Source organism: Natrix helvetica (genome assembly GCF_964273705.1).
Source record: "Natrix helvetica genome assembly, chromosome: Z".
In the NCBI taxonomy this organism is placed as follows: Eukaryota; Metazoa; Chordata; class Lepidosauria; order Squamata; family Natricidae; genus Natrix; species Natrix helvetica.
This window is the reverse complement of record NC_138554.1, coordinates 20,731,393-20,789,761: the sequence shown is the minus strand read 5'-3', so window position 1 is coordinate 20,789,761 and position 58,369 is coordinate 20,731,393. Positions and strand designations below refer to the sequence as shown.

Genomic DNA, 58,369 nt, shown 5'->3' with positions numbered 1-58,369 from the left:
ACCTCTGCCCCCTCCCTCTCCTCCGTGCTTTTGAGGAGCCATGAAGCTTTTTTTCCCCTGCTCCCCCCCCCCCCCGCCTTCCTACTGGCTCCTGCAGCCTCATGGCTCCTCAAAAGCACGGTGGAGGAGGAGGAGGGGGCAGGGGTAACCCAGCACTGACTGAGCTCAGCTGCTCCGAGCGGAGGGGAGGCGCCGCTGCCACGCGCGGAGATGCCAGCTGGAGCTTTGGCGGCTTCATTTCAGCCGCAGCGCCGGGCGCCAAATCCGGCAGTGCTGCCTGTTAGAGGAGGATGAGGAGGAGGTGGCAGCAGTTCTTCCAGTGGCGGTGGGGGCTTTGGGGCTTCACAACTAGCCTCAGTCGCCCCGTGCTCCTCAAAGCAAGTCTGGGGAAGTCCTTTGCAGGCGGCCCGTTCTAGCTGCCTGCAAAGGACCTCCCCAGCTTCCGAAAGGGAGCGCGCGATCCGAGCCACAGTATACTAAATAATGATAAGAGGCAAAGAGCCTCATTTATTTTGGCCGGGAGCCGCATGCGGCTCGCGTGCCGCGTGTTCGCCACCCCTGGCTTAGCGGATGGTACCCGGAGGAGTCCCTCTCTGTGAGAGCGGATTGGCCGCAGGGATGTGTGGGGTAGGATGCGATCCCTCAGATAACTAGGTCCTGAGCCATGGAGCGCTTTAAAGATGACGATCAACACCTTGAAATGCACCCGAAAAGCCACAGGCAGCCAGTGCAACTCGCGCAGGAGCGGTGTTACATGGGAGTACCTAGTACTCCCCATTATTGTCCGTGCGGCTGCATTCTGGGCCAGCTGTAGCCTTCGGGTGCATCTCAAGGGGAGCCCCATATAGAGAGCATTGCAGTAATCGAGGCGGGAAGTCATCAGGGCATGAGTGACTGTGCGAAGGGCATCCCGCTTTAGTAGGGGGCGCAATTGGCACACCAGGCAAACCTGGTGGAATGCCTCCCTAGCCACGGCTGTCACATGATCATCCAGCGACAGCCGGGAATCTAGGAGGACGCCCAAATTGTGCGCCCTGTCCACCGGGGGCAATTGTTCACCCCCAATGGCCAGAGATGGAACATACTGGCTAAAGCGGGGCGCCGGTAGCCACAGCCATTCCGTCTTGGAGGGGTTGAGCTTGAGTCTGTTGTCTCCCATCCAGACCCGGACGGCTTCCAGACACCGGGACATCACTTCGACGGCTTCGTTGGGGTGGCTCGGGGTAGAGATGTAAAGCTGAGTATCATCGGCATACAGATGATACTCAACCCCGAACCCACGGATGATCTCGCCCAGCGGTTTCATGTATGTGTTGAACAGGAGAGGCGAGAGGACCGACCCCTGAGGCACCCCACACGTGAGCGGCCTCAGGGTCGACCTCTGCTCCCCCGTCAACACACATTGCGTCCGACCGGAGAGGAAGGAGGAGAACCACCGCAGTACGGTGCCCCTCACCCCCATCCCCTCCAGCCGACGCAATAAGATACCATGGTCGATGGTATCGAAAGCCGCTGAGAGATCTAAAAGGACTAGGATGGAGGAACAACCCCCATCTTTCGCCCTCCAGAGATCATCCACCAACGCGACCAAAGCCGTCTCAGTGCTGTGACCGGGCCGGAAACCGGACTGGCGCGGGTCTAGATAATCAATTTCCTCCAGGTGTCGAGGGAACTGTTGCGCCACCACACTCTCAACAACCTTCGCTAAGAAGGGAAGATTGGAGACAGGACGATAATTAGCTAACTCTACTGGGTCCAGAGAAGGCTTCTTAAGTAGGGGCCTCACCACCGCCTCTTTCAAGACGGCTGGCAAGGACCCCTCGCTCAACGAAGCGTTCACTAGACCCTGGAGCCAGCCTCGTGGTTCCAAACGAGTTTTCAGCTCAGGTTCCAAACAGGCTGCGGCTTGGGGGTGTTAGGGACCCCTGGGCTAGAGGAATACTCTCTCTAGTTAGAAGAATGAACTCTAGAATTGTAGGTTGCGTGTAGGAAATCACGTTTGAAACATTGTGGTAAGAGCAAATACAAAAAGAGCTGGGCTGCTCTCCGGTGTTTCAATGATTTTGCTACCACGGAGTCCTTGGGGTTCTCTGTGCTTGGTTGTTTCCTTGTAAATATTTCATTACAGAAGTAGGTAACATGATCAGTGCTTGTGAGTATGAGATTTGCTCCCTATTTATACACTTGTTAGCACTGATGAGGTTACCTAGCTGGGTAATAAAACAGCCAAGCTCAGAGAACATCAAGGATTACATAGTTCAGCCCTGGGCTATAGATATTCTCTTTTACGGGTAGTCCTCAAGTTATGACCAGCTGTGATCACATGACTGAGGGTTGGGCACTTGGCAACTGGCCTTCATTTATGGCTGCTTGCATTGTCCTGCAGTCATGTGACCACATTTTTGATGGTTTTGCTGAAACTTTATTTCCAGTTTTTGGCGAAAAGAGCTCATAGCATTCGGTTAACATATGCTGCAAAAAATGATTTTGATCACATGGTTTACCTGCTTTATGACCATCACAACTTATGAACATGATGGGCAGGTTTCATTAGAGTTGGAAATCAAGAACGACCTGTACTGCTGTTGCTCTTGCTAAATAAAGCAAGGTTAGGAAAATCCCCAATCGTTGCTTAATGTTTTCGTTTTCTTTTCTTTTTTAAATCTCCCAACAAAGAAATAGCAAAAACCTGCATCTTGAGGGTTAATGCTCTTATCTTTTGCTTATCAGTTGTCAGAAACTTTCATGCCAGCTGGAGATTGCTGAGGAAAACATACCTTTGAGTTTAGATAGTAGTGGCAAGGTAGTCACCGAGGAGCTGCTCATGGGTAGTGGCGCATCCTAATTTTGGCCCAAATACTGTACATCTACAACTTGCACAGTTAATGTGCACCCAAAAAAGATGATGACAAGGTCAAGGTAATGTTTGTTGAACTGACCTCAACAAAAGACCTTAATTTCAAAAGTTCATAAATGATTTTTTTTTTATATGCTTGGAACCTGACTTATTTGTTTTCACTTTTCAATACATGTTTAAAACTTCAGTTAAAGGCATTTTGTATATGTCTTGGGCCTACCATAAGACAGCTCATATTTAGCTTTCCAAACCCACTCCCTAGTTAAATGGAAAATCTCATATTCCAAGAACACTAGACAATATATAGCTTTGAAAACCCCAAATGCTGCATTATAAAATAAGCAGAGATAGGAGGTACAATTAACCCTTTTACTCATCTCAGTGGGACTTTTTTCTAGACTGTTGATTTCAGTTCGTTGTTAAACTTCTTTTGAAAGTAATACATAGTTGTAGTTTAAAAAAAAAGAAATAGCAAAAACCTGCATCTTGAAGGCTAATGCTCTTATCTTTTGCTTATCACTTGCCAGAAAGCAATTTATTTTACAGCTTTTCGCACTTCCTTCTGCTAATTGCAAAAGTCATAAAGAGTCAATCAACAAGTGGTGGGATTCAAAATTTTTAACTACCGGTTCTGTGGGCATGGCTTTGTGGGCATGGTGTGGCTTTGTAGGCGTGGCAGGGGAAGGATACTGCAAAATCCCCATTCCCTCCCCACCCCACTAACCTGCTTTCCAGCTCCATTCTCCTCTGCAGGGCAACAGAAGAAGATCAGCTGGGGGACAGCCGGGGCGGGGCCAGCCTATTTGCCAGTTCTCCGAACTACTCAAAATTTCTCCAGAATCTGTCAGAACTGGCTGAATACCACCTCTGCAATCAACCAACTAGAAAGCAACTCTGAAAGGAAAAGTGGAAGAAAGTCAAGAGAGCATCAGACAAGAAGCAGAAGAAAGAAGAACAAAGTTCAAAATGAGCAACCTAGGTGAGCAAGAGAGAATCTTGCAGAAATTCCATGCAGAAACAGTTTTCCTTTCAGGAAACAAGACACAAAGAAATTACTGTGCCGTGCAAAGCACAGTGAAGACAATGGTGAAATTGGCCTGCAAATACAGCACAGGATTGTACCCATTTGAACCCATTCCCGTGGGCAGCTACAAGGAAGGGCTGCATCTTCAAATGGAGAACGGCTTTGACTTCATCATCCCAATACGGTATAAGTCCAAGTTGGTGCTCCAGAGCAGCAGCGTCCCCAATAACTCCTCCAGATGTCGCACCCACCAGCTTCCCATCTACATTTTCCAGAACAGAGCAATCCGTAACCATTCTGACAAAAAGCTGCCTGTCTTTTGCCAGGGCACCAAAGTATTGGTAAACATTGAGGAAATGATGAAGGCGGATTTGAAGCTCTATTTTGATATGCCAGAATTACAACTGGAGAAAGAGGATAATACGGAGTTTTATCAATTAGAAATGTGCCAGGTAGGTATCAACAGGATGGCCAGAAAGGAGGGTGGCATATACTGGTGCTGAAATCTGGGATACATTTGCTCAAGAAAGGTAGTTTTCAACAAAAAAAGAGTTGTTTTTCTCTAGAAGAGTCTCAGCTGTTGTAAACTGGATCCAGAGCAAACCCTGAAGGACTTTCATCGATATGTAGGCATCGCCTTGAATCCAGGTACGTATTCTCAACGCAGAGATGAACTTCTCTTTTGGACAGGACACCTTTAGAATTAGAACATTTATTTATTTGATTTGTATGCCATCCATCTCACTTTGAGGCAATTCTGGGTGGCTTACAAAATTAAAAGCCAATAAAGCCATAAAAAATATTTCGAATAACAGTAAAAATTAGAGTTTAAAAAGATGGGGAGGAAGGGAGCAAGATGTGCGGTGGTGGAGGCGGGAGTTTCTCTTTAATGCATCAACAATCGCCGGGATCTGGAAGAGAACGTCAGCCAGTGTAGCCCATGAAACAGTGGTAGAACATGGACCACTCTAGGGGCCCCCAAAACTGCTCACACTGCTGCACTCTGCACCAGTTGTAACTTCTGAACCGTCTTCAAGGGTAGCCCCAGGCAAAGCACATTGCAATAGTCCAAGGGTGAGATGACCAGGGCTTGAATTGACTGAACACAGGGATTCTCAACCCAAGAAAAGTTATAAGTGGGGCATAAACAAAATTGTGCAGAGGTTCTCCTAGCCTCGATTGACACCTGTCCTTTGAGCAGGAGCCACAAATCCAGGAGAACACTCCCAAGTTCACTTGGATCCAGAGGCAGGCTGCTGCGAGTTCACATGGGTTTGGGTGATCCTCTAGCTAGCAAGCTGCCCAGGTCGGCGAACCCGCAAATCCCACCCCTGGCTGGTCCCTCCAACCCCACCCCGCCCCTCCTAGAAGTCTCCACGCAGCCCGTTTGGGATGCTGGGTAAGTACAGGGACCATGCGGAGGCTCAGGAAGGGACGGCGAAAAATGGGCCTCCCGGAAGGAGTTTCTGGCCTCCGGAGGGTCTCCAGAGCCCTGGGGAAACTATTTTCGCCTTCCCGGAGGCTCTCCCAATCTTGGCCCTCACTTTCAGGCCCTGACCTCATTGATTAGCCATGGGTCTCATGCCTCCATTCAGATGCTGCTGTTGACCTGCTGCCACTTCTGCCTCTCAAGCTCCCCCATGGGGCTCCGCTTAGGGTCCTAACTGCAAACATGGCTGCAGTCATCCCCAGATCTCAGTCCCATCTGTGGGGTTTCCTTCCACACTTCTGTGGCGAACTGTTGCTCCTACCATGATTTCAAACTCTGTGGCCTTGGCTTCAGCCCAGGTACTGACTTCGACTTCATCCTCATAAAACTTGCTGCCATCGCCATCACTCTCGGTCCTGCTCTCTCAGACTGTCACAGCTCCACTTTAAGTCCCTACTCTAGCTATCACTTCCTTCTAGGTCCTCAGCTGGGGGTTTACCGTATTTGGAACCGGAAAGTAGCTCATCTCCAGCGCCGAGCAGCTGTTCTCCAGCATCAGGCAGATGTTTTCCAGCATCAAACCACTACTCTCAAGCACCAAACTATTGATCTCCTGTGCCAAGCAGCTGTCCTCCAGCACAAAGCAACTGATCTTCTGTGTCAAGCAGCTGATTTCCAGCGTGGAACAAGTGTTCTCCAGTACCGAACCACTGTTCTCCAGCGTGAAGCAGCTGTTGTCCAGCATCAAATAACTGCTCTCAGCCACCGGGCAGCTATTCTCCTGCGTCGAAGAAGGAAAGCAAAGGCGGCGGCTGTTGCTGCTCTGTGCGCCAAGGCTAAGGCTGTTACTGAACTCGCTGCTAAAAAGGCTGCTCCAGCCTGGACTGCCTCACCATCGAATAGATCAGGTGAGTGTTGTTGTTGCCACCAGGATGGACCTTGCAGATTCACAAAACAATTTCCTGGGTGGGTTGTGGCTAACATCTACACCACAACAATCAGGGGCGGGTTGCTACTGGCATTACTGGTGGTTCAGCATGCAAAAAAATGTGTGTGCGCGCATTTACACCTAAAAAGCTCTACGCATGCGCAGAAAGTTAGAAAAGAGGGGGGGATTACATTTCTGCAATGGAGATTGTTCTGCACATGCGCAGAATCAAAAATAAAGATGGCACCGTCGTCAATAGAACCAGTTTGGGTGCCTGGGCAGCCGAGTTACTACCTACTAGGCCGAACCGGTCCAAACCGGTAGGAACACACCTCTGATTTCAATGCTCAAGGAGCTATCTCAAATACCCTTGACTGGGGAGCCTACATGAGTCCCTCCCAAGTATCCCCAAATTCCATGTGTGGCCCCTAGAATCACTGAATTCCTGCTCTGGGTCCCACTCATTGGCTGCCAACTTGGCTAGGGCTGCCACTGCCTCAGGGGCCTGGTTGCCAACCACCACTTCCAAGTCTCTGCCAATGTTGGCCCTCACTTTCAGGCCCTGACCTCATTGCTTAGCCATGGGTCTCATGCCTCCACTCAGATGCAGCTGTTGGCCTGCTTCCACTGCTTCCCCTCAAGCTCCCCCACGGAGCTCCGCTTAGAGTCCTAGCTGCAAACAAGGCTGCAGTCATCCCCAGATCTCAGTCCCATCTGTGGGGCTTCCTTCCACACCTCCGTGGTGAACTGTTGCTCCAACCATGGTTTCAAACTCTGTGGCCTTGGCTTCAGCCCGGATATTGACTTCAACTTCATAAAACTTGCTACCGTGGTCGCTGCCATCGCCATCACTCTCGGTCCTGCTCTCTCAGACTGCCACAGCTCCACTTTAAGTCCCCACTCTGGTGTTCTGACCGAGGCTTCTCCAGAGCATGAAGCAAACTCCTTGTCCTGACAAAAACCCATTGTATTAATTTACTGTGGGTTCTGCTCATTTACATCCAGCAAAGTCTTTCAAGGGAAGATTTACAGTCACAGACCTTATCTGGCTTGGAGAGCTGCCAGGCTGATATCTGCAAAACGAGGCAAAGAGTCTTGGAGTCTCATGAATCAATTAAGCAAACTAATTGTCTCCTGCAAACTCCACTCCCCTTTCGCTCCTCTTTTATTTCCTTTGGGAGGGGCCATTCATCATCCACCTGTGGCCTTACTCCCAAGTCGACCCCTGTTCTTTAGCTGTTCCCTTCGTTTGGCATGTGCACCCTGGGAACAGGCTCCAGCTGTTCTTCTGCCTTACAGATGTCTGACTCTGAAGGCAGCTGGTAACTGACATACGGCTCTAGCCCCCCTCTCTGCCTCCCACACAGAGCCCTTATCAGAGCCTTCCCCAGACTCCAGGACTGGCCCATGTTCCTCCCCAACCTCCTCACTGTCCGGATCTGCTGCCAGCTCCGCTGGTGGGCCACAACATCTGGCTATGATTTCCTTCTAGGTCCTCGGTTGCAGTTTTCCCCTATTTGGAACTACAAAGTAGCTCATCTCCAGCGTGGAGCAGCTGATCTCCAGCATCAAGCAGTTGCTCTCCAGTGTTGAACAATTAATCACCAGTGGCGAAGATTTGAAAGAGAGGCTGATCTTCTGTGGGACAAGGCTAAGGCTACTGTCGAGCGGGCTGCTGAAGAGGCTGCTCCGGCCTGGACTCTCTCACCATCAAATAGATCAGGTGAGTGTTATTGCTGCCCCTCTCCCACATCGATACAAGGTGTACGAGACAATTTGGGTGGAGATGCAGGGAAAAGAGAAGGGGAAGAGGAAGTGGGGCTTCCTGCAGCACTCCTGAGGTTCCTGAAGCATCCAGTGGGAGGCTATCAGGAACTCTACTTTTCCTGCCTTCTCCTGTCTGCAATCTTTTTTCTGTATGCATGTTGTGAATGCTAAAAAAAAACCTGGATGGACCTTCACAAAACAATTTATTTGGTGGGTTGTAGCTAATTTACTAAGGGTTCAGTTAGCAGGAGGAACTTGATAAGGAAGGCTTCCACCCATTGCTTCTTGTCCTGCCTTCAGGTTCTTTGGAGAATAGCTTGACACCCTCTTCTTTGTGGCAAGCCCTGAGATATTGGAATACTGCTATCATGTCACTCCATGTCCTTTTTTTCATTAAACTGGACAGGCCCAAATCCAGCAATCGTTCTCTATATGTTTTTAGAGTCCACTAGGACTCAAAGATCCTCTCAAAGTTACTACTATTGAGCCAAGTGACAGCTATAACTGTGCATTTTATTTTTTTTTCCCTTAAATGTAGAAACTTACTTTTTTGACTATTGAATTTAATTTTGTTAGATAGCACCCTGGGTTCAAGTCTGTCAAGATCATTTGTATCTTCTGGAGTGTTCACTATTCCTGCAAGCTTGGTGTCATTTGCAAATTTGATAAATTCCCCATCTATCCCCTCATCCAAACCATTGCGGAAGATGTTGATGAATACTGGGCCTAAAACAGAGCCTTGGGTTACTCCGCTCCATACTTCCCTTCATGTAGATACAATTCAATTGAGGGCTACATGTTGAGGGCTGATTGGTCAGCCAGTTATGAATTCATCTAGTGATAATGTTGATTAAACCCACATTTTTCTATCTCATTAAGTGTTAGGTTGTGGCCTACTTTATCAAATGCTTTGAAGTCCAAGTAAATTATATCCATAGCATTTCTCTGGTCCACGAATGTTGTTGCTTTGTCAAAGAATGCAATAAGATTTGTCTAGCATGATCTGTTTTTGACAAAGCCATGTTGGTTTTGGTTATGACTTGGTTTGCCTCTAGGTGTTCACAGATTCATTGCTTGATTATCTTTTCCAGAATTTCCCCAGGTATTGAGGTCAGGCTGATAGGTTTGTAGTTTCTCAGATTCCCCCGCCACACACACTTTTTTTTTTGAAGATGAGAACCATATCAGCTCTTTTCCAGTCCTCTGGTAGTTCCCTGGTGCTCCAGGATCTTTGGAAGATATAGTTCAGTGGTTCTGAGATCACGCCTGCCAGTTCCTTCAGAATCTTGGGGTGCAATCCATCTGGTCCTGGTGATTTGAATTCGTCTAAGGTGGACAGGTGCTCTCTTACCATTTTCTTGCCTATTTTAACTTGTATTTCTAATCTGTTTTTTACGGTACTGTTTTTGATAGGTTGAACTGTTTTTTCCTTTTGTGTAAAGAGAGATGCAAAAAAATGAGTTAAGCAGTTCTGCTTTCTCTGTGTTGCTTGTCACCTTCTTGCCACTTTCTCAGTGATGGACCAATCCTTCTTTGATTTTTTTTTTAACATGTTAAAAGAAGCTCTCTCTTTTTGGTTATTTTTGACTTTTGTCTGAAGCCTTAGATCATTTTGAACCTTAGCTTTCCTCACTTTGTCTTTGCCTGCTCAGGCTATTTGCTGATATTTTGCCGTAGTTATGTGCCCATCTTTCCACTTTTCATACTTGTCCTTTTTGTCTTTCAATTTATCAGAGTTCTTTATACAACCATGCGGGTTTCTTTTGAGAGCTGTTATTTTTCTTCTTCATTGATATTGTGCTAGAGTGGGCTTCTATAATCTCACTTCAAAATTTCCCAAGCTTCTTGAGTTGTTTTCCCCTTGAGGATTCACATCCATAGAATCCTTCCCAAACTCTCTCTAAGTTTATTGAAATTAGCTCTCTTAGAGTCCAAGACTCTGGTTTGACTTTGTTCTATTGTTTGTGCTTGAATAATGTTGAATTCCAATATTGCATGATCACTCCTCCTCTCCAAGGTTCCTGTAGCTTCAACACCTTCTATCTTTTCAGATTATAATTAGATTATTAGATTTCAGATTATGAATAGAGGGAGATTCTTTGAATAGAACTAATGCCTTTTGGCCTTTTGTTTTTTTGTCTTTGCATTTCAAATGGGTTCCATTCCATTCCCATTGTTGGTGTCTTTACTTATCAATAGTATAGTCTTTATTGTCATTGTACAAAATAAATACAACAAAATTGGTTAATCTTAACATTATTTCATTTTTAATTCAAATGAGAGGCCTTGGATTAAGTGATTTTGCTATTTGCATTTGAGCCATTTTAGAAATAGAAGTACATTTAAATAGAAGTGTACCTGAAATAAAAATACAGGATCGTACAAGCACAGAGACACAACAAAGGTTTTCCAACAGGAAGGACACTATTCCAGCTCACTAACCTCAAATAATCTATTTTAAGAATACCCTTATATTTGATTATATGCTGTTAAGTGATGATCTGTCTGCAACCGAGTCCTTCAGGTCTTCCAGAATACCCCCATGGCCATGTTAATTGAATCTATCCATCTTGATGGTGGCCATTCTCTTCTTCTCTTACCTTCTTCTTCCCAGCCTCAAAGCCGCCTCCAGAGAGCTGGGTTTTTGCATAATTTATCCAAAGTAGTATGATAGTGCCTCAAGGCAGAATTCTGTGTTGTTAGATTTGGTGATTCGTTTGTTTCCTTTCTAGCTGTCCTTGGTATTCTGAGGAATCCTGGCTATAAACTGATAACCAAGGACTGAAGGAAATTATATACATATGTATGTTCATTCATATGAATGAAATCTTTTTTTTCATTTATATGAATGAACATGCATACATATATAATATGTAGGTCATAATTCCAAGTGCAAATATACAGGTAGTCCTTGACTTACAACAGTTGCTTTAGTGACCATTCACAGTTACAACAGCATTGAAAAATGTGACTTATGACCGTTTTTCACAGTTACGGCAGCATCCCCAAGATCATGTGATCAAAGTTCAGATGCTTGGCAACTGGTTTATATTTATGACCGTTCCTGTGTCCCCAGGGTTATGAGTTCACCTTTTGCGACTTTCTGACAAGCAAAATTAATGGGGAAGCCAGACTCATGTAACAATTGGGTTACTAACTGATAAACTGCAATGATTCACTTAATAACAGTGGCAATAAAGATCATAAAATGAGGCAAAACAAATGTCTCAATTAACAAGAAATTTTTTTGGCTCATTTGTAGTTGTAAGTCAAGGACTACTTGTAGCATGTTTGTATAATAGTATGATATTTGCAAAACATTTGTATATTATAAGTTATGAGCAACTGGATAGCGTAATAGTTAAAGAACTGCCTTTCATCTGGGAGACCAGGGTTCAAATCCAGGATGGTACCTACCTTACCAGTAGGGATCCTTGGGAAAGGGTAAGATTTGGGCAAAAGTAATATTTGACATATCTTACTTCACAATATGACCCAAACCTCCCTCCCTCTCTCTCTTTGTGTGTGTGTGTGCGTGCGTGTGCATGGGAGAGAGAGAGAACTTTCTATTCTTTAGGTCTCCTAATGTTTTTATTAGTTTTATTGTCCCCATCATGTAATGCAATACAGGTAGTCCTCAATTTACAATTATTTGTCTAGTGACCATTTGAAGTTCCAATGGCACTAAAAAAAGGCGACTTATGACCTGCTTTCTCATTTATGACCGTTGCAACCTTCCCAGGTCATCTTATTAAAATTTGGGCACATGACAACTGTCAAGAATTTAAACAGTTGCAGCATCCTCTGATCAGTTGATCTCCATTTGCAGCTAACAAGCATACTAAATGGAGAAAGCTGGATTCATTTAACAACCGTTTAACTCACTTAACAACCTTTGCAAAAAAGATTGTAAACTTCGGCAAGACTCACTTAACTGCCTCGCTTAGAGAAGGACATTCTGATCTCAATTGTGGTCGTAGATCAAGGACTACATGTAACTACAACTCAGAGCTGGGCATTGGTTTGGGTAATAATGCCCTGGATCTGCTTTCCTCGACACATTTCTAGAGAACATCCGATTAAAGACCTTGGATTTAAGTGGTCCAGCCATCCAGTTGTTTTTCAACGAAGGGAACAAAACTATCCTGGTGAAGCTGGTGCCAGTCATTTGTGAAGCAATAGAGTTCTCCAACAAATGGATGAGGAAATATCTCACCCACCTTTCTGACTGGTGGGATGGCGACCTCACCAATGAAAAGAAGAGCTTCCTCCGGAAGGTCCAAGCCCTTAAGAAAGTGGGGCCAGAGCTCGTCCCAAAGGGAGGATTCTGGAGGTAAAAAAAAACCTACTCGTTTGGTGGAAGGGACAGGGTGGCCAAGGCTGAGGACTTGGCTTTTAGCCCTGCGGGATGCTGGATAGGGATGCAAAATAAAACACCTGATTAAAACAGGGCCAAGATTTTCCACTAGAGCCTGAGACTGCATATCTGGGTCTTAAAACAAAAAAGCATTTTAAGCGTTTGCCAGACTCTGCTTTTAATGGGGTTCTTGAACCCTCATCTAAAGAGGCCTACGCTGATGTTATCTCCCTTAATGAAAAAACGTCATGCTCATTGATTCACTGGAAAGCTTCTTTTGAGAAGCTGGGTGCTTCTGCTGCTTATACTTCAGTGTTTCTCAACTTTGGCTACTTGAAGACAGGTGGACTTTAACTCCCAGAATTCCCCATGACTCCACCCATCTTCAAGTGGGCAAGGTTGAGAAACACTGGACTTGTTGCTCACAATTCCCATCAAATCCAGGTGACCCATCTACTTTGAGCAATTCTAAACCAAAGACGCTTCCTAATGCACAGAAGTACCAATCTAGCACTTCTTTGGAACTCTTTAAAGCAGCTACATCTTTTCCCAGATTATGGATTGTTTTCACTTTTTCTGCCCAAGTTAAGAAGGAAGGTGAGCTGCAAACTTAAGATACACAGGGAGGACACCTGAGCTGGGTATATGGTTCTAAAGCTCCTGTTTGACAAACTGTTACAATATTCCTAACCACCATTTTCCCTTGGAACCAGGCTCTTTTTCAGCTGTGCTGAGGAGATGATCCTTAAAGAAGTCGACGCTGATGGAGGGCAGACGGGCAGCTTTACGACTGCTCAAGTTTGTTAACCAGACTAGATGGACCCCGGAGTACGGCAAAATCTTGACTTCCTACCATCTTAAGGTGAATCTTCTGAACTAACAGTGCACTAGGCCAGGTTAAGCCTCCACCTCATCCTCATGAAGATACATTGAAACTCCCCATATGCAGGTAGTCCTTGACCAATGACTACAATTGGGGCCAGAATTTCCATGGCTAAGCAAGATGGTTGTTAAAGTCAGTCATGCCTGGTTTTTTGCCTGCAAATCACTGCAGTTGTTAAGTGATCACACAGTGGTTAAGTGAATCTGGCTTCCCCCACTGACTTAGCTTGTTGGAAGCCTGCTGGGAAGGTCTCAAATGGCAAATGTGACACCCTGATGCTGCAACCAACATACATACATGCTGGTTGTCCAGTTCCTAAATTTTGAGTGTGACTTTAGAAATACTATGATGATTGTATGTTTGAGGACTAGACATGTCAGTACTTTTTTCAGTGGAGCTATAACACTAGTCACTAAATGAAGGTTGGGTCAAGGACTACTGGCACTTGTATCAATGTACAATTACAGACTCACTTTTACCCCACAAGGGAGCATGTTAAATTGGCAGCAATAAAAACGCCTCCCTTCTGCAGTCTCCTTTCCCTCTGCTGCCATGGTGTGTATGTTATAGAGAGCTTTGCATGATTTAATCCAGCATCAATTGCCGACTTCTACTTTCATAAAATATAAGCTGCCTCTCACCCCACTCTGCAATATAACCACCGCCCAAATTCCTCCCTTACCTCTTCTTGACGTAAACCTAGGAGTGTGATGATTGACCCAACCCAAGGAAGTCATGAGGTCTAAACCTCCAAAGTCAGCCTAAGATCTAAGAATGGTTCTGTTGCCTTTCCTCTCCTGCAGACCCTTTTGCTGTGGAGCTGTGAGATCCATCCCTGCAAAGAGGCCTGGGAGACTCTGCTGTCCTCTCTAAAGACCCTCCTTGGGCTGCTGGAACACACCCTGGCCCAGAAATGCCTCCCTCACTACTTCCTGAAGCCTCTCAATCTCTTCAACAAACGTTACAAAACCAGTAATGACATTTACCGGCCCTTGTCCTTGGAGGCCCTCGCCCACGAGGTTTCAGCCATGCTGGCAGATGCCACAGCCTATCTTGTCCGGGGTCACAAATTCCCAGGCGGCTCAGTCAACCAGGACTATGAAGAGAAAACTGCAGCTCTCCAGGAGTTTAAAATAAGACACCAGGAAGAACTGGGAGAGCTGAAAAGAATGGAAGATGAACATATGTACGAGGAAGTGGAAACTACTGAAGAATAAACTGTGCTGAGCTTTCTAAAACTGCTCTATACTGCCATAAAATCTAGTTTTGTTCCCAAACCCGTGATTAATTATTTTGAGGGTTTGGAGGGAATATTTGAATTAGTTTGTGTTATTTTTAGATCATTGTAGTCTAGGCTGTCAATGTGACTTTAACTTTTAATCTCTTTTTATGATTTTTTGGGAAGGATGAGGTTGTATGCTGCCCAACGTCCAGTGGAGTTGGTCAACTCTAATGATTTGAAACAATAAATAACTTTTCCTTCATCTCAAGAAATTGTTTTCTACCATAAAGTACCGGTAATTGTAACCTTCATGATCACAGAAGAAAGAGGCTGAAACTGTTTAGGCAAACTTTTGCGGACCTGAGAGGTTGTATCCTGAACAGCTCTTTATAGCTTGGCTGTGCTGTTCCTAGTCCACTGCTGATTTTGGAAGCTAGCCAGAATTATAAGGTACAAAGAGCAGAGTAAGGTCGCCAAAATATCTAACTGATAGCCAAATGTGTAATAGCCAATTTTAAAAAATAAAAACTGTAGAATTTCCAAACACACCTTCCAAAGAGAGACAGCTTGGTCTATTGGTTAAGGCACCAGGCTAGATTTCTAATCCTACTTTAGGCATGAAAGCCCGGTGGGTGACTTTGGACCAATCATCAGGAGTCTGTGAGTTCAAGTCCCACCTTAGGCATGAAAACTGGCTGGATGACTTTGGGTCAATCACTGTCTCTCAGTCCAATGTAAAAATAAGGATAGAAACGGGTGGGGAGCCCTCTGAAGCCCTCCTAAAACCTACACTTTGCTGCCAAATTCTGGCAGTTCATTCCAGTTGTTTGGAGAACTTTCAGTGCAATTTTTTAAAAGATATAAACTGAAATAGTTAAACCTGCAAAGGTTCCCATTGCTATTCCTATTCTCAAAAACCCAACAGACCAACAAACAAGAACCCTTGTGGAAATACTTGTGAAAATAAAAAGGAAAGTATAGATGAAAATACGTTGATTTTTAAATGTAAAAAAACAAGGAGGATGGGGGATGGTTTCCATGACTTCATGAATAGATTCGATAGTCCAGTTCCCGGATGAAACACACACATCAGTAGTAGAATTAGGATATCTGCTTTCAGGGAAGTTTCAGATCCTTTCATTCACTTCCATATTAAGTAATCCTGTTTTGAGGTGCCTGTTTTTGGAGTTTCTCTCACAACCTTGTTGGGGAGCAACCTCCTTTGCAGGCAAACTTTGCAGACTTCTCAGCAATCAGAGATGTCTCCAGATATGGAGATATCCCTGCTAGACCACACCAGATTTGAAATTACACAAAACCAAGATTATTTACAAAAGGATGTGCATCTTAGGTAAAAGCTAGAGAAAAGGCTCGGTATCCAAAGTTGGTGAAGACGTCAATGAAGTGGCTGCTTCCAGCTGCTGTCAACACCTGAAGGGAGAAGAGAAAGATTTTTGGGATGAGCTATATGATGTCCTGAACCAGAGTAGCTATCCACAACCCCAGCTTTGCGCACTGCTTCTGTTTCAAAATGAAGTTGATTGGCGCGAGCACTATTTTCAGACGGGTCCCAGCAGCTGTTGGACTTTAGAACATTTTCTATCAAACTATACTGTGCAATCTTCTCAATGGGCTGGCAACTTTAGAGGCAGCTAAGATTCTCATTTCATCTGGTTCAATTGCTGGCTTTGGTTTTATATCACTGTATTTATGAGCTGACTTGGAGCCTCCTTTATGAGACAGGAAGTTGGATGCAAATGCTATGGTAAATGAATCCAAACACCTCCACGTTGTTCCCAAGATCTGAGTTTCTTCAAAATTAAAAAAGACCCAAATATCTGCCTCCTTTCCAAAATGGAAACACCTGCCGCCTTTTCTAAATCCACATAGCTCCTGTCCTATTGCATTACAGTCTGGTCTGGAAGCATTACTGCTTCAGACAGAAGGCGGTGCAGAGAGTGGTGAGGACAGCAGAAAATATTATTGGCAGTTCACTCCCTTCTATCCAGGACATAGCACATAAGCAAATGCTTGGGCAGGGTCTGCAGGATTGTTTGGGATGCTACACATCCTCTTCATGATGTGTTTTCCTTGCTACCTTCTGGGAGGGGCTTTGGGGTATCCAAAGCAGAACATGCAGATTGAGCCACAGTTTTGTTCCATGTAGCATTAACCTTGTGAACTCTTAAGCTTCTGCTTTCTGCTATGTATTCAAGAGGGACAGTGATTAAAATATATGTATGTACGTATGTATGTATATGTTAGGGTGCAGATATATACATATGTAGGTATATAGCATAGTTATATGTATGTTATGTATGGGTACACTTTTGAGAGCAGGCAACAGAACTTCATTTTTAATGTGTGCCAGTGTGCCCACAGAAAAAAAATGAAAATAACAATAGCACAGATTTATATACCGCTTCATAGTGCTTTACAGCCCACTCTAAGCGGTTTACAGAGTCAACATATTCCTCCCCAACGATCTGGGCCCTCATTTTACCGACCTCGGAAAGGATGGAAGGCTGAGTCAACCTTGAACCGGTGACAATCAAACTGCCCAACTGCAGTCTGCAGGCAGTCAGTAGACGTAACCAGTAGTACTGCATTCTAACCACTGGATCACAGCAGATCATAGAGATTATCTTATCTCATGATCCCTTTCTTATATTAGGCCACACCTTTCCAATTTGAGCTCCACCCCATTCATCCAATGAACAGGCCACAATATCTACAACACACACACACACACACACACACACACACACACACACACACCAAAATCCCAATTCTGCTTGCAATTCTGAAGGTACCTTATTATTACATTTATTGCCTGTCCATCTTACCACAAGGTAACTCTGATCAGCTATATACCTTATGCTCTGCAGAGCGTTCGTTGATGGAAATGGAGTGGACGCAACGAGGGAGGCAAGGGATTTGGGCCTTCACTTCCCCACTGATCTGTAAATGATTAATGGTTGGACTGTAGCCAGCAGAGAGAATCTGTGAAAGATGAGGAAAGGAGGGCTGCTTATTGAGACAGAACTACTTAAAAAAAATCAGTACGGTTAAACAGTAGTCATCTTAAGTCGCCCAAAACAGAAACAGTATTTCCTCTTTGTCCCAACGGTGCTTTTTCAAAAGGTAACTGGACTTCCTGTTTTTTCTTTGAAAACATTTTGCTTCTCATCCAAGAAGCTTCTTCAGCTCTTCTCCTCTGAAGAAGCTTCTTGGATGAGAAGTGAAACATCTTCAAAGAAAAACCAGAAAGCCCAGCTGCCTCTTGAAAGAGCACCTTTGGGACAACCATGATCTGGATGACCGAGAATCTCCATAGACAGTAATCCTCTCGAACACATAATCTTTGGAGAATCTCCTGTTCTCTGCACTGTTTACTTTAAAAATAAAACCCACTTGGATGAATTTCAAAGAAAAAAATATAATTAACAAAAAAAGAGAAGATTGTTTAAAGGTGGGGAGGGGATCAGAGGGCGGAAACAATTAAAAAGTGACAAAAGAAAAAAGGAAAAAGAATACAAAAAGAAGGAAATCCGACTTGATTCGGTACAGGTATCTTACAAACCTCCTTGTGCACCAGTCTTGCAAAATGATCCCCTCTCTATGGTATGTGAATATAAAATATTTTAGGTGTCTGCCTTTTAGATGGCTCATTTCTAACCATACATTTCCATTAACATTTTTTTAAATGTTGGCTTTTCTTGAATTTCTAAACCAATTTGGAAATCTCTGTACTGAGCTTTAGCAGATCAGTCAGTGGGTCTCTTTCAGACACAAAGAATAGAGTCAGGGGAGAAGGATGAGGCTAATAATGGTTAAATAAAGAGGCAAAAGCAGCAAAGCGAGGATGTCAAAATATATTGTGGGGCAGGTTCTGAAATTCAGGGATGTAAGACTTACCAGATCTTGGTAGAACATGGCTTGCTGCTGGCACTGAGGCAAGGGAAATACAGTGGTGGGTGTCACTGAACGTAGGTGCCATAGAGTGAGCGCTGGGCCCCCACCACACACCTGTAATATTTGTTAAAAAGTATATTTCACAATATTCTTTCCCCAACCTGGTGCTTTCTGCAAACTTGAACTCTCAATCCACAAACCAATCACCCACTTCAGAATAAATTGGAGCTCAGGGGCTCCAAAAGGACGAGCTATGGGGTTCCTTGATTGGGCTATTGTTTATTGCTTGATTGTTAGTCTAAAAATAATTTTGGTATGAATCTCTGCTTATCTGGATGTTGATTGCTGGTGAGGAGGTGTTTCTAGTCTTTTTGTTTCCTTTTGAGCTTTTTTATTGTGCTTTTGAATAGTATGCAGATGAGCTAATGATATGAAATGAGCCCAAGAATCATGAAAATCCCATTAATGAGGCAAACAACTGGGCCGCCCTTGCCTGGTGCATCTCAGATGCAAGTCATGGCAAGAAGATGAGGGACTTACCATCCAGTCAGAGTCTGTCGCCAAACAACTGATCCACTTCCCATTCTGAGGGCGGCTGCATTCCTAAAAGTATTAAGGAGAGTTTTTAGAGGAAAACTGCTGAGTTAAGGAGTAGTTAGACTCACAGTATTAAAAACCTGACCTTTGGAATAGTTCCCCCGCAACAAACTCCCTGAAATCAATGAGATTTAAATTCTTAATTTTTAAAAATATCTAAGGGCAAATCTGGAAAAGAGGATAAGTACAGTAATAGTATGCATTCTGAGTTTGGGAGAAAGAAAATCGATTCATTCATTCATCCATCCATCCATCCATCCATCCATCCATTGTTTCTTTACAGCCACCCATCTCAATCAATGACACTGGAAGACTTACAATTCAAAATTCAGGTTAAGATGAAAATACCTCATATTTGTGGACTTCAATTGATTGGACTTGACCTCCTGTACGTAAATCTGAAAACCAGATTAAAAAAAAAAAGGGGGGGGGGAAACAGTCCTTAAAACAGCATTTTCTTTCTGATTGAAAATCACAACAACATCCTTCAGGTGTGTTGACCTGCCCAGCATTTGTTCCCTTTGCAGCTGGAAGAACAAATTAGGAATGGAAACAGAAACACCACCAAATAGACTAGAAATGAGCAGCTCTGCAAATTCTGCAGAAGTTCACAGCAGGATTGAACCAATACAATTTACAGTGAGGGATTCCTGGGAGTTGTAGTGCAGAAACATCTGGATTTACAGTCTCCCTAGGAAGCCTTATCATTCTATATTCCAGCCAAACCAGCCTTCGGTAGCTTTGCATCCAGAGCCTGTTCCACAATAGTAGGGCGAATACAGATAAAGTTCTGCCCTGATAGGACCCAGATACAAGTTTGCTTTAGAGGTGGAGGGAAGGAATGCAGCTTGGTGATAAGCACAGCGTTTGTAAGCCGAAGTGTCAAATCAATCCCTGACATGTTCAGCCAGAAATCCCAGAGATTTGCTGCAGGTTAAGTCATAAAACGAGTACCTGAAGGTTTTACTTCACTAGTCGTAGCCAATTTTAGGGGACCAGTGTTCATCTCCATTTCTAGGCCATTGAGCTAGTGCTGTCCGAAGATGTTTCTGCAATCCTGTGGCCAGCATGACATCACGCCACAGCGCAGAGCAGGCAGCAAAGCACAGATCATTCTTTCTAGCAAAGTGGTACATATTTAGCTATTTACATGCTTTTGAATGACTAGGTTGGCAGGAGCTGGGGCAAATGACAGGAGCTCACTCCGTCAAGCAGTGGTAGGACTTGAACATCTAGAGTACAGATCTTCTCTGGCATTTTTTAAGCCACTGAGTGACTGTGCCTCTAGATGTAAGTGGGCTATTGATGAATTTAATGTAAGGCATATATAATATGCTCCTGTAGGGCAGCTTTCCGATTTGTGGAGGTAATCCCAGATTTCCCTAGCCAGCATGTCCTCTGCTGAGAATTGTGGGAATTGGAGTTCACATATCCAGAGGATACTGCATTTGTCTAAAGCAGGGTTGGGCAACTATGGCAACTTTATGACTTGTAAACTTTAACTCCCAGAATTCCTGAGCCAGCATGGAGGAGTTGCCCTCCCTTGTCTAAAGACTGTTAGATCTTTTCAAAGACACAGGAGCACGCATGAAAGGAAGAAAGAGTCAGAGTTTCACACAGGAGACACTTACCCCAAAGACGTACGGTCCCATCTTCACTTCCTGACAGGCATTCTCGGAGCTGCTCCCGGAGGGCCAAACAGTGGATATAATCAGTGTGGCCCTGAAATTCACGCTGAGAGAAGTGGAGGAAGGGGACAGAGAAGTCCAAAGTGACTTCAAGTTTACCTATATAGGTATTCCAATAATAGCCCATGAAAATCAGCATTCTAGCTCTGGTTAACAGTGAAAGAGACTGAGGGCACCAGAGGGCTTCAGGGTCAGAATTGCTATTCACTCCTAACAAAAGATAGTAGGTCTCTGATCTATACTATTTCCAAAATCCCCCCCCCCCCCAAACATCTATCCCAGAGAATTCCAAGAGGTTTGGTTCTCCTGTGGAAGATCATTAGGCTGAAAAATGAGCAAGATCTTTAAGGCAGTTGAGCTAGCTGTTCATTAGATCCATGCAGTGGTAAATAAGAGAGGAATTGCTAGACCCAATTATTTTGGACAATTTTTGTGCAATCTCCAGCCTTCCTGGATAAGATTGTTGAGAAATGGTCAGACTACATCATCAGAGGATCATAGAAGGATCATCTACACCTGCTCAAGGCAGATGCGCATGAGCGGCGGCAAGCAATCACAGAAGTGGGCTGGCAGCAGCCTCATGGGCTCCTGCAGATGCACCTGCGAGGTAAAACAGTGGAAGACATGCCCTGAAAATAAGACTTAATACCTCTTTTGGAGGTTAAAAAATTAAGACCAGGTTTTATTTTCAGGGAAACACGGTATGTGTTGATGAGAGCTGACTACTTTTTATAAAAGCCATAACCATGTTTCACCAGACTTTACAGAAGAAAGCTGAAGATACTTCCAGATCTATTCCCAAGAAAGTCCGGTTGCCTCTTGAAAAAGCACCTTTGAGACAACCATGACCTGGATGACTGAGAATCTCCACAGATACTTCTAGATCTATTGAATTCAACTTCTGGATTCTGAACACAGCATTGAAAGTGAAGGGCATATGCTGAAAAGCTCCCTGGTTGAGAAAAATCACACTCGAAGTTTAGAAAGTAGAAACGGGCAAATGCACAAGGGAGAGAATTCAAAATAGATGCATTAAGATTGGTAAACAACATTTATTTCGAGTGTGTTTGTGTGTGTTAATGCTATATATCTCTATCTATCTATCTATCTATCTATCTATCTATCATCTATCTATCTATCTATCTATCTATCTATTATCTATCTATCTATCATCTATCTATCTATCATCTATCTATCTATCATCTATCTATCTATCATCTATCTATCTATCTCTTATCATCTCCCTCTCTCCCTCTGAAAAGTACTGATTTGTAGAAGGAATGGCAGAACCTGGGGGCGGAGTCAAAAGAGGGATCAGTCTAGAACAGTGGTGGGCAACCTTTTTTTTCAACTGAGCCAAATCTCGCCAAAACCACGATTTAAATTTATTTTGAGAGCCACATTTTTAAAACCGAAAATACATAGGATGGTACACTGTTTTTAGTTTCAATAAACTCTGGCATTTGAAGCATGCAAGTCTTAAAGCTGTCAAGTTACAAGATCCTTGCATCCCTAACCCTTTAGGAAAAAAACCCCAAGGGGTCTTCAAACCTGACAGCTTGAAGACTTGTGGACTTCAACTCCCAGAATTCTGAGAACTGAAGTCCACCAAGGGCATCAATCATATTAGCCCAGGGATCTGCAAAATTGGCTCTTAAGACTGGTGGACTTCAACTCCCAGAATTCTGAGAATTGAAGTCCACCAGTCTTAAAACAGCCAACTTTTCAGACCTCTGTGTTAGCCCAAAGCCTGGCGCTGGGCGGGCCTTGCTCCCCCATTGGTGGAGCCCCAAGAAGCGAGGAGGGAGAAAAAGAAACGGAGGCTAAGGAGCTTCTCCCTCCCCCGCAAAAATCTTATCAGGGAGCCGGCGGGCAGTAGCAAATTAGCCGATCACGCCGGGTGATCGGTTAATTTGCTACTGCCCGCCTGGCTCCCCGGTTAGATTTTTGCTGGGAGGGGGCGGGGGGAAGCTCCTTAGCCTCCGTTTCTTTTTCTGCCTCCTCGCTTCTCGTCCCCACCCGACTTCAGGATCCTCCCTAATCATTGTGGGTCGAAAAGAAAAAAGGGAAAGGGGCGCTTGTTTTGAAGTGCCTGAGAGGAGGGAGGGGAGCGGGCGCCCGGCACACAGAAGAGCCGCATTAAAATGTGTAAAGAGCCACATGTGGCTCACGAGCTGCGGCTTGCCAACCACTGGTCTAGAATCCCTATGTAGTCACAAGTGAACTAAGTCCAACTTCCCTTGAATTCCATTGACTTTTATTTAACTCCAAGCAGGTGAATTGAAAAGACTCCTCTGTATGGGAAGATTAACAATAAATCAGCTTAATTGGAGCCTCATGTGTGGATCTGAACTTTTGTTCCTGATATGATCTGCTAGTTAAATTATCAACATTTATCCAGATCTTAAGAAGAATTTTAAGAAAACCAGAAAGGCTGAAAGGTCCATCTTGGCTTATTTCTCCCACAGGACTCACAGTAAAGGCTCCAGTCTCCAGGTCCATCATGTGAATGACACAATCACCTCCAGCCATCAGTAGAGAATTATCCTAGAGAAAGTTGGGAAGAAAGGAAACAATGTGGCATGATGAAACCTCTTGATCCATCCATCCATCCATCCCTAGACAGCCCTATGGCCATACCTTCAGGTTCAAGTGCAGGCTGTTGATTTCTGGCACTTCAAGCCTACTTCTAAAGAGGAAACAAAAGGCAAACCTTCAATCTCAACATGTCCATGGGCAGAAAAAATATATATAGCAAAAACAGGAAACAGCAAAACTAGGCTTTACCCATAAGGTGGCCTCCTACTCCAAGCTTCTTTGCAACTCTAAAGTGAAAGGCAAGGAAAGGCATCTTAAGAATAACAGAAGTCAGAAAACCTACAGCCAGGCTAGGAGGGAAGGAACCCACATACTTTTTTCACAATCTCGCTCCAGTTCCAGGCTTTGACCTCTCCATTGCCAGCACTTAACAGCTGCCGATCGGTGGACACCATGGCATAGATAGCTCCACTGTGGGCTATGGAAAGAAGAGAGATGTTTCATGAGGAATGTGGCCTTAAGATGGGTCATGCCTTCTGAGGAATCCTCAGCTGAACCAAAGAAACTCAACAACATTGATGCCAAGTGAAGAATTCCTTCTGGGTTAGAGACAGACGGCCCAATCATGCTGTCTGCTGACTAGCCCTAATTTGAGCATAGAAGAACAACCCAGTTTATTATAGGCTAATGTTTATGTTGAAGTCCACACATCTTAAAATTGTCAATGTTCAGAAACTTTGCTAAGGCACCTTTAGATTTTGTCTGCTAGCCCAACCACCATCACCAACCTGCAAAGCACACCACTGGCTTCTTGCTCTCCTCCTTGGCTTCTGAACTTAATGCTGCTGACAGGCTATCAAAAAAAAGAGAGTGAAAATTAACTGAAAGATGGTCTTGCTTTAAAAAAAAACAATTAAAAAGCATAGCCAGTGATAAGCTACATCCAAATACCTGAATACAGCAATTTCTCCATAGTTGTTTCCGGCTGCTAAATATTTGCCGCAAGGCGAGACACTCTGAGTGTATATGGTCATGTGCAAGAGCTCAAGAGATCGTTGAATGTCCATCTGGCAAAGAGAAAAAAAATCAAAAAGAATAGAATAGAATTCTTTATTGGCCAAGTGTGATTGGACACACAAGGAATTTGTCTCTGGTTCCATAAGCTCTCAGGGTACATGCAAGCAACAGGTGATAAATCAGATTATAATCATAAAAAACATTCAACATAAATCATAAAATATAACACTCAGCAATAGTCATAGGATACTAAATAAGCAATCAACATAAATCATAAAGGATACTAAAGATACAAGCAACAAAGTTATAATCATAATAAGGAATAGATAATTTTAAAAAATGAGGATACTAGTAATGTAGCCCTACTAGATAATTTGGCAGTGTTGTGGGATTAGTTGTTTAGTAGAGTGATGGCATGGGGGGGGAATTGTCCTTGTGTCTAGTTGTTTGGGCATGCAGTGCTCTAGTATCGTCCTGAGGGAAGAAGTTGAAACAGTTTATGTCCAAGATGTGAGGGGACTGTGTTAATGAAGCAGATGTCCATTTAGGCTGCATCCAGAGATGTTCTTTGTGGGTATTTTAAGTAACAATCAGTTTTTCATGTACAGAATAGTCTTTTTACCCACAACTATAGGAGGTTTAGCTCTGATTCTTTTGAGACCAGCACAAACAATTGTTCAGAAAATTTGCCCTGCAATTCTCCTTATCAATTCTTCTTCATTATGATGATAAAATTCACTTCCTGCATTTATTTCAAAGGATAATTTATTTCAAAGAATATTCAAAGTGAATATTCATGAGTAGAAGGAATGGTGTACTTGCACTTGTACAAATTGGTCAACTCATGTGTGCGTGTGTGTGCGTGCGTGTGTGTGTATGAACTACCTTTCACCACAGTCACCTTTCCAGTCTTCAACAGCCTAGGATGCTCCCTGTGCCTCAATTAAAACGTGTATATTAAAACATATATATAAATGGTTCTGTGTGTGCATGTGTGTTCCAGCATAACTCTGGAATGCGTTGAGCAATTTCAATCAAACCTGGTAGATAGATGACTTACTCCCTGGAGACAAATACTGTGGGGTAAGATACCCCTCGAGGTGTGTGTTCTGTCAAGATGCAGACTGTTGTGCCTTTAAATAGCTTCTATTGTACTGCCACAAAATGGCTTCTATTGTACAGCACAGTGGAGTTGCCATGGTAACGGCTTCACAGTACTCCACAAGGGGGCACCCTCTGGTAAGAGTGAAAATCCAACATTAGAACTTACGTTTTGTCTGGACATTTCCCCCCCTATAAATAAGTACCTGGGCAATGCTGGATTATTGGCTAGCCTGTAATAAATTCGCAATTTCCTGACAGGGAGATAAAGTAGAAAAGTAATTGCCTTCCCCACCAGCCTTGTACATGTAGTCCTTAACCTATGACATTAGCAATATTTGAAGTTACCACCCAACTCAAAAAAGGGAGTTACGACCCAGACCTGAAATTCTGAGTCACCTCCCTACAATCATATGACTGCACTTTAGACATTCAGCAACATGGCTTTATTTGGCAGCCATGGCTGTATTTTATGATGTTTTGCTGAAAACCAGCAACTTTCAGTTTTCAGCACAGCAACATCCAAACCAATGGTTCACTTAACAACCACCACACAAAACATTATAAAATCAACCAGTAAGACTTAACACCACAATGGGCAGGCTCCATTTTGGTTGTAACTCGAAGATTACTTGTATATTCAGCAGATCCTCTTTGGATGACTGCAGAAGATAGACTGGCAGTAATCTCCACTTTAATATAACACTATTCTGCATGCTCACATCGAGCAATAGGTTCAATTTCCTTGGAAACAAACTGGATTCAATACAAGCTGGTGTGATCAATAAGCTGAGTTTCGTTCTGCGGTGATTTCATCATTATTTGCTTTGTTGCTATGTCTGCTTATCTATTTGCTTTTGATTTTGTTGCAAGGTATATATTTTGTCACCTCACATTTGATCTTTATCACAAAAAGGTGGTGATATAAATATTTATATGGAATTCTCAAAAATAGCCTGATTAAAATAATTAAGAACAGGCATAACTGGGTAAAATTAAACCACACTGCAAAAAAAATATGAACTACTTGAAGCAGTATTTCTTAACCCTTGACAATTTTATGCTGTGGGGGTTTCAACTCCCAGAAGTCTCCAGCTAGCATAATGGCTAGGGAATTCTGGGAGATGAAGTCCACGTATTTTAAAATTGCCATATGGTATTTGAGAAAAAGTGATTTAAAGCATAGTACATGCTACATTTTGAGAGACGCAGTGACCGAGTGGCTAAAGACGCTGACCTTGTCGATCAGAAAGATCAGCAATTCGGCGGTTCGAATCACTAGCACCGCTTAACCATGCGGGTTCCCCTTACTTGTCCCAGCTTCTACCAACCTAGCAGCTCGAAAGCACATAAAAATGCAAGTAGAAAAAATAGGAAGGCGTTCCGTGTGCCTTCAGCGTTTATAGTCATGCCGGAGACGTCTTCGGCTGGCTCTTCGGCTTTAAAATATAGATGTGCGAGGGGAACCTTTACCTTTGCATGCTAAATTACTAATTTAGTTGCTCCTTTCCAAATTTCATTCCCCGCCCAAATTTAGAGCCCAAGTGGTGGGAAACATGCTTTGCATTTTAATCTATTTAATCAATCAGCTTTCACCTATACAACTCCCATCTACCCCAGCCAGTCTGATAAACCACTGTTGTCCAATCATTTCTAAATTGGGAAAGGCAGCCGGTAGGGGGCGCGAACCATCAATTCAGCATCTCCATGGTTAAACGAAGATAGAGAGACCCTAAGTATGACGGGATTCCTCGTTTCAGCCTACTGAGAACTACACTTCCCACAATCCCTGACATAAAGCATCACTTCTCTTCACGTGATGATTGTGGCGCTTCTAGTTTTCCCGTCTGACTGTGGTGCGCTATTGTGAGACCAGCGTGAGAAAGTCTTAAGGACGGTAAGAATCGTTTTTCTTCTTAGTAAATTTTGCAATGGAATAGAGCATGCGCACATCCTACCGTCCGCTCCGCACTCTAGCCTCTCTTTCATTCCCCGCCTCCCACCCGGCAGCGTGCGCGTGCACTGACCGTTACTCGTTTCTCAATTCCTTTTCCACAGCACGCACGTGCAGAGGATCGATCGGGCATCCTACCCCACCCTCTGAGAGAGCCACGCCCTTTCCTGTGATCATGGTCACACCACCTTCGGCTAGTGGCGGCTTTATTAGGCCAGCGCAAGGCATGCTGGGATTTGAATTTCTTGATTGAGCGCTATAAGTCGTCGGGAAACGTCCTAAAGATGGCTGCCAAAGGGCGCAAAGCCTGCTGGGAACTCACTTTTTTTTTTTAATTCCACGCTATACAGGCTGGGCTGTATCAGCAAAGCGAAGTCCAGTCAAAGCGAATTTGTCTTATCCGGAAGGGGCTTGATGACCCTGAGGGGTTAAGGAAATCCCCTGTGGTCCTTGTAATCCTTGATCCCCTACATAAGAAGTTGCAAGGTGTTTTTTTAGCGACGTCCATTGTGATCAGAAGCTGATCTGCCGAGAGCTCTGAAAGAGAGCTTGCTTTTTTAAAAAAAAATGCAATATTTACACTATTTTACAAAGGAAAATTCAAGAGTAAAACTAAGGAAAACTTGTGCAAAGCCACATATTCTAATAAAAATACTCCAAATAATTTGTATGCAATTAACTCATTTTAATTGCCTTTTTGAATAAAAATTATTTGACTTGGGAGTATTTTTATTTAAAATATGCAATGTTGCAAAGTTTTTCATGGTTTTTGCCCTTGAATTTTCCTTTGTAAAACAAAGTTATAAACATTTTTATTCTTATGAATCTCGAATTTTCCCATTTTTTTAAAAAAAAAATTGTCCTTCATTTTTCCCAAGGATATGTTTATTATATAGATAGTCTTCGATTTACAGCTGTTTAGTGACTGTTTGAAGTTACAATGGTACTGAAAAAAGTGACATGACTTTTTCACACCACTGTTGGTCATGTGATCAAAATTCAGCCTCTTGGCAGTTCATGTATTTGATGGTTGCAGTGTCCTGGGATCATGTCTTTTGCAACTGAAATTGAAGTTACCTTTCTATATATTTGTTTTATATATATTTGCCACATTTTAATCTTTCCCTTTTATTTATTCCCCTATTCATTTTGTTTTAAAAAATTGTCTTTTGAAATTTAATAAAGCTACATATAAAAAAATAAAAACATATTACTCAGTTCTGACTAACTTTCCTTTTCAGAAGTGCTCAAATTCAACATGACACCCATTCAAGACATTTACATCTCTTATGGAAAATTGAGTCTTTTTAACTTTTCTTTTGCTTTAATTCACAGATGAATCCTACAATAAGGCCAGGGTCACCACCAGCTATTTCTTCTGGGCATTTTTTGCACTGCTCAGTCTTGTCCAGGAATATGAGCTGTAGCCACAACATCATCCCAAGTTGGGAACGCGATGTGCCGTGCACAATTCCACGGATGAAACCCAGACACAGATTGGTGAATTTCAGTGCTGTACAAAGATCTCGGTAATTATATGCTATGAGGCTTTCAGATTAATATAAACAGATTCTGTAGATTTGGGATAGAGGAGAATTCATCTATCTGGCATTTATTCACACATGGCCATGTGACCACTGCTAAAGCATCTGAAAAGATGTTGAGAGCTTGCCAAAGGTTTTGTTGCTCAGCTTCCTTCAAAGTAGGTCTGGGAAATTATTTTTCCCAAGGAGCCACATGAGAATCTGGGACTGTTGTGGAGGGCTGAACCAATAAGGCCATACATTTGTTTATATTTGAGTTCTACTTTCCGATCAACCGCATGCAGGCCAGACAGGGACAGCCAAAGGGCTGGATGTGGCCCAGGGGCCCTGTAAAATGCCCAGCTGTGCTTCAAAGGAAAAATGACGAAGGGGGCTGAGACAAAGAAGGCAACAGCAGACTATGTATCAGCAGATTTATTTGGATATTTAATAGTATTTTTGAGTAGCACCCTAATATCTTAGAGAAAATCTATTTGTTGACAAAGAGTCAATGCCAACTCGATAGCATATAATCTACCTTCTTTACAAAAATATTTAAAAAGCACAGATTAGTTAACTGTAAAATCATTTATTGAGCAGCACCCAATAGTTCAGGGGTGGCGAACACGCGGCTCGCGAGCCGCATGCGGCTCCCGGCCAAAATAAATGAGGCTCTTTGCCTCTTATCATTATTTAGTATACTGTGGCTCGGATCGCGCGCTAAACCCGGAAGTACGGTCGACGCGACGACGCTTGCCTGCGCTCCACCAGCTCGGCTTCCGTTCCCAGCCGAGCTGGTGGAGCGCAGGCAAGCGTCGTCGCGTCGACCGTACTTCCGGGTTTAGCGCCGAAAGGGAGCGCGCGATCCGAGCCTCCAGAAAGTCATTGTATCTTGTAAACCTTGCATTGAAGATAATAGGCAAGCTTTCATGTGAAATTGGCAGTATTCAAATATTGCAATTACACATTTGTATGATTGAACATCTAATACTGGCTGGGGAATTCTGGGAGTTGAAGTCTACCTACCTGAACATTGCTGAGAGTAAGAGATATTGCTTTATATTATTCCCTAATTTATTTAATCTCTATCTCCAACTTTTTTTCCCCGGAGCTGTGAATTAGTAAAACTTTGGACATCACTTTTGATTGTGTTTGCCTAACATATCTGAATGATTGATTTTGTGCCATCAAAGAGATGTGATGGCTCAGTGGTTAAAAGATTCTAAGCTTGTCAGCTGGAAAGCTGGCAGCCTGGGTTTGAGACTCAGGTGCCATGTGATGAGTGAGCTCCCGTCCTCACCCTTGCTCCTGCCCACCTAGCAGTTCAAAAGCATGCCAATGCAAGTAGATAAATAGGTACCACTTTTTATGGGAAAGTAACAAGTGTTCTGTGCACCTTGGCATATAAATCATGCTGGCCACATGATCACGGAAGTGTCTTTGGATAACATGGCTCTCTTGACTAAGAAATGGAGATAAGCATTGCCCCCTAGAGTCGGGCTCAACTGAAGAGGAGACGTCTTATTTTTACTTTTACCTATGTGCCAACAAGATGGGGTATACTTAGTATTCATATAGGTCATCCTTCTGCAGGGCACTCACACTCAGTTTGGTGGCAACAAGGTAACAAAAAACACCTGACTGAGCATGTTATATTATGTGTTTAATATATTATTGTTAAAATTATATGCTTTTGTGTGAGTGTTTGCCTGTTTTGGCAGGTCACTGCGTGGTGTGGCTCTCTGACTCTCACAGTTTAAAATTTTGGCTCTTTTTGTCGAACTTGTTCGCCACCCCTGCAATAGTTAAACCATAAAAGATAACAAAAGCTTGGGCAAGTGTTTTGTCTGCTGCTGAAATAACTTAAGTGTGACAATAAACAGATTGGCAAATATTTCAAAAATTCTGTACCTAAGCTGTGAATGGTTTAGGAGTGGACAACAAAGTAATATAAAATTGATACCAAAGGGAAGGTTTTGTAGCTTAGGGTTTTCAAAGCCAATAAAGTTGGAATCTGCCAGGGAGTATCAGGAGTCTTCTGTTTATGAGCTGTGGTGGCGGTAGTTGTTAGAATGCAGTATTGCAGGCTAACTCTGCCCACAATCTGGAGTTTGCTTCTCACAGTCTCAGAGTTGACTCAGCCTTCCATCCTTTCGAAGTTGGCTGACATTGTAAACGCTTCAGAGAGTGCTGTAAAGCACTAAGGAGCACTCTATAAGTCTAAGGGCTATTAATATTTTATTTTAAAGGTACGTTGATGGCACAAAAATAACCAAGAATGATGTTTAGCTTCTTAATGCAAATCTCATTTCTTTTTTTAGGTGCCAGTCAGTATCCCTTGCTTTCAAGCGACATCTGGAAAGCAAAGAACAGTAAGTGTGGAGGAAAATGAGAGCTACAGCTAAGGAGGCATTAACAAAAAAAATGCCCTGATCCATTTTTGTATTCCATATTTTTGGGTATATAGATGGTACTTGATGGTTTATTCTAGCAAAATTTAAGTTTTTGTTCAGAGGTGTAGATGTTAAGCCACTAAATGTTTACAAGACTATCTAAGTGGTAGCGGTAGCCAAGCTCTCAAAAAGCTGTAATTAAGCTTGCCCTTTCATGTTGCTTTCTATCACACTGGAACCTTCTCATGCTATCATGGTGTAGACCAGGGGTAGTCAACCTTTTTATACCTACCTCCCACTTTTGTATCTCTGTTAGTAGTAAAATTTTCTAACTGCCCACCGGTTTCACAGCAATGGTGATTTATAAAGTAGGGAAGTAACTTTACTTTATAAAATTTATAAAGTAGAGCTACAGCAAACCCCTACCGCCCACCATGAAAGCTGGAACGTCCACTAGTGGGCAGTAGGGACAGGTTGACTACCACTGGTATAGACATTCCTAACAACATAACTAAGTATGGTGCAGCCACATACATTATTAGAAATGCTGTATAAAGGACCACCTTGTGTTTTGGAGGTCATCCTGTTTGCAGAAACTTTCCAAAATGTTTCTACTGAAGTGCCACCTCCCATAAGGGACATGTTAGTTTTAACTATGATGTGCTCGGTAGTACTTTGTTCTAACTAGGATTTTATTGAATGGAGGATGGTCACTGTTTTCTGCACCTCAACAGGGAACCCAGCTCTAAACATTTTCTGTCAGAGGAGAAGATGGCTGCCCGTTTTAACTCCCTTAGCCTGGACAATGACCACATCTACTGTTCTAATGGCTTCCCTGTTCACAGTGAAAACCCCAGATGGCAGCAGGCATACACACAGCTGAAAGAGCTACAACGGAGGTACCAGAAAGCCTGGCAGCTTTGTGCTTTTAAAAAAAGTGGGTTCAGGGAAGCAGAATATTATGACTTCCTCACAGAAGGCCTTCTCTGTCTCAGGCTATCTCAAGATGGAGCAAGTGAAGGAACCAATTCTACAGAAGAAGAGCTGACCACAGTCATTGTAGATGGTGAATTCATGATGGGAGACTGCCCTATGCTGGTGCCATCTTCCTTCACATTAGGAGGACTCGAAGGAAGCAGCGTCACCCCTGAAGAAATGTTTCTTTCTCTGTGAGTATTAATGAAGTACAGATAGTCTTTGCTTAACGACCAGTTGCTCAATGGCCGTTCAAAGTTATGAGGGACACCCAGGGGATGGGAATTGTTAAGCGAGACCATCTTGCTTAATAGCTATCACCACTTGCAACTGTAATGAACAGGCTCCATTACAGTCGTAGGTCAAAGGTTACCTCTAGGAATGTGTAACAAGGAAAATGGATGAACAATTAATCAGCTGTCTCATTTTCACAGGAATCCTTGTACTGAAATTGTCCTATGGAGCCCTCACAGTAACTCTCTCTTGCACACCATTAGGACACTGATGACTCCCTCATCCGTCCAGCCCCATCTAGAAGCACTGGCAAACCAAGAGGAAATGGAAATATGAATCAACAACCCCAATTTTACTTCCCTTTGTAATCAAATTCACCTATCTGGCTGTATCTTTCAACAAAAAGCACTTTTATCCAGTCAGTATAAACATTTCACTAAAATATTTTACTCTACCATGGCAGCCTTCGTCATTTTCAGCCAGCTGCAATAATCTGATTCTTTCTCTTCACTCCACATAATGTACAGTATATCTGCAATTGTCCAATATATATTTTCTCTTTCAATAAGCAATCAGCAAATACTTCCCAGGACACTGAAATATACTTTTAAATAAGAGTTAAATGGGCATTCTAATCACTTCTTTTATACTTTATTAGCACAGGAGTCAGATTTTTAATGTCCATCAAAGTTGGAAGAATTTAAGTTTTTTTCCTTGACTTTTTGCTTCCGATAAAGATAACTCAACACTTTTACACTGCCAAATGTTACTTGAGAGGAGCTGGCATTATGATGAACTCTTCCTGTTGGTACCTAGGGAGTGGGTGTAACAGGGAAATAAAAGAAGCAGAATTGTTTTTATATCTAAATGTCTTTATTGAATAGTGGTATATCCTTAACAAGTCTGATGCTATTAGCAATGAGTTAAAATGAGATGTTTTAATTATCTACAGAGTTGGGTGTATATAAAATAATTAATGAAGCAAATAAATTGCACAGAGTGTCCCAATGTTGAAAGGGGACAGAGTCTCTGTCTGTAATACCTCAAAGTTGGGAATCATAAATTGGCAACTTGTCAGCTGAATCCGGACATAGTTTCACACTCCTATATTAAAATTTATGCTGTCACTTCTTATTTTGTTCCTCAGTTTCTGGAAGTAAACCAGAATGACTGAATGGTACCCCAATTATAGCTGCAAAGGTTACGAAGTCCTTTTTCAAACCCACCATGTGGACAGTTGGCTATTTTCTCCCCAACATCTGGATTGAAGGACAGGGCTAATGAAGAGATAGAAAACTCTCCAAATCCTAAGAGAAGAGCAACGTAGCTTGGTCCTAAACCATTCCTACCTAGAGTAATCAGAGTAAGCCTAAAAGAGAGATGAGAAGGAAAACTCCCAATACTATCGGCTGGGAAATTCTGACACATTTTGCTTGTGTTCCTTCCACTTCCTATTATTATGTAAACGGGGGCACAGCTCCAGAATGTGAAAGAGCTTGCTCCAAAATAATCTAATGCCCGCCTTCTCAACCTTCTTACTGGGACTTAAATTTGAATACCAGTTGTATTCCAGCTATCAGACCACAAGTGAAGAAATAAAATACAATGAGTAAGCAAAGTTGTAGAGAAAGGCTTTTTTTCAGTTACAGGGAGAAGGGCAATTTCCTTGGGCTCAGCTATGCCCCACATCCTCTTCATTTTATTCACCGTAATGATTTGTTTCAGTAGTCTTTTCTTCTTTAATGCTGCCCACCCACCCCACTTTCTGTAAGCACAACCTACAACTCCCCAACCTATCAGCAGGCAAGGAATGCAATGCTTCAATTTGTGTTTCTATCCCCACAACTCAACTTCCCCAGCAAAGAGAAACAGAAGAATCCCAGGGCTAGGATTCATACTGGTTCTCTCCACCCACACAATTCCCCACAGTTCATCAGCTCTCCTCCAGAAGGAAGAGGCATCTATAGGGGCTGCCCCTTCAGCAGCATTTCTTGACCGAAGGCTTCTTTTTGGGCTTGTTGATTTTGACGACCTCGTTCTGCTGTTGTCGCCGTGCCAGGTTTTCCTGTTTCGTTCGGAGCACCATGGTGGTAATAGCATTGAACATCTACAGATGGAACATACAAGGGGAAGGGAACTGAACAAACTTCTTACCAAGTGTTTATTTTTTTCCAGCCCAAAGCTCCATCCATCCCCTCTTGAAGCACTGAAGGCCTCAGTTTCCCTTCCCACCTTTGCCCTCCTAACCACCTCTTCCAATACCTCTTCAACATTGAGGTTCTCTTTAGCACTGGTCTCAAAAAGCCGCACTCCCATTTGCTCACTGAACCGCCGGGCATCAGCAGTCTCTACTTGCTTCCGTGACAGGTCCTCACATTTATTACCCACTGGTTTGAGAGGATTGGAGAAGAGGAGAATTAAGAGCAAAGAAAACAATACAAACCCTTTAATATATTATATGATATATTCTGCACGAGTAACAGATAATTCGGGCACACTGTGGCTTCTTTTTGAATCTAACACATCTTAAGACCAATTATAGAGTCTTGAGGCTTATAGTCTTCCCCCTAATCTTGAGCAGCTCAACCTGGATCCTTTTAATGGCTTCTCCAGTGGGTGGTGGTTGTTTTTTGTTTTTGTGTGTAAAAGGATTTCATCATAAAGACATAGGTCTGTGGCACAGTATATGTTGTCCAAATAAATGCCCCAATGTTGGATGTCCTCCATTTTAAAAGGCAGAGGTAAGTACCTAATGTCAAACAGTACATTCTCTGTCTTATACTTTGGAGAAAAGACTATAAAGAGGATAATTCTGTGAACTAATCGCTTAAGATGGAAGAGTGACTCAGGAAATCTGCCTTCTCATTCACTAGAGTGGCTGTGATAATAGGCCACTCACAGTTTGGTTAAATGACCTACAAATACTGAATTTTGGTTTGGCTCACCAGAGAACAATGCAGCAAACAAAGCAAGAATTAATCCCAGCTAAGGTCTCTCATTTTTTGCAGCAAGCAAAGGCGAAGTTTCATATTTACTTGGCTTTCTAATCCACAACAGATGACCAATTTGTTCTTCATCTCTTGGATAAAGCCAAGTGGCTCAATGGGATTTTGAAAACCCCTAGCTTTAATTTTGTTTAGATCAATTTTCTATAAGCAATATACTCATCTTTGTTACAGTTGAGATTTTCAGGAATGGCAAGATAAAAAAATACAATGAATTCATATCATTTTTCTTCTCTGGGAATCCCAATCACGGTATTTAGTCCTATGTCAATGTCTCAGCTGAATTTTTATTTTACCCTTTTATAAACCCGCTGAGAGATTTTCATAGTTGGCAGTGTATCAGGTTAGATAAAGAAAGAATTGTCCTGCAGTCAGTAAGTCACAATGCTTTTTTGTCATAAGCCATAGCTCACATCAAAGTGAAATGCATGTGACAAATGTCCAGTTGATTATTTTCGGCCAAGATTAGCTAGTGGATCTCTAAATCTAGCAGTTTATCTCCAATCCTCAAAGATCCACAATGGTATCACCCTGCAAACTATCTCAGTATATTATTCTTTCTATCACTGCAAACAATAGGCAGGGCCTACAGAAGCCCTAACTAACATGATTGTTGAGGACTGTGGGAGTTGTAGTTCCAAAATAAAGTAGCTGGAAAATTCCCCGTTGAGAAAGAATATACAGAGCCATGGTAGAATATTTTCCCCCACCAAAATCTTGTTCAAATGGCCCAAATCAGCACTTTATAATCTGAAATGGAAGAAGAATGGAAGCACAATATCATCTGCCCTGTTCCTAGATGCAACTCAAATAATTTCCTCAAATCCAATGCTGCTATTGCAATAAATAAATAAAGAGACTATCAGGTTTCCCTAGCTGACCTTCAATGATATACCTCTGGAGTGATGTTTGTTTCTAGAGCAAGCAAGAAGAATTAAGCAATTGTAAACTTGAATAGGCTGAAACCTCAATGCATCTGAATATACTTTTCTAGGCTGGATATTCCTGAAATAAGAAAAATATTTCACTCCCCCTGAGAAACAAGCAGGACACCATGAAGTATACGCAGCCCACTTCCTCTTTTTCCAGTATGAATAAGAACTATTGAGAAAATCTCTTGTATTTCTATTACCCTGATCACGTTCCAATGTAATGTGATAGAATTACAAAGACTCACAACCATTGAACTGAAAGATGAGAGGGAAACAGGTTGGTAACAAAACCACTCACCCAAAATCTTGCACACATTGTCACAGTTTTGCCCAATCTCATGCAGCCAGCGCTTGACATTAACAAAGGACTCCGCGTTTGTCACATCGTAAACAATGATGACACCATGAGTATTGCGGTAATACCTGCACCCAAAGAAAATGAAATGACTTGCTTTGAACAGAGAAATTTTGATAACTCCCCATTTTTCTCTTCAGCGACAGGCTTCGAAGCAGTTCTGTAGCTCCACCAAGACTTACATTTAGTTTAGTGAATAGCCCCGAGGTGACCATAAAACCACATTTAGGGAAGATACCCCCTCAAAGTTAAAATAATAATAAAAAAGTTTAAATGGCTAGAATCCCACAACATTCTCCAAGTACAGGAAATCCTCAACTTACAATAGTTCATTTAGTGATTGTTCTAAATTACAACGGCACTGAAAAAAGTGACTGGTGACCGTTTCATACTTATGACTGTCACAGAATCCCCATAGTCACGTGATCAGAATTCAGACACCTGGCTACTGACTCATATTTATGATGGCTGCAGTGTCCGAAGGTCAGGTGATTCCCCTTTTGTGACCTTCCAACAAGCAAAGTTAACGGGGAAGGCAGATTCACTTAACAAACATGTTGCTAACGTAACAACTGTAGTGATTCATTTAATAACTGTGTTCAAAATTCACTTAACAAAATGTCTTGCTTAGCAACAGAAATTTTGGGCTCAGTTGTTGTCGTACGTAGAGGATTACCTGTATTCGATTTTAAAACTAATTTCTCATTCTGGATCAAAAATCTTGTGGCTTTTAAAGGAAGCACTTTTGCCCAGGGTTTTGCACTTTTACAGGTAGTCCTCGGCTTACAACAGTTCACTTAGTGACAGTTAAAAAGTTACAATGACACTGAAAAAAGTGACATGATCATTTTTCACACAACTATTGCAGCATCCCCATGGTCACGTGATTTACATTCAGCTGTTTGACAACTGGCCCACATTTATGACTGTCGCATTGTCCCGGGCTCGTGTGATTATCTGTTGCGGCCTTTTGACAAGCAAAGTCAGCGAGGAAGCCAGATTCACTTAACAACCATGTTATAACTTAATAACTGCAATGATTCATTTAACAACTCTGACAAAAGTCATAAAATGGGGCAAAAGTCACTTAACAAATTTCTCACTCAGCAACATAAATCCTGGCCTCAACTGTGGTTATTAAGTTGAGGACCACCTGTATTTATTTTATCCTGCAAAACTGTAAATGTGAAAAGATTGTATACTGCTAACGACCATAACTAATTAATAGCTAGGCTCTTTTCGTGGCCTTTTCACAAGCCTCTCATCAATTTGTCCCCACTCTTCAGTATTCAGGCCCCTGCACTCCATTCAGCTTGTATCCTGGACTTACGTGGAGGTAATAGTCCTGAACCGTTCCTGTCCAGCTGTATCCCAGATTTGAAGTTTCACTCTTTCTCCATTAATCACTAGTGTCCGGATTTTGAAATCTACCCCAATTGTTGTGATATAGCTACCTGGAGAGATACAGGGAAGAAAGAAGGAAGAATGAAAGTAATCAGAAAAGGGTATAAAAATGCCTTTTTACTACACAAACTGAGAAATATTAAAGCTAAATGTTAGGATGTGTTATTGCAAAAGAGAAGTGTGATCCAATATTGTTGTTATTAAGAAAAAAAAAGCAATCGCCAGGAGTGTTAAGGGTTAGAAATTTAATTGTGGCACTCAAAAGACCAAAGACTTATAACCATAAGTCCAAAGTCCTCTTTTCTAATGAGAGCAACTTTTGCCAAAAGCACCAGAAACTGGTTCAATGACTGTGGGATTACTGTGCTTGATTGGCCTCTCCATTTTTCCTCCATACTCTGGGTCCTTGGTTTCCAAATGAGATGCAAAAGTTCCTCTCATCAAAGAGGACTTTGGACCACTGAGCAACAGGACTTTGGACCACTGTGCTTCATTAAGACCGGGGTCAACGCAGCCGTCTACCAGGAGATTTTGGAGCACTTCATGCTTCCTTCTGCAGATGAGCTTTATGGGGATGCTGACTTCATTTTCCAGCTGCCCACACTGCTAAAAGCACCAAAACCTGGTTCAATGACCATGGGATTACTATGCTTGATTGGCCAGCAAACTCGCCTGACCTGAACCCCTTCGAGAATCTATGGGCGTTGCCAAGAGAAAGATGAGAGACATGAGACCGAACAATGCAGAAGAGCTGAAGGCCGCTATTGAAGCATCTGGTCTTCCATAACACCTCAGCAGTGCCCCAGGCTGATAGCTTCCATGCCACGCTGCATTGAGGCAGTAATTGCTGCAAAAGGGGCCCAAACCAAGTACTGAGTACATATGCATGCTTATACTTTTCAGAGGTCCGATATTGTTCTATGGACAATCCTTGTTTTATTGATTGCATGTAATATTCTAATTTTCTGAGATGGTGGATTTGGAGTTTTCATGAGCTGTACGCCATAATGATCACAATTATGACAAATCACGGCTTGAACTATCTTGCTTTGCATGTAATGAGTCTTATCTCATATATTAGTTTCACCTTTTAAATTGCATTACTGAAATAAATGAATTTTTGCACGATATTCTAATTTTTCAAGTTTCACCTGTAATAATCAGATTCTTCCTTTCCTTTAATTGCTAGTGTTAATCTACTCATTTCTGCACAATCTAATATTTTCTTAATTACATTTTCATCTTTAGAGGTTTCTTCAGTTTTCCAATTTTGTGCAAATACAATTCTAGCTGCAGTTATTACATGAATAATCAAATATACATTTTCTTTACTATACTTTCCTGATAAGATACCCAACAAAAAGGGTCCCTTCGGGGAGAGGGGGCGGTTTATAAATTTAATAAACTAAACTAAACTAAACTAAAAACAATTCAGGTTTTAAGTCAATATGTTGCTGAGTCATCTTCTCCAACCACATTCAAATTCTTGCCCAATATTTTTTCACTTTTATACATGTCCACCACATGTGATAATATGACCCCGGCGTTTGATGGTATTTCCAACATTTGGTTGATTTGTGTTTAAACAATTTTGCCAATCTTTCAGGTGACATGTACCATCTATAACATTTTGTAGAAATTTTATTTATATGCAGTTGCCATTGTTAACTTATAATTTCGTTCCCATAGTTGCTGACATTTATCTAACTCTATCGAATATCCCAAAAAATTTGCCCACACTATCATTGTTTTTTTTAACCTGTTCTTCTTCCAGCTGAACATGCAGTAAATAGTTATACATTTTTTTAATCATTTGCTCTTCTATTCCTGTAAGTATCTCATCCAATTCTGTCATCTCCATGTGGAAACCATATAATTTGTGTGTACCAAACCATGTCAATCCCTTGTTCTTCTAATCTTTGTTTCTTTTTAAGTTCCCCCCTTTCTGTCAAAACATCTTTATATCTAACAATGTTTCCCATATTAATAATATTTGGATGTATTAATGCTTCCATTGTTGAAAGCTAAGCTGGTATCTTCAAATAGTGTTTTTCTCTAACTTTCTCCCATACTAATAATAAAGCATTTCTTATATAATGTCTTTGAAAATAATCATGTATCTTGTTTTTCCCATACCACAGGAAGGCATGCCAACCCAAAGGTAAATCATGTCCCTCCAATGTTAATAATCTTGTATTTTTCAGTACAATCCATTCTTTCATCCATGATAACACTGCTGCTTGATAATATAGTTCCCAATTTGGTAACCCAAACCCTCCCCTAATTCTTGCATCTTGTAATCTTTTTAGATTAGGTCTTGCTTTTTTCCCTTGCCATATATATTTCACTATTATTTTGTTGAGATTTTCAAAATATTTTTTCTCTAACTCTAAGCAAAGTGATTGTTAAGAGAGTGGCAACCGATTTTCATCACCTTTTTTGTCGTGGTTAAGGGAATAAGTGCAGTTGTTAAGTGAACCATACAGTCATTAGACAAATCCATCTCCCCCCCCCTCCCATTGAATTTGCTTGTTGGAAAACAACTGGGGTTTCACATGCTACAAATGTTGTAAATAAATGTTGCTGACTGATATGTACCTTAATTTTGATCATGTGACCATTAGGATGTTGCAACAGTTGTAAGCATGAGGACCAGTTGTAAACTATTTTTTTCAGTGGAATGGTCAGTAAATGAATGCTTGTAAGTCAAGGAGCCACTGAATAAATCATTTGGAAAAAAGGGATGCAATAGTCCTAGAATTTGTAGGATTCTAATATTAGTTACAGGTGCAACCTATTTGTAACAGGAAAAATACAGCAACTGCTCAAAACAGATGCTGTGAGAATCAATACAGCCTGCGTTTCTGGCAGATTTTTTTTTCCTGGTCATTTAATCAACGGTTTGGTCAACCAGCAAATTACGATCTGAATGCACACTGAAAACAAGCTGAATAAAATGGAAAGAAGTTAACTTAACCAAGGCAGGAGGGAGGAAAGGCAAGGAATTTATTTTGAAAAGAATTCATGTTGCAATACTTTGCAAAAACATACTAGCAAGGATTCAATTACAGCATTGCCAGCTGGGAAACACAATAAGCACCCAAACACATTTAATTAGAGCAGATAGGACCATTTGCTTCTTTTATAGCAAAACTGTATAAAAGAACGCTGGGTAAATTAAATCCCCAAACCCCAATTGGGCAATATCATTATTATCATGACCAATTAAAATGCCACAAAGAAGGGAGTGAGATTCCACATTCTTCGGAACAGACTTGTGAAAAATCTCTGGGAAACTCACACACACATTTGTGGAATTTTTGTTCTTCCCAATTGCCAGTTGGGCATTGTGATTTTTTTTTTTTTTTGCATTTCATGGATCAGCACATTTATCCGTTTTGTTTTGTTTTACAATTTTGCAACTGCTTTTAAAAATGAGACGTTAAAGCCAAGAATCCATCTTATCCAAAGATGTTTGGCCTGGACTGAAATTGCAGCATTTTTGGTGCATGGCAAGTATCAGGACTCTCAACCCATCCAATGGTCATTATCACAGAAGGCAGTTCCTTACCTGAGAAGGTGTTATCTGCAAAACGGAGCAGAAGGCTACTTTTGCCAACCCCTGGACAGGAAACAAAAGGGAACAAATCACACAAACTCAAAATGAGAGTTTAATCCTTCCCTTCATTTCTTAACTGCTTCTGATGCAACAGATGGCCCTCAACAAAGCTCCTGAGAAGCTTCCCACCCAAAGCAAACAACCTTGGGAGTATTTATTCAAAAACAGCCACTCCTGTCTCAACCTATTGTGTCCTACTACAAGGAGAAGGAGGGGGTAAAAACCACAGGACTGCAAGAGAAGCTTGCACAGCATTGGGGGCAGGGGGACATCGGAGATTGTGGATTATCTTTCAAGACATGGATGTGAACTCTCAGGCAGTGGTGAGAACACTGGATAAATAATAATTGGATCAGCAGCATGCTGAGCAGTCACAAATTTTTGCTTCTAAATAGGAAGTTGAAAGGTTATGAGCAGGAAGAAAACAGAAGGCACACCTCGATACCCTGGCTTAAAGTAATCAAGCCACCTACAAGGGTGGGACCATAGATGTCACGGGACAGAAATTCTCTCCAGCAACTTCTGAGGTCACCTGTTGACATAACCCTGGAAATCAACTTCTCCAGCTCTTCTCCTTTCCTTCCCCACAGTTTCTTGATCAGACCCCTCTTCCTGTGAAGGTTGAGAGGACACAACTGCACCTCCATTCTCTACAGCTGCAGTGGGAGATAAGCCAAGACTGAGTTCTGCAGCACAAGCTTTCTTGGCTGATCTTGTGTGTATGCTAGGCCATCTCTCTCTCTCTCTCTCCCTCTCCCACACATATATACACACTGACGGAAATCTGTTTTTCTTCCCAGATTCCACAAATCAGCTAGGCTCTTTGGTGTGCCAGCTGATTTCCTCTAGTTCCTGTAGAGCCTCTTAGGTCTCGTCAGTGTAACGTTCAACTGAACTGCCATTTTAGCACAGTTTTACTATATATATATATCGTAGCATCCTGTTGCTATTGTTTTTTTTTTTGACAAACTAGAATTGGCTGAGTGCACCCCACAGACTAAAGCAGGGAGGTCCAACCTTGGCAACTCTGTGGGCTTCAACTCCCAGAATTCCTCAGGTAGCCATGAAGTACAGAAGTCTTAAAAAGTTGCCAAGGTTGGATATCCTTGCACTAATGCAAAAACGAGTTTACAGATCGTAATTGATTGATTTCATGTAGCATGCTAAATCAAACCAAACTCAACATATTATAATTTAGGCACGGTATGAATCACATATTCACTCTGTTATGTAGACCCTGGCTATGTATTACCCAAAATTCTTTTCAGGGAATGCATATTGTACTTTTTCATTAAACAGTGGCCACCTTTTGAAGACAATCTCTGTATCTGAGTGTGGCTGTTCTTTTTAATTATTCTGTCTTAAGATGGCTTGGGCTTTTCACACAATGTTTTTAGCATTTTGTAAATTTCTAGATTTCTAGATTTCGGCACTGAAAATGGCCACAGACTGAAGAGAAAAAAACTGGAATGGAATATGCTAGAATTTTTGTTGCTATTAGTTGCGAAGTCGTGTCTGACCCATCATGACCCCATGGAAAACGTTCCTCCAGGCCTTTCTGTCCTCTGGAGTCCATTTAAGCTCAGGCCTACTGCTTCGGTGACTCCATCCAGCCACCTCATTCTCTGTCGTCCCCTTCTTCTTTTGCCCTCAATCTTTCCCAGCACGAGGCTCTTCTCCAGTGAGTCCTTCCTTCTCATTAGGTGGCCAAAGTACTTGAGTTTCATCTTCAGGATCTGTCCTTCTAAAGAGCAGTCAGGGTTGATCTGCTCTAGGACTGACCGGTTTGATCACCTTGCAGTCCAAGGGACTCGCAGGAGTCTTCTCCAGCACCACAGTTCAAAGGCCTCAATTCTTTGGCACTCAGCCTTTCTTAGGGTCCAACCCTCACAGTCGTGAAGACCGTATTTAAAATCTAATTCTCCTTGTAACACTGAATTTAGCAGGAATGTCACCAGGAAGGAGGCCAAAATATGGCTACTGAGCCACAAGAGAGAAATATCAAGCAGACTCTGGGGAAACCAAATGTTTACAGAAGAACAAAGTTCTAAGAGAAGAAAGGAGGTGAAGGAGCAATTCTCCCAAATGTCTAATGAAGATGGAGTGAGCTGAAATGCCATGGAATGCAAAGAATTTGCTAGAGGCATTCAGAAAACAAAATAAGAAAATAGGCAAGGAATGGAGTTTCTAGAACAAGGGCAAAGCTGCCTGGCTGGAAAGTTAACCCAATGCTCCATTCTGTAACACTGGGATAATTTCACTTTCAGAAAGACTCTCCGGTTAAAATGAAAAGGGGTCATGGCAGCTGTTCCCCATCTACCCCCATCTCTGTTATCTCCCTGACAAGTTAATTTTCAAAGAGACTTGGCAATGGAATAGCTGGGAAAGAAGAAGTAAAGGAAAACAGCTCGCAGCTGTATGACCCTTTTCTAGCCCCCTCTGTTTCTCTCCAAGGGAAGAAACGTCAGCACATAACAAGAAAGGGATCTGTGGAGTTTGCATTCCACAATGTAAGTTAGCTGTATGTATATATGTCCAACTTCCCTATTTTCACAGTACATGACACAGCCAGACACAGAAAAGCTTCACAGAATGCTCAGAACTAAATTGTGAGTTAAATACACACAAGGAAACCAAGATTCATAAAAAACAAGATTTAATTAGCTTCATAGTTCCTTCGAGCACTCTTATCCACAAAGCTGTGCAAAGGTGCTGTACAACTTTCTTTTTTTTAATATATTTTTATTGTACATTTTCCTTTATTCTGCAACCCAGTTCCAATTTTGCAACAGCAGTACACTGGTTATATCAAATTCTTTTTAAATATACATGATGTTATACACTCTAATCACTACCATTTTTCTCTTAATCATAGAGTACAGTCTATTTTTAAATATATATTTGTGCTGTACAAAATTCTCTTCTTTGGCACTATTGTGACATAGTACCTACTAGAAAGAAAAAAATGGAAGTAATTAGATTATCTAGAATTTCATGGTTTATTATACCTGGTATTCCTGCTTCTTCTTTCTGAATGCTATCACTGGATTGCATTGTTTTTCATGTAACATGTAGGTTTGCTTACATGTGACAAAAAGAGGAGAGTTTGGATATCAACTTCAATGTTTCTCAATCTCAGCCACTTTTAAGATAGGTGGACTTTCAGAAGTCCCCAGGCAGCAATATCCTATCTCAAGCAATGGTGTTGCTCACTGGTGGATTCTGGGAGTTGAAGTCCATTCGTGTGAAGCGAAAACAGGATGAAAAGGCTGTTGTAACTGGCTGGCCAACACAATGGATGAAGACATTGGTTAACAAGGTTTCTATAAGTATCTTTCCACCATGAGGGATAAAAATGTTTTTGAAACTTTGGGACAGGTAATCCTCAACGTACGATCACAATTGATCCCCAAATGTTTGTTGTTGGGCAAGACAGATCGTGTGAATTTTACAACCTTTCTTGCCACAGTTGTTAAGTGAATCACTGCAAATTAGCTAGTAACCCAGTTGTTAAGTGAATCTGGCTTTCCCATTGACTTTGCTTGTCAGAAGGCCGCAAAAGGTGACCTCATTTATCTAAGTGTGAAAAAAGATCGCGAATAAAATTTTCCCTGTTGTTATACTCTCACTAAACAAATGTTTGTAACTCAAGAACTAGCTGTAGAGACACACAAATTCTAAGCCAAGATTTACTGGGAGGTATTTTCCCTATAAATCCTAGATCAGTGATGGCTAACCTTTTTCCCATCGCGTGCCAAAAGCAGGGAGGGGGGGCGTGAGCACGCAACCCCCACGCATGCACATGTGACCCCCCCTCCCCATGCATGCGTGTGCGACCCCCCCTGTTTTTGGTGTGTGATGGCACGATGGACCAGTTTTTCACCTTCCCCAGGCTCCAGAGGCTTTCTAGAAGCCTGGAGAGGATGAAAAGCCCCCCCCCCCCTCTGGAGACCAGAAACGGCCCGTTTCCCGACTTCCGGATTGCCTGTAGGGCAGTTTTTCTCCCTCTCAAGGCTTCAGGAGCCTTCCCTGAAACCTCCAGAGGGAGACAAACGGCCGAAAATGAAGGCCAAACTCAACTGGCCAGTGTGTGCATGCGTGCCGGAGCTGACAGAGCAACGCCTCGTATACCCTAAGAAATGGCTCTGCGTGCCATAGGTTCACCATCATGGTCCTAGATCATTGAAATATGGAAAGTAGTTGCCAAAATTGTCATCTCAAGGACAGTAAAAAAAAAAGGACAGTCTATCGAAGGCCTACCTGTTACTTGGCTCTTCTGCCTAGCCAAACCAGATCTTACAATCATAGGTTTGGAAGGAACTTTGGAGGTCTTTTGTCCAACGCTCTGCTGGAACAGAAGACCTTTCCTGTACCATTCTGGACAAATGCCTGTCCAATCTCTTCTTGAAAACCTCCAGCATTGGAGCATCCATAAATTCAGGAGGCAAGCTGTTCCACTGATTAATTGTTCTTATTATCAGGAAATTTATCCTTAGTTTCCGGTTGGATCTCTCTTTGATAATCCTCCATCCATTACTTCTTGTCTGCCTTCAGGTGCTTTGGAGGTTAAGTTGGCATCCTCTTCCCTGTGATAGCTCCTCAACTACTGGGAGACAGCTTTCATGTCACCCCTAGTCCTTCTCTTCGTTAAGACTAGACATACCTAGTTCCTTTAATCGTTCCTCATACATTTTAGCCTCCAGACCCTTTATCATCTTTGATGCTCTAATGATGAACATGATTTTCTGCTGGTTTCTGGCAAAAAAAATACCCATTTACATGAGTGGTTTTGGACTTACGGCCAACATGATCCACTTAACAACTACCATTAGAGAGTTGTAAAATTGGGTTCAGTCACATGGAGCCTCAACATACAACCATCAGGAGTTACAACCAAAATTCTAGTCCCAACTGTGGTCATAAGTCAAGGACTACCCATAACCTTTCCAGTATCTGCTCTAATTTCTCTGAATCTTCAAAATATGGGGCCCAAGAAAGGAACACAACAGTGAAAGTGATATATCAGTGAAGAATACATTGATTTGGGGATGATGCTTCTATCACTACATCAAAATATCTTGATTAATAGATCAGCTGAATAACATCCAGAACTGAATAACGCCTAGTAGTAGTGACCAATGGAAAACCCTATAGTTACTATATATATATATATTTGCAGTCTTATCTCTTTGCTAACTCATAGGCAGTTTGCAATCAATGACTGTTTTGGGATCTTTTCCGCAAATCCCCTTATTGATTCTCTGTCTCCCAACTTATAATTGTGCGTTTCGTTTTGGTTTCCTGGGGGAAGAATTTTGCATTGGTCACTACTAGATGCTATTCAGCTCTAGATGTTATTCAGCTGATCCACTTATCAAGATATTTTGAATGCAGTGATTGTTTTCCAGAATAGGAGCTGTCCCACTCATATTTTTCAACAATAGATTTGGCAAGCCTTTCTCCCATGTTTTTACCCAAATAATTTATTCAAGGTTGATGCATACAAATCTCAAGATCAAGACTTGCTGTCCCCCTACTTCAGATTTCTCTCCAAATTTAACAATCAAACTTTGAATTAACAGAATAACAGAGTTGGAAGGGAGCTTGGTCCAACCTCCTGCTCAGGCAGGAAATTCTGTACCATTTTAGACAAACGGTTGTTCAGTCTCTTCTTGGAATTCCCCCCACCCCAGCGATAGCACCCAAAACTTCCAGAGACAAGCTGTTCCACTGATTAATTGTTCTGTCAGGAAATTACTTATTTTTAGATTGGCTCTCTCGATTAGTTTCCATCCATTGTTCCTTTTGCCCTGCCTTCAGGTGCTTGGGAGAATAGGTTGACTCCCTCTTCTTTGTGGCAGCTCCTTAGATATTGGAACACTGCTATCATGTCACCACTTTTTATTAAACTAGATGTACCAATTCCCGCAACTGTTCTTTGTATGTTTTAGCCTTCGGTCCCCTAATCATCCTTGTTGCTCTTCTCTGCACTCTTTCTAGAGTCTCAACATCTTTTTTATATTATGGTGACCAAAATTGAATTGTTTTCAAACAAGCTATAGACCCACTTAAGACCCACCCAAACCCACATTTAATATTCTAATATAACCGCCGCCTTTCAGACTCTTTCAACCGCCTCCCCATGCACCCGACCAATTTTCCACACTGATTAACACAATGACATAATTATGCAAACAATGAAAACTGATGCCAATGACCCAATTTACATTCTTCCCATAATGATTTGATTATGTGAATTGTCACATGAATAGGAGACCCCCCCCCTTCCCCCATCTGCCAATGAATACATTTTAATAAGGTTAACCTGTTCCTCCCCCCAAATACTTCTCAGTCTACAACTTAGCCAGTCCCTCTGATTTAGAGTGCCTATTTGTAGTAAGGACTATGACTACGTGACAGGCATTTAAATCCTAAAATCCTCTTTAAATCAGACATGCCTTGGAGCAACCCGATCCAAATAGATCCCAGGACACACCAAACAACCTGGGATCCTCCAGTACTGAAACATGATCGCCAGAGATCAACAGCCTTTTGCACCAGCTTTTTACCATGCCAATCTATCCATCAAACATTTCATCAACTTTTCTCTCCTCTGTAGCCAGCATCTATTTTCAACTGACGGAAACATTAATTCCACTTCTACTGTATCCTGGAACCAATGTATTCATGAATGAAGGCAAATATATGTGTCCCAGGATAATGTTGCAGGACCCAATCGGGATCAGTCATCGGGATCAAGCTTTCAAACTTGTTCTGGAGTCCATCCTCAGGGAACTTCTCTCTCTATGTTTTGAGCTATTCTATGTGGCGCCTGGTTGTGTGGCTTTTTAGTTGTTCATTGGGGTGTTGATGGCCAGTTACTAAATCATTGGCTATTGTTTCCTTCTGCTGCCAAGCCCTCGGCTTCAAAGTACCTGATAAGCTGGTGGTATCGTAAATCAGCACTCCTGTTGATTGCCAAGGGACATGTTTCCCAGGCTTCAATCATTTCCCTGGCTATTTTTGTCCCTGTTCAGCCACCAATCTTAATAGCTGCAAAATCAATTGAAATGATTGCCAGGTTGGCGCAAACCCTGATTCTTGGATACACTGAAACATGCATGAATGCATACCAAAGACGGCTGCTTCTACTAATTTTACTTTGATCCATCTCAAAATCAGCTTTATCAAGTGTAGAAAGCAAACAAAAGAAGCCATTAAAAGTTTCCAAAGTCCAAAAGAGAGAAGGTAAGCCACACATTATCCGCTACAATGTCTTACCGATCAATGACTACTTCAGCTTCAACCACAACAATACAAGAGCACACAACAGATACAAACTCAATGTAAGCCACTCCAAACTTGATTGCAGAAAATACGACTTCAGCAACAGAGTGATTAATGCCTGGAATGCTCTACCTGACTCTGTTGTTATATGTTCAAATCCCTCAAACTTTAATCTTAAACTGTCTACTGTTGATCTCACCCCATTCCTAAGAGGTTTGTAAGGGGGCGGGCATAAGTGCACCATTGTGCCTACGGTCCCTGCCCTAATGTTCCTTTTTATTCATATGCATTTCATTCATACTCATGTTTATTCCTATACCTATTATCTTTTAATCGATTGACAAATCAAATAAATTATATAAAATAAATAAATCACTTGCAAAAGGCCTGAAGTGAAAGCAAGGAGCGGCCTTTCTGACTGGAGAGAGAAGCAAGACCATGTGAAGGTTACACTATGCCCTTTTCAAGAAGAATATAATAACTAAGGAAGATAATCCAATTCTGTCACAGGATTAGATTGCTGCACAAAGAAAGGTTCAGTTTGCAACACCCCCTGTGACTGTTCAAAGGAAAAGTTTCCTGTACAATTGAACTGTGGGTAGTGCTCAACTTACAACCACAATTGATTCCAATTCCCCCTGTTGTAAGCAAGGCAATTGTGATGTGAGTTGTGCCCATTTTTGCATTTTTTTGCCATGGTTATTAAACAAATCGCTGCAGTTGTTAAGTGAACCACGCAGTTGTTAAGCAAATCCAGATTCCTCCATTGATTTTGATTGTCCAACGTCGGCTGAGGGGGTTACAAATGGTAATTACATGAACCTGGAATGCTGCAAGGGTCAAAAATATGTTGGTTGCCAGGCACATCAATTTTGATCACATGAACACAGGGATGCTGTAAGTCCAGGGACTGGTTGCAAGTCACATTTTTTCCCCAGTGCTGTTGAACGGTCACTGAACAAATTGTTGTAAGTTGAGGACTACCTGCACTAGCCATGGAAGATCAAATCAACCCCAACTGGACAAGTCTGCTCCAACCAGTCTTCCTTTCCGCTTTTGGGTTTTGTAGTGAGTCAGCTGGAAGGTAGAGTCCCCACCCAATTCTCATTCTCAAACCTTCCCAAGCAGCTGTGTGATGTCAGCGATTTGTGGGAGACCACAATGGTGTCTACAAACTGCAATGCGGTCTGTATGAATCATTCACCCAAAACTGAGGAATTCCACATCCAACTCCGATTTCGCAGCAGGTGCACCCCAGCAAATCCCAGTTCCCTCTCTTGGCAGCCCCATCTTCAGCCAAGCTTTTATTTAAGCTTTGGCCAAGGAACCCCAGAGCTCAAAATGCAGCCCAGAAAACGAAAGACAGGACTTTACCAGATGGGTGGAATGAAATGGTTTTGCCCCAACATAGGCAATTTGCTGCCTTCCAGGTGTTTTTGGATTATAAATCCATCTCTGGATTTGGCCAAGCTGGCTGAGGCTGGCGAGGGACAAAATCTTAAGCTATAAGAAGCATTGTCCCAAGACGCTTCCGTGGTCATGTGGCCAACATGACTATACATCAAGGCGCACAGAGCATTGACCTTCCCACCGAAGTGGTACCTATTTATCTACTTCAGAGGTGGATTGCTCCCAGTTCGGCCCAGATCAGCTGAACCGGGAGTGTCAGTAGCGGGAGGCTCCGCCCACCCACCCAGACACTTCTGCACATGCACAGAAGTGTCGCGTGGACACGCACGAGCAAACTGATAGTAAAAAAATTGGAAACCCACCACTTGCATGTACATGCTTTCGAATTGGTAGGTTGGCAGGAGCTGGGGCAAGTAACGGAAGCTCACCCTGTCCCGCAGTGCTCAAGTCTCGAACCCGGGCTATAAGCTTTCCAGCTGACAAGCTCAGCATCTTTAACTGCTGAGCCATCTTATTAACTATATTATATATTTTATTTGCAGTCCACAAGAATTCCTCTTTACTTAAGGTGGCCCAGGCAAGTCAAAAGGTTGGACATGCTCGGTGTGAGTGATTAAAGGCTAATATCTTTGAGTAAATTCAGCTTACCCTTAGGTAAAGAGCTATAGGACTATAACAGGATGTGAAATATGGCCAATGAGAAAGGGCTGTTATAATCAGGTGAAAATTGAAAAGTCCATCCTGCTTAATCTTAATTTTCCACTTTGCTTCTCCACCCACATTTTTATTTTGCTATTCAGTTTTTTAAATGTACTTCAATGTCACCCTTAAATATTAATGCAGCAATAGCTTTTATTTCTACATTTGTGCTCTGCTTTAAGATGATTACACAGGAAGTGACCTATATATTCAATAAATGCAGGAAATAGTATTATAAACCATTTGAGGAATGATAATCACCCATTCTCCATTTCAGATATGCTTAGACTATATCTCCTAGAATTAAAGTCAACCTGGCTGTGTAGTCCCAGCATGCCTGGAGGCCATCCACTTGGAGATGATATCCCAAAACAATAAAAGTCATAGGAAGGAAACTCCCAAGGTTGTTCCCTCATCCCTAAAGCCAAATGAAAATATTCCAGGGTTGAGAAAACTACAGCCCAAAGGATGCTTGGAATTCTACAAATTGAATTAAGTCCTGAAGAAAACCACTAACATGTCAGAAAAATAAAATTCACCCTTTAACATATTTAGTGGATCTTTCTGTAAGTCAGTGGAATCGATAGAGCAGTTTTAAACTGTGGTAATGTTTGGGCTTCAACTCACAGAATTCCATGCAAGGAGGGAAATTCTGGGAATTGAAGTCCAGACATTTTAAAGATGCCAAGGTTGGGAAACACAGCTATAGAGAATTAGAGTTCCTGAAAGGTAGTATGGGACAAGAAGAAAAGTAGAATTAAGGAATAAAGATAAGGAGGTTGTAGGTCCAATGATTCCTTCTCAGAGTTGTGCAGATCTTTATTTTGCCCAGGGATATTTGCAGGAATGAAAGTGAGGCAGAAAGGGTGAGGAAGAACAAAAGAACGAGAATAAAGGACAGGTAAGAAGGAGATTATACACGAGGGAGGGAAGCATTCAACCCACCTCATGTGCTCACAATGAACTGGAGGAAGAAGATGGAAGATTAACATAAAAAGTCTAGGAAGGGAGAAAAATTTGAAAGAACCAGGCTAAGTGTTCAGAATGAAAATGGCAAAAGGATAACAGGCAAATCTAGCATGAAAAGTGTTAGGAAATCTGAAAACTCACAAAAAAGACAGCAAAACAATTGAAATAATTGTTTGAGGAGGGGGGGGGGAAATCAGCAAGAGGCAGTTTGGTGTAGGGTTAAGGTGCTGGCCTAGAAATCAGGAGAATATGAATTCTACTTCTGCATGACAGCTTGAGTAACTTTGGCCCAATCATTTTCCCTCAGCCCAACCCACCTCACAGGGTTGTTGTTGAGGGGAAAGAAGAGGAGGGGGGGGAAAGAGAAGATGTAGTCCTCAACTTACAACCATAATTGAACCCAAAATGTTTGTTGCTAAGTGAAACATTTGCTGTGAGTTTTGCCCCATCTTACGACCTTTCTTGCCACAGTGATTAAGTGAATCACTGCAGTTGTTAAATTAATGACACAGATGTTAAGTGAATCTGGCTTCCCCCTTTTGACTCTGCTTGTCAGAAGGGAACAAAAGGGGATCATGTGACCCCAGGGACACTGCATCATAAATATGAATCAGTTGCCAATCATGTAAATTTTGATCAGGTGACCATGAGGATGCTATTGTAAGTGTGAAAAAAGTCATGCCGGTGCCAATGTAACTTCGTACCATCACTAAACGAACTGTTATAAGTTGAGGACTACCTGTATTGTGGACGTTCTCTGCCTTGAGTTACTTACAAAGTAATCAAAGCAGGATAAAAATCTAACAAATACAGGAGGACAGAGTTAGATAAGTTTGAAGAGGGATGACAATGAAAAAACAAACACTCTTACCCGAATCTCCAATGATAAGCAATTTAAACAAGTGGTCATAATCCTTGGCAGCCATTCACGGTGCTGGGACAGCTTCCGTCACTGCTGTATCTCACACTCGGTTCTTCCCTGGAGGGCTTTTCCTCAAACTTCCCACAGGATTGGCTTCACAGCCCCATTGCAGCTCGCTGAGGCCAAACAACGTCCAAAGATTGCCAACAATTTCCAAGAGCGGCAGCTGAGTCAATCCGTGAGGATTCACCGTCTTTTCCTCCAAAAACTTACCGTAAAGAACATGGAAATGTTTGTAACTTAGCCCCCAAGGTGGGAAGATGTCAAAACTTTTTTTCCTTTTTCTTCCAAACGTTTCCCCCTCCCCGCTTCCCTTGGGGGTCAAATGACAGAGGAACACAGCCCAGTTTGTGGGTTGGAAAGCAGTTTCTTCTTCTGCCAAACAACTGTAGGATGTACGTTGATTGTTCTGGCGTTTTGTCCTTCAATACCGGAATCACGGTTTGCTAAGATCTTGGCTTCCCTTGTCGTGGGAAGGGAAGCAGACAGAAATGGTTAAACGTTTCTGAGCCAATAGGGAGGGAAGAGATTTCTCCCAAATTCCTGGCTTACCAAAAAGCAGCGCCGTGTAGAAAATATAGTTAACTGGGAACAAAACAAAAAGGGAGGAAAAAAGGGGCAGGCAGAGGAAGAAGCGTGTTTTCCTCTTCTTCTTTCTCCAGTCTTTTAACCCCAGCTTTTAAAAAGAGAACAAGATTTGACTCCTTTAAAAAGGATGAGCCTGACTGTTAAAAACGAAAGCAGGACAGGAAGGTAAGTGGTGGTTTAAAGGAAGAGGCGAGAATTTAGATCCCCATTCCAAAAAAGAGAGATCTGCTTGGCTCCAGGAAATAAATGTTCAGCATCGAAAGGAGTGGCAGCATTAGAGAAGATCCCTTGCCATGATGGAGAGGATGATCCGATCGGTTGTATTTTTTTTTAATTTAAAAAAAAGAGGAGAAACCGAGGGGTGGGGTGGGGGAATCAGAAGACCCAACCGAGGTGGGAGGGAAGCAGGCTGGGAGTTTCTCTAAAAGGGTTTGGCCAAGAGGAAGAAGATATCGCAAAGTTTTCCTAACTACTTTCTCTTTTTTTTCCCCAAGAAAAGAAGCCAGGAGAGAGAAGGAGGGGGAAAAGGTCAGAGGGAGGGAGGAGGTTAAAAAAAAAGCCGCTGCAGGAATCAATGAAGGAGGCGAGGAGGAGAGCCGGGCGCAAGGCGGCCTGCAGGAGGCATTGCGACGGGAGCCAAGGAGATCAACGCTGAATCAGCTGCCAGGGTTAGGCGGGTCTCCCGTGGGTGGCGTGGCGGTGGTGGAGGCTGCCTGCCTGCCTGCCTGCCTGCCTGCCTTCCTCGTCCCCTGCCGGACGCGGCTCTGGCTGGGATCAGATGGCAGGTCCCCGCAGCCCCGCGCCTTCCTTCCTTCCCCGTCACCTCCTACGGCCGCGGCTTCCCGGCTGGAACGCCAAAGGAACATTCGAACCAGGCGGAGGGAGAGCGAGGGGGCGGGGCCTGCCTTGTAAGGGGCGGCGCCTTGTGTTATAATGGGCGGTGCTTAGCGACGGCGGCCGAGGGCTGGGCGGGGCCACAAGAGGGGAGAGAATAAAGAGAGGGCTGGGCTTGGAGGAGCCGTGGGGCCCGCCACTTTGTGGGGTGGGATTGGGGGGGGGAGAGGAGAGAGTGTCTGTGTATGAATCTATATCTATATCTATCTATATCTATCTATCTATCTGTCTGTCTGTCATCTATCTATGGATATGGGTGTTTAACCCCGCATGCCGGGGTTAAAGATACAGATCATTTTTTAAAAAAAAATGATATATTTATTCATTCCGACGTGCATTGTCCAGCCGCACCTCTCCCTCTTCCAGCGTTAAAATGCCTGCATGCATGTAACGGGCCCCAACCTGGCGCCCGCAGACCAAGGGGACTTCTACAATGACTATCCTCCCCGGCCTGCAGGGAAATAGGAATCGCATGCATCTGGAGACTTTCCTGCTTATGGATGGCAGCAGCCGGGGTCTGTCATAAGGTTGGGTCCCAGGGGGTAAAAACCAGGATTTATTTCCTCCTTTCTCTTCCCCCCCCCCTTCTCCCCGGGCACTCCGCCCAGCGAGGATGCGGAGAAGGCAGCTTCGAAGGAGACCGGTGGGTTTCCGAGCAGGGTCGGAAGTTGGGAAGAAAGCTGGATGAAAAATAAGAGAGTAACCATCTGGGGAAACGGGGCAAAGTGGGGAGGGGGAATAAAAAGTCGTTTGGAGGGAAAGGGCCGGGATGCGACCCAAAGGAAGGTGGCACCCATTAATAAAAGGGGGGGGATATGTTACATTACAGGGTGTGTCTTGTTTGGCTGCATCTAAACACGAGGCTCCGGACGAGGTTTCGCCTTTTCACAGCTACGCTGGGCGCAGCGACTTCCTTTGTAGCAGTTCAACCGGGAAACTGGGTCGCATTTCCAAAAGGGGGTGGGGGTGGGTGGATTCGGAGCAGCCCTTGGCAGAAGAGAGCCCCGGGTGGGGGCAGCACTTTGGGCTTTTTCTCCAAACAGTTGGGTGGAATTGGAGCTGGATGGATGGGTGACCACAAGGAAATCCCAAGACTAGACTGGAAAGGGGAGGAAAAAAACTTGGCACAAGTCAGCTGCAAACCGCTTCTCTCTCTTTTACTGCTGAGAAAGTAGGGTGGGTGTGTCCCCGAAGTCCCAGAAATAAACTAGATTCTTTTAACTTTTGGCAGAAGAAAGCACTGGCAGGATTCCTAGCTCAGAGTCTCTCCCGCCCCCCCCCCCTCCATTCCTGCCTAGGGACTGAGGCATCCTGCCACCTGTCCAAATAATCTACATCGATGTTTCTCTATTTCAGCAACATTAAGATGTGTGGACTTCAACGCCCAGAATTCTCCAGCCAGCATAGAGTTTAGCATAACTGGCTGGGGAATTCTGGGAGTTGAAGTCCACACATCTTAAAAGTTGTTGAGATTGAGAAGCTCTGCATTAAATTTATGCAGCTTCCTGGTTTGGGAGAGGAGTGATGGGGCGGGTTACGGATTGTCCATGCCTGTGGCTGTTTGTTTTGACCATCTGCCTGACCCATCCGTCCTGCATTCTTCTCCGGAAGGTTGGGATGCCAGTTGCAGCTGCCCCCTCGGTTCTGCAAGAGAGGCACATTGTTCTCTGCTTAGGCCCACCATGAGAAAAGGAAAATGCCACCCAGAGGGATGCAGCTGGCACAGAAAGTCGAGGTTGCCCACAGCCCAGCGATTGTGGCACAGACTAGCATTTCCTCAGTTAGAATCACAACTTCTACTACTGCAAAAGCAAAGGGCAGACTCCATGTTGGTGAGCTTGTATTCAAGTCCCATTAAAAAAATAAAAATCCATAAAAATGGTTTAAACCCTTACCGATGGTAGACAGTATAACATTTTACTCCTTAGGACTACTTGGCAAATTCTGTTTTCTCTTTTGATCCATCTTGGCATTATTTTGTTCCCAACCTATATTTTAAACATTACAATTATGGGGGGGGGAGGGGGTTTTCTTGCTAACCAACAACAAAAAGGCCAGATAGAAACAACAAAGACACAGAACTACCACAAATACAGACAGTTCTCAACTTACAAACGCAACTGAACCCAAAATTTTCAATGCTAAGCGAGGCAGTGAGTTTTGTCCCATTGTATGAACTTTCTTACACAGTTGTTAAATGAAACACTGCAGTTGTTAAGTTAGTCGTGTGATTGTAAAGTGGATCTGGCATCGCCATTGACTTTGCTCGTAAAAAGGTCGCAAAAAGGATCACATGACTCGATCTTGGCAACCGTCATAAATACATGCCAGTTGCCAAATGTCCGATTGTTGATCATATGACCCCCAGGATGCTGCAACGATCATAAGTCACATTTTTCAGAGCCGTCGTAACTTTGAAGAGTCACTAAATGAATGGTTGAAATTGGAGGACTCCCTGTAATTGGCTACTTAATAGCCCATCAGCTGCATCCAAACATTCTCACCCAACCAATGAGAAGCTACATTTTGATAGCCCATCATCCCCAGCCTATTATTATTTTGGCAAGAGAGTCTCAAGTTTTCTAAAAGACCCAGCAGGGGATCAGAAGCGATTTAAGGGTGCAGGGGAGTGTGTCACATTTCAAAACATGCTTGTGCAAGTGAAATGGGAAGACCACTTAAACTCACCTCAGGCTATCCTTTTCAAATATACATAATCAGTTATGTTCAAATGTATAGGGCCATGATGGCAAACCTATGGCATGTTCTCTGTGGGCACGTGCACCGTTGCCAGCTGCTATTCTGGTTTATGGCACACACGTGCACCACCAGCTGGTCTTTGCGGGTGCCAGAAAATGGCCAAAAAACAGGCCCGAAAAAACAGCCTGAAAACGGGCCAAAAAACAGCCCAAAAAGGCTAAAGACTGGGTTTCTAGTGCTCTGGCGCGCACACATGCACACACATTCTGGTTTGGGCACTCTGTGTCAAAGAGGTTCGCCATCACTGGTATAAGGATGAAGAACTCCGCCCCCCTTTATGGTTTGTGAACTTCAATCTCCAGAATTCCTGAGGCAGCCATGATGGCTCAGGAATTCTGGGAGTTGAAGTCCACAGGTCATAAAGGCGGCATAGTTCCCCACCTCTGGTATACAGTTAGAACAGAAGGATTCAAAACCATTTCACTGGCCTGTTTATTATTTATTTTTTAAACAAATGTATGAGGTAAAAGGTTTCCCTGAACATGCGTGCTAGTCGTTTCTGTTTTCTAGGGGGCAGTGCTCATCTCTGTTGCTAAGCCGAAGAGCCAGCGCTGTCCAAAGACATAGTCTCTGTTGGTCATGTGACCGGCAAGGTGGTCCCTATTTTTCTACTTGCATTTTTATGTGTTTTCGAACTGCTTGGTTAGCAGAAGCTGGGACAAGTAACGGGAGCTCACTCCATTATGTGGCGCTAAGGATTCGAACCGCTGAACTGCCTATCTTTCTGATCAACAGCGTCTTAGCCACTGACTGCATCCTTAATAAACAAATGTCTATAGCTGTCCAATTCACACAGAGTGACTCTGGGCAGCTGTTATGTCAGTTACTGTAGTGAATTGATTTCATAGTTAGGTCCCACAGTTCTTCAGATAGAAAACAGGAGATCATGAGTTCAGCTCCCAGTCTTAACCATGAAAGCCAACTGGGTGACTTTAAACCAGTTACTGACTCTCATCCCAACCCACCTCACAGCGTTGTTGTTATGGGGAAAATAGGAGGAAAATGAGTTGTATTTGCTTGCCGTCTTGGGATAGAGGTTGTCCTGGTCTTACGAACATAATTGCACCCAAAATTTCCCTGACTAAGCAAGAGAGATATAAAGTGAGTTGTGCCCCATTTTACG

The 58,369-nt window shown here is 42.8% G+C and overlaps 4 protein-coding genes across 9 annotated transcripts; 2 read left to right on the top strand and 2 right to left on the bottom strand.

Moving 5' to 3' along the window:
• The first annotated feature begins 10,260 nt into the window (after positions 1 to 10,260).
• Positions 10,261 to 15,299, top strand: LOC309401960 (protein mab-21-like 3). Of its 2 annotated transcripts, none has more exons than XM_081971348.1 (2): positions 10,261 to 13,224; positions 14,049 to 15,299. In XM_081971348.1, the coding sequence occupies exons 1-2, from the start codon at positions 13,126 to 13,128 to the stop codon at positions 14,460 to 14,462; spliced, it is 513 nt and encodes a 170-aa protein (XP_081827474.1). In that variant the 5' UTR covers positions 10,261 to 13,125; the 3' UTR covers positions 14,463 to 15,299. The 2 variants fall into 2 exon arrangements, with proteins under 2 accessions (XP_081827474.1, XP_081827475.1); XM_081971349.1 differs by having other exon boundaries at positions 10,261 to 13,311.
• Positions 15,300 to 15,449: 150 nt separating this feature from the next.
• On the bottom strand, positions 15,450 to 27,482 carry THOC6 (THO complex subunit 6). Its single transcript, XM_081971342.1, has 13 exons — positions 27,351 to 27,482; positions 24,157 to 24,272; positions 23,994 to 24,058; positions 23,580 to 23,683; positions 23,455 to 23,492; positions 23,308 to 23,356; positions 23,143 to 23,214; positions 20,611 to 20,713; positions 19,328 to 19,377; positions 18,923 to 18,985; positions 18,386 to 18,496; positions 17,342 to 17,470; positions 15,450 to 15,898 (listed from the first exon to the last, which is right to left on the bottom strand). Exons 1-13 carry the CDS (start codon positions 27,408 to 27,410, stop codon positions 15,815 to 15,817), a joined length of 1,044 nt encoding a protein of 347 aa, XP_081827468.1. The 5' UTR covers positions 27,411 to 27,482; the 3' UTR covers positions 15,450 to 15,814.
• HCFC1R1 (host cell factor C1 regulator 1) lies at positions 27,087 to 32,857 on the top strand. Of its 5 annotated transcripts, none has more exons than XR_014176823.1 (6): positions 27,087 to 27,220; positions 28,613 to 28,806; positions 31,122 to 31,172; positions 31,928 to 32,092; positions 32,170 to 32,362; positions 32,603 to 32,857. XR_014176823.1 is itself a non-coding variant. In XM_081971346.1 (6 exons), exons 2-6 carry the CDS (start codon positions 28,613 to 28,615, stop codon positions 32,736 to 32,738), a joined length of 657 nt encoding a protein of 218 aa, XP_081827472.1. In that variant the 5' UTR covers positions 27,087 to 27,220; the 3' UTR covers positions 32,739 to 32,857. The 5 variants fall into 5 exon arrangements, 4 of the variants coding, with proteins under 4 accessions (XP_081827472.1, XP_081827469.1, XP_081827470.1 ...); XM_081971346.1 differs by having other exon boundaries at positions 32,189 to 32,362; positions 32,666 to 32,857; XM_081971343.1 differs by having other exon boundaries at positions 32,189 to 32,362.
• Positions 32,858 to 33,253: 396 nt separating this feature from the next.
• On the bottom strand, positions 33,254 to 54,490 carry LOC309401959 (ras-related protein Rab-35-like). Its single transcript, XM_081971347.1, has 6 exons — positions 52,954 to 54,490; positions 41,670 to 41,720; positions 38,025 to 38,148; positions 36,638 to 36,762; positions 34,665 to 34,789; positions 33,254 to 34,509 (listed from the first exon to the last, which is right to left on the bottom strand). The coding sequence occupies exons 1-6, from the start codon at positions 53,006 to 53,008 to the stop codon at positions 34,381 to 34,383; spliced, it is 609 nt and encodes a 202-aa protein (XP_081827473.1). The 5' UTR covers positions 53,009 to 54,490; the 3' UTR covers positions 33,254 to 34,380.
• Between the last annotated feature and the right edge of the window lie 3,879 nt (positions 54,491 to 58,369).

Coding starts and splice junctions, on each gene's coding strand:
- LOC309401960 (XM_081971348.1), top strand. CDS start 13,126: ATGGAGGGCAGACGGGCAGCTTTACGACTGCTCAAGTTTGTTAACCAG. Junction 13,225..14,048: donor TGACTTCCTACCATCTTAAG/GTGAATCTTCTG, acceptor CCTCTCCTGCAG/ACCCTTTTGCTGTGGAGCTG.
- THOC6 (XM_081971342.1), bottom strand. CDS start 27,410: ATGCCCGATCGATCCTCTGCACGTGCGTGCTGTGGAAAAGGAATTGAG. Junction 23,684..23,993: donor GCCAGTGGTGTGCTTTGCAG/GTTGGTGATGGT, acceptor TTCTTTCCATAG/CCCACAGTGGAGCTATCTAT. Junction 15,899..17,341: donor AACGCTCTGCAGAGCATAAG/GTATATAGCTGA, acceptor TTCTCCCTTCAG/GTGTTGACAGCAGCTGGAAG.
- HCFC1R1 (XM_081971343.1), top strand. CDS start 28,613: ATGAATCCTACAATAAGGCCAGGGTCACCACCAGCTATTTCTTCTGGG. Junction 31,173..31,927: donor CATCTGGAAAGCAAAGAACA/GTAAGTGTGGAG, acceptor GCACCTCAACAG/GGAACCCAGCTCTAAACATT. Junction 32,093..32,188: donor CTGAAAGAGCTACAACGGAG/GTACCAGAAAGC, acceptor TCTCTGTCTCAG/GCTATCTCAAGATGGAGCAA.
- LOC309401959 (XM_081971347.1), bottom strand. CDS start 53,008: ATGGCTGCCAAGGATTATGACCACTTGTTTAAATTGCTTATCATTGGA. Junction 41,721..52,953: donor GCTTATCATTGGAGATTCGG/GTAAGAGTGTTT, acceptor TTTCCTGTCCAG/GGGTTGGCAAAAGTAGCCTT. Junction 36,763..38,024: donor TTCAGGACTATTACCTCCAC/GTAAGTCCAGGA, acceptor CTTTGGGTGCAG/GTATTACCGCAATACTCATG.